The following is a 72089-nucleotide window of genomic DNA, read 5'->3' as shown; positions in this document are numbered from 1 at the left end:
CAAGAAAGGGTGAATCAATCCGTTAATGATGCTTTAAGAAAGGGTGAGAAAATTTATTCTGATGTTAACAAGTGGTTGAAAGAGGTTTGTGAAATTACAACATTGGCCACTAGGATACTTCGCAAACATGAAGAAGAAGCAAAGACGAGGAGCTCTCATGCGACATGCCTGAACTTGAAGCAACGACATCAATTGAGCCAAGAAGTAAATAAGATAACTAGAAATATAGTTAAACATCTTGAAAGTGGAAACTTCAATGGAGTTTCTTATCTTCCTGCCTCACAAGACCATATTGTGACTACAAGAGACAAGAATTACGTGACCTTAGAGTCGAGAAAGTCAGTTGCGAACGAAATTATGGAGGCACTGAGAGATGCTAATGTAAAAAAGATTGGTGTGTGGGGGATGCCTGGAGTTGGAAAGAGTACATTGATGAAAGAAATTGTGAGGCGAGCAAAGGAAGAGAAGCTCTTCAATGGGGTTATTCTGGTGGTTGTAAAGGAGAGACCAGAGCTTAGTCGAATTCGAGGAGAAATTGCGGTCATGCGACATCAAGTTCAGCTTTTTCGTCAACAAACTGAAATCAGAAGTGCAGATCTACAACAAGAGAGTTCAACAAAAGATGCGACGAAGTTACCTGTTACTCTGGATTATCAGCTTCATTGTCAACAAACTGAAATCAGAAGAGCAGATCTACAACAAGAGAGTTCAACAAAAGACACGACGAAGTTACTTGTTATCCTAGATGATATATGGGAGCAACTTGAATTGGAAGACATAGGAATTCCTTCTGAAGGATGCAAAGTAGTATTGACATCGAGAAATCGAGATGTATTAGTTCGTGAGATGGGCACCAAAAAGAATTTTGAACTCAAGAGTTTAGTAGAAGTAGAGGCGTGGAAGTTATTTATAAACACGGCGGGTGATTCCTTCAAGGATCCTGCTGTGTCAGAAGTAGCAATTAGGGTAGCTAAAGAGTGTGCAGGTCTTCCCATTGCACTTACAGCAGTTTCTAAGGCATTGAAAGGTAAGAGCTTGACTATATGGAAGGATGCGGAGTTGCGACTAAAAAGACCCCCTCCTGCAGACACCCCCCCAGAAATACTGTCACCCGCATTTTCTTGCATAAAGCTGAGTTATGATCAGCTTGCTACAGAGGAGCAAAAATCCATCTTTTTGCTTTGTGCTCTACTAGGCCACTATATTCTCTACGAGGACTTGTTGAAATATGGTTTCGGTTTGGGTTTATTCGAAGGCATTGTCACATTGGAAGAAGCAAGACACAGACTAAATAGTTTACTTAGTACTCTACAAGACTCTTGTTTGCTACTTGAAAGTTCGGATAGCACCAGGGAATTTTCCATGCATGATGTTGTACGTTATGTCGCTACAATGATTGGATCAAAGGATGGTAAGATGTTTGTCATGAGAGACAATGGTGGACTAAAAGCATGGCCGGATGAAGATTCACTCAAAAGATATGAGGCATTCTCTGTTCTTGGTGGAGAAATCGAGAAAGGTCATTCTTTGGAAATCCCGGATACATTGTTCCAAGGTATGGACAAGCTCAAAGTTTTAGATTTGAGGAAAATGCAACTTTTATCACTTCCTTCGTCTCTTCTTCTCCTTAGAAACCTACAAACATTATGTCTGGATCAATGTAGTATGTTGGAAGACATATCTGGTATTGGAGAACTCAAGAATTTAGTTGTTCTTAGTCTTCTTGACTCTAATATTTAAAAATTGCCAAGAGAAATAGGGTCATTGGTTCATTTGCGGTTGTTAGACTTGAGTAATTGTTCTAACCTTAAAATGATTCCTCCAAATGTCATATCAAGCTTGGTCAAATTAGAAGAGTTGTATATGGGAAACAGCTTTGTTCAATGGGAGTCTGAAGGTCTCATTGATGAAAGAAAAAATGCCAACCTTGCTGAGTTAAAGGATTTGTCACTTCTGAACACTTTAGAGATACAAATTCCAGACGTCAGCAAACTACCGAAAGACTTCAATATTAAAAAGTTGGAGAGATACAAGATATGCATAGGAGATGTTTGGCACTGGATTGATGGTGCTCAATCCTCAAGAACAGTCAAGCTGAAGTCAAGCTTTCAGTTGGAGTTAAGTTGGATCAAAATGCTATTGAAGAGTGTGGAAGTTTTTCATTTAGATGAGTTGAATGGTGTTAAGAGTGTTATACCTAGACTAAATGTAGAAGGTTTTCAACAATTGAAGCATCTCCAGATCCAAAATAATGGAGAGATTAAGCATATTCATAACCTGAGGACACCAATTAGTTTGGAAGAAATATGTCATGAAAAACTTCCCTCGGAATCCTTTAAACACTTGAGAGTTCTGAAGGTGGAAAATTGTGAGAAATTAAGATTCGTCTTCTCATCATCCATAGCAAGTGGCCTTTCACTACTTGAAGAATTGCAAGTATGTGGGTGTGACAACATGGGTGCGATAATTGTGGAAGAAGAAGAAGATGTAATAGAATATGGAGATCATATGATATTGGTCAATCGACTGCAAACCTTGATACCGAAGGACCTTCCAAAGCTCGTAAGCTTCTTAAGCACAAAAAGTTCAATCATGACTGATTGCGGAGAAATCATTAAGGAGGGTAACCGGGATGTTCACATGCCACTTCTACACCATCAGGTATATCAGATAGTACTTACCCACAAAAGATATCACACACTGACACGAGTCCATATAAATGTGTCGACAAAGCATATATTCCGTATCAATCATATACATTCCCAACGCCAGTGGCCTGCGGACCAATAGGCATCCCTTGCCGCCAAATTATAATTGCATGCCTCTATTGAGGTTTTGGTTGAAGACACCTTTGTCTTGGGTCATAAAAGTTAGATTTGAAAAAATAAGATCATGGGACTTTTCTAAAAGGATTTTGAAATAAAAAAAAGCTCATTGCGTAAGCATAAATATGAAATTTGGCATATTTTTGTTAAGTGTTATGTAGCATGGCAAATAATATTTTCAAAGGGACCATTGTTCCCAAATTTGTGCCATTTTACACTCTTTCCCCCATTTTAATTATTCATATTTTCAAAGTCGAAGCATATGTGGAAATATTTGGAGTTTTTAATTGATACAAATAATTTAATTATACAGGCTGCCTTCCCTTGCTTGAAAAGAATGTCTATGGTGGATTGTGGGGTGGAGGAAATTGTTGCAGGTGGAGGAGGAGAGCCAGAAGCAAGGACGTTGGTGTTCCCTCAAGTAACTAATTTGAATCTTATAAATTTAAAGAGATTCAAGTGGTTTTACAAAGAAGTGTATGCTTCAAAATGGCCCATGTTGAAAAATATGTGGATTGAAGGATGCGAGAAAGTGGAGATATTTGCTTCAAGACTTGTGAGCTTTCAAGAAACAGTTGAAGAGTGGCGGTCTGAGATGTCCATTCAACAACCCCTTTTCTTGGTGGATGATGATGAGGTAAAGAGACTAATATTTCCACATTTGCATCCCAATATTATAAAATCATTTTGATCCCTCCTTAAGTTGATAAATTTAATTAACTAGTCTTTACGAACAATAAATTTAATTACAATATTAATCATTATTAAAGAATACTCAAATTTGTTTATTTTTTATAAATTAAATGAATAAATATCAATAAATTACTTACATGTTTTTTAATGCATTTATAAAAGTGCATTATTTTTTTATAAGAAGAATGAACTTCAGTAAAAATGAAAGAACACATTACAGCCCTTGTTTGTCTAACCAGACAATAGACTTCACTCAATCGAGAATGGACCCTTCCCATACAACCAAATACTAGATGGCTTTCTCTTGTCTCCCTTCCTACGATGGAAATCAGAACCCAAGGCAAGAGCATTGTGAGCAGCTATGATAGGCTACACTTCCTTGGCCTCAAAGAGTTTTTGGTTTTTGCTATACGAAAAGCCCCATGCCATAAGAAAATTTTTTTCCACAACTGTAGAACTGCATTTAAGTCCGCTTCCAACATAGACTATAACTCATGACTTTCCCAACATTGTTGCAACCTGGGACACTTACAGAGGGCATGAACCACATCTTCTGCTGATGTGAGGCAAAAACTGCATATGTCATCTGTAATCACAGCCTCATGCAGTTTCTGCCTCACATGTCTTTGCTTCAAGTTGACCTTTGTAGGTAAGCCATTCTTGCAAGCACGCCAACTAAAAACCTTGACCTTGCTAGGAATGTTGAGTCTCCATATTTCTCTCCATAAATTCTTTTGAGCTATTGTAGCTGAAGACTCAGTATGTCCGGCATCATATTCCACACCTCCGAAGAATTTATAAGCACTATTGACAGTATAGTCTCCACTCTTTGTATCAACAGCATGTATACACTCCAAACCTGTCTTAGTTTTCGGGTGGGTTTTTCCAAAGAAATTTTCAGCTAACAGAGATAAGAATGCTTGACCACTCCATAACTTGGGTTGTGTTTGCCTGAATACCGATCAAATCATCAAGAAACAGTGTGGAAAAAAGAGTTCGCTTCATGTAAAAATTAACTGAATGGCCATCATTGAAAACGATGCGGGTGGATGGATTGGATGTAAAAAAGTTGATATATTTGCTTCATAATATATAAGCTTTCAAGAGGCACTTGAAAAAAGTCAACAGAGCAAGATCTCAAGTGACCAACCCCTTTTCTTGGTTGATCAAGATAAGGTAATTATAGCCTCTCAACAAGTCCTTTAAGATGTTCACATTTGAGTAGTAGATGTAATAGCCTCTCAACTAGAATAATGTCTTTTTGTGGATGAAAAACTCGAGAAGTGATTATAAACTTCTAAATCTTTGCCATTTTAACTCGGTATGTTATATTGATTTATGTAAAGTTATGATGCATGCTTAGATTCATCATTATTTTGACACCTATTGGATGAATCCTACTCCTACAGGTCGCATTCTCTAGTTTGGATTTATTGAGTTTCTGTTTGGCATTTTATTTTGGATTGCAACACTTCAGTTTCTTGTTAATTTGGATGTCATGGCTAAAAGAGATCAAAATTAATCAAATAGATGCTTTGGTGGATGAGAATATATAATATGTTAACACATTAATTGGGTTGAATTCACAGATAGCATTCCCAAGCTTGGAGACGTTAACAATTTCACATATGGATAACTTGATAACCATATGGCACGACCAAGTCACAGCAGATTCCTTTTGCAATATTCAATTACTTGAGGTTACATTTTGTGAGAGCTTGAAAAGTTTATTTCCAGCAGTCTTGGTGGCTACAAGTCTCACGCAATTGAAGATTCTTAAGATATGCAATTGTGGGATTGAGGAGATTGTCGCAAGAGGAGGAGATCAAGAAGAAACACCAAGGTTTGTGTTCCCTCGTATGAGTATACTACATCTTGATGGGCTGGAAAAACTCAAGTGGTTTTATCCAGGAGTGCACACTTCAGAATGGCCATTATTGAAAGTGATATGGGTGGGTGGATGTCAAAAAATTGAGATATTTGCTTCAGAATACATGAGCTTTCAAGAGGCACTTGAAGAAAGTCGACAAAGCAATATCTCAAGTCACCAACCCCTTTTCTTGGTTGATCAAGATCAGGTAATAGCCTCAACTAGTCATGTTATATATATATATACATATATATATTGATTTATGTGAAGTAATGATGCATGCTTAGATTTGTCACTTTTTTTACTCTTATTGGATGAATTCTACTCCAACAGGTCGCATTCCCTAGTTTGGAAATACTGATAATCACCCACATGGATGACATGAAAGTTATATGGAATACCCAATTTGTAGAAGGTTCCTTTTGCAAACTTCAGAACATGGGTGTTGAATATTGTGCAAATCTTAATAGCATCTTTCCATTTCATATGTTTAAAGTCTTTCAGAGTCTAGAGTTGCTGAATGTAGTCCATTGCAGTTCTCTAAAACAAGTGTTTGACCTACAAGGGCCAAGTTTTCAAGAAACAAATGTTATAACAGTCACACAATTGAAGCACTTATATTTGGATCATCTGCCAAAGTTGAAGCACATATCGAATAAGGTTCCTCGTGATATTTTGAGCTTTCAAAATCTACGTCGTGTACTTGCCATCGGATGCGAGAGCATGGAATGTCTCTTTCCAGCTTCCATGGCCAGAACTCTCACGGAATTGGAATCTCTTATGGTAGTGGGTTGCGGGGTTGAGGTCATTGTTGATATGGAAGAAGCAGAAGGGAGACTTGTGTTCCCTAAACTAACTTTTCTGGCACTCGAGGCATTGCGAAAACTCAAGTGGATTTCCCCCGGGGCTCATAATTTAGAATTGCCAGTGTTGAAAGAATTGAGGGCGTGGGGATGTGACCAAGTTAGCATATTTGCTTCTAAATTCTCAAGATTTCAAGAAACAAGTCAACAATGTCTACTTGAGAGTTCCATTCAACATCCTCTTTTCTTGGTTGAAGAGGTAAGATGCCAATCAATTAACTCTTTGAAATAGCATGAGTCATATTGTATTCTTCCCTCTTTCGAGAAAAATAGTTCTGTAATACACAGATCTTGAGAAAAATAAATGCTAACTTTGATTGATCTTTTACAGGATACATTTCCAAAATTGGAGGTCTTGAGATCGGATCTTCATGACATGACCACATGGCATGACCAGTTGTTTATAGAGTCCTTCTGCAATTTAAAAGTTCTAGAGGTGCAATGCAACCATGATACATCAGCTATTTTTCCATCCAATTTACTAAAAAGTTTACAGAATCTAGAGGAACTTGTTGTGAGCTGTAATGATTGGCATGAAATATTCCCGTTTGAAGAATTTATTGGGCCAGGAAATCATGCCATGTTACTCCCACAACTAAAAGAGCTTAGGGTGTCTAAAGCACGAATGCTGACACATTTGTGGAAAGAAGACATCCAGGAATCTCTAGTTTTTCATAAAGTACTGGAAATTCTAGCAGTGTCAGAATGTCACAAGTTGAAAAGTTTAGTGCCATCCTCGGTATGTTTCCACAATTTGACAGATCTTGAGATATTGAGTTGTAATGGATTGATCAATTTAATAACATACCCAACAGCCAAAAGCCTGGTGCAGCTCAGGAAAATGAGTGTAAGCTCATGCAAAGGAATAACAGAAATTGTGGCGAAGGGGGATGATCAAGCCAAAGTGGTGATTACATTCAGCAAATTAACTTGCTTAAAATTTGATTGCTTACCAACTTCACAAGCTTTTGCTCGGGAAGTTATTCTATTATGTTCCCGTATTTGGAAGAAGTATTTGTAGGAGAATGCCCTGTGATGAAAACTTTCAGTCACGGAGTCCTAAGCACACCAAAGCTAAAAGGTGTCCAAGCAACAACAAGAGGAGAGAAATCACATACCGACTGGTAGAATAACCTAAATAACACCATACATTCGCTTTGGAAGAACAAACAAGTTTGATTGCCAGCAGTCTATTCAAAGAAAGGCAAGTATATTATTTTACATGTTTCATATTTTCAGCACCACTAATTTGATTTCTAATTCATAATCCTCCCAAAACATGCCATGGTAAAAATATTGTAATATTCTGAATTTGGACACTTTTAGTAAAGAGAATTGCTACTCTTTTAGATGGAGGATCCCGATGAGGAAATCGAAAGGGTTTTATTTATTTTTATTTAGTAATTAAAGAAATATTTTTAATAATGTTGTGAATTTTATTAAAAAAAATATTTAAAAGTAATACATGAAAAAAAAAACAAAAAAAAATAAAGAGAAATTTTGCTATGTCAAGAACCCGATTGGAATCCCATGTGTGGCTCTAGAGCCACTCTAGTAAATTAAGTAGCAATCATAAATTTGTATCTTTTTTTCACATTTTGAGGAAATCAACGAAATTAATAATTACACGTAGGATTTGGAATTTGGATACTTGGGGCACGGGATCCGGTGCACCTATCAGTCCTCTAATCTTTTGGCTCACTGGAACACCTTTTCTCTGAGGAAAATGCCTGGGCCATCGATATATTTTTGATAATTCATTTTTTTTTTTAATTTAGTGACTAAGAAAATATTTTTTAATGATATTATGCATTTTTTTAAAAGATATTTAAGAATATATATAATAAAAACACCAAATGGCCTTATCAAGGAGAATGTCTCGGGCTACATCCTCAGTGAGTGTAGAAATGCCAATTTTTATAAATAGATATTATTTAAACAATTAATTATTCTTGAAGATTAAAAATATATAATTTTTGACTTTCTTATTTTTTATTTTTATTGCAGAAAGGTTCCTGCATGAATATAATATTTGCAGTTCTTGGTGAAATTCTTTAGAATGTGCAAATTTTGTATCAGTTTAATTTGTAATATACATTTGTGCAAGTATTCCCCTCTTTATATATATATATATATATATATATAAATATATATTTATTGAACTGGAGTTAACCAGGCCTTGTATTTCATTGTATGTAGTTAGAATGAAACTTGAGAAGTTCAACCATTCGGCATTCGTTACATCACCTAGTCATAGAATATGTAATGCAGGGGCGGAACTGCTAAATTCAATTTTCGGAATCGGATAAAAATTAAATTTTGAAATGCTATTTTTTATAAGGTGGACTGTATAAAAAGTTAGTATTTGGCCCTCCTAATTTTTTTAACTCCCCCTCCCGTTGAGATATATTTTGATAAATAGTTGCTAAAAATAATTTATCTATTGACTATGAATTTAAAATTCTGAGAAAATATATTCTTTTAGTCTATTGTGTATTTTTATGGACTTAACACTGTTATAATTTTTTACAACTTTTTTTTATAAACTCAAAGTTTCAAAATCAATTGTAAGAAACTTTAGGTTATAATTGCGTTGATCGGTTCTAAATGGCTTCTAAAATACATTTAAGGTTACGTTTGGAAAATATAAATTGTTTTTCAAATATTTTTAAACTATATTATTATTATTATTATAATATTATTTTAGTGTTATCAAAAATTTTTTTTCAAATATTAGTATCCAAAGTGATAAGAGATCATCCAAGCTGGCATGGAAATCTGCTCTCATTCCACATCTAGCTCTGAAAGGGTTGTTTGCCTTACGCCAAAACAGACAAAGTAGCAAGTGGTCCGTCAATCCCTTTTATCTTTTCTTTCCAAAGTTCCTTCGTAAGAGCATTACGATTGGTTTTTATTTTTTTCTTTACTCGAATTTGGAATTTTAAATAAGAATATAATTAAATAATAGAGGTAATGCTACTCGAGGAAAGCCATCGAAAGTCGTTCCTACTAAACGTGCAAATTTTTGTTTCAAAATTTTTTTAAACGATTTTAAACATTTTTTAAAAAAATTCACAAACTCAATAAAAAGTATTTTTTAACTATTAAGTAAAACAAATAATTGATGAGTTTTATTTGTGGCTTGCCTAGTTTTTTTTCAAAAAAATAAATATATATAGAGAGTAATTGTATCGGTATCCTAACTTTTTATCTTATATTTCTTGGAAAAAATTTTCAAAACTGATTTTTCTTATGAATATCATTTCATTAAATTAAAGAGTAACTTTCTCATTGCACTAAAATGTATGTAATCATGTTTTTCCGTCATTATTGACCCGAATATAAAGAAGAATTTTAAAATTTTAGCTAAATTCAAAATTGCCTATGTGAATAAGAAGTTTAATTTGTTAACAGCAGCAACAATATATTCCACCGATCGACACCGTCCAAGTGGCAAGTGCAACGTCGTGCATGCAGAATTAGCTTTAGTGCTTAAGCATGAAGATCGACTGATTTTATTTGGAGCACTTAGGAGTTGAATTTTATGAAACGAATTGTACCACTAGGTTCGTATGATTATTTATCATTTTATGGTGAAGTGTTTAATTTTGCATTTTTTGAAGTGAATAGTAACACTCGATGTAGCATTCAGTTTAGTCGATTGTCAAATCGCTTTGTAGACTGTCCAAAATCAGTCTTGGCAAAATCATAGCCAAATTTGGTGAAAATTAGACTGCAATTGACATTAAGAGGAACCATGAGATATAAATGTAAAGAAATGGAAGAAAAATCAAGCATTCTGATCATGCCACCTAAGCTGAATCTGAATCTAAAGAGATATGTGCAGATCTAGGTCCTACAAGATTACTTATGGTGGGTCTCATGAGGCACTTATTTATTTAAGGGCGTGTGGAAGGCCTTATGGTAGATGAGAGTGCCTTATAGAATAAAAATTTTTGCATGGAGAGCATGTAAGGAAAGCTTACCTACATGATGCAATCTGAAGAAGAGAAAGGTGTTGGTGGATCATTGTTGTCAATTCTGTTTTCAAGAACCTGAGGATGCTTCACATGCTTTAGTTTCCTATCAACAACTAGTAGAATGCTGGAATACATCCCCACTAGCCCCATATGTCAAGGACATAATGAGTAGTAAGAGTTTTATGGAGATTAGCTCACAGATAAATGGAAGAGGCAAAAAAGAGGAGCTGGAAGCCTTTGTGATGATGGCATGGAGTTTTTGGTATAGAAGGAATCAGCATGTACATGAGGGCAAGATAACAGCTACTGAGCAGTGTTTAGAGCAGGCTTTATCATTGCTGAAGGTACATCAGAAGATGAAGACAAAACCTGAGAAGAACAAAACTTCCACACTTGGATGGGCAAAACCACCACCAAAAGTGCTGAAGATAAATGTGGCTGGAGCTATTCTCCCAGATCAGTACAGAGCAGGGGTGGGAATTATACTCAGGGATGAAACAGGTGAAGTATTACTAGCTGCTAGTAAATAGGAAAATGAAGTTAATGACCCGATAGAAGTAGAGTTGTTGGCTATGGTGCGTGGTCTACAGCTGTGCCTCCCCTTGGGCATTGAGGAACTCATATTAGAAAGTGATTCATTAGCAATGGTAACACAGCTGCAACATGGCGAAGAAGCCTGGTCTCTGTTGGGGAACATTATAAAAGAAGTTAAAATGCTAATGGCTAGCTAGGTTCAGCAGCTGTTCAATCCAATATGTTGGAGGAATATGGGAATGGAGCAGCTCAGAGGCTGGGTCGGTATGGGTGGCATGTAGAAGACATTGCAATCTAGTGGAATTCTTGTCCAGAGTTTTTAACGCAAATTGTATGGGTGGATAAATTTGTAACTGTTTGATTTATCAATGAAGAGTATTTATTCTATCAAAAAAAAATATTTATAGACTATGAAAATCATTCGATCTGGCACATTCATAATAACTACATATTCTTGTAGAGAAATGGTAGAGATCATCAAAGTCATGGATTCTTAAAATTTTGTCCTTGTAAAAAATCAGCCAAAAAGTAGGATATATATCTTTATATATGAAAAATTATAGAAAAAAAAATTAGATATTACTTTTCTCAGCTGTTTTTTTTTTTTTTTTTCTAGTCATTTTTAATATTCCCAAGTACTTTTGGCACATGCAAAAATTTTTGACTTAACCCAACCTAACTCAAACATTTTTTAAAGAACATAATTTTTTTCCAAACTATGTTGGAGACCAGATTTTCTTCGACCCATTTTAATTTAGAAATGAAAAAAGTCTATTAAGCACGTAATTCGTATACCTTTTTTTAATAATCAAAGCTAAAATTGACATGTGCCGGCCCCTTAATTAAAAAAAAATACATGTATTTCTTATATGCTCACAAGACACATGACAATTTGTCCATATTAGTATAAGAAGATTTTCCCAACCCTCGGATTTAAAGAAAAACCTTTTCCTATTTAAAACAAAAACTTCTAATAAGTCCAGATGAGCAATATTGAATGGAATGCAAGGATCAATTAAAATAAGAAAATTCCTATTTAAGAAAGAAGATTATTAACATATGGCATAACCAATTTGCAGAACATTCCTTTTGCAATCTACAAATCATAAAAGTTGAACTTTGTGAAAATCTTTTGAGCATCTTTCAATCTGATATGCTGACAAGATTCTAGAGTGTAGAGGAACTTATTGTAACTAGTTGCAGTTCACTACAAGAAGTATTTGAACTGCAAGAGCTAAATTTTAATGAAAATCAAGCTGTAACAACCATATCACTTAAAGACTTGTGGTTGGCTCGTCTTCCACAAATGAAGCATGTTTAGAGTAAAGACCTCAAAACAGTTTTTAGCTTTAAAAATCTAAAACGAATACAGGTTGGTGGATGTGAGAATCTAAGAAGTTTCTTTCTAGCCACTTTTGCTAGAAGTCTCGTGCAATTGGAGTATCTTACGATTATAGATTGTGGGGTGGAGAAAATTGTTGAAGGTGAAGGGAGAGAAGATGCAATAGAAAGGTTTGTGTTCCCTCAAGTATCTCTCCTAACTCTTAAGAGGCTACCGAGACTCAAGTGATTATACCCAGGAGTGCATACTTTAGAATGTCTAATGCTGAAAAAGATATGGGTGGAAGGATGCCAAAAAGTTGACATATTTACTTATGGACTTCTGAGCCTTTGAGAAACACTTTGAGAGAGCCGGCATGAGATCTCCACTTAGCAACCCCTTTTCTTGGTGCATGAGGTAAAAGTGGCTTAATTCATCTCTAGTAATAAATATAGAAGTTCTAGAACTAACATTGTTTCTAAACGTAACTAGTTATAATAGTTAAAGTTTACTAAGTTGTGAATGGATATATGTTGCCATTACATATAGCAAGAAAAGTATACTCATAAATGTTGAACATAATAAAGCACCACAAATTTGAGCAAGATTTACTTGCATTGAACTTGATAATTAATTAAAATGTCATATTTTGTCATAAACATGCAACATCACACATAACTACGGAAGAAATTTATAAGCCAAATTTGTAATCATGACATCCCCTAGATCTAATGAGAAGACGGTTCTATTTTTGCCAATCAACAAAATTATAATACTATTTATTTTATGGAAGTAGCATAAAGCTGTTATCAACTTTTATTTGTCTAGATTTAATATGAGAGACATAATATGGTTGGGTTTCTTAGGAATGCATACTTCAAAATGGCCATTATTTGTCTAGATCTAATCTCCCACAAAACTCAAGTGGTTTTATCCATGAGTGCATACTTCAAAAATTGGCCATCATTGAAAAATATGTAGGTGGATGGATGTCAAAACGTTGAGATATTTGCTTCCGAATATATGAGCCTTCAAAAGGCACTTGAAGAAAGTCAACAAAGCAATATCTCAAGTGAACAATCCCTTTTCTTGGTTGATCAAGATCAGGTAATAGCCTCAACTAGTACTCTTTTAAGATGTTCACATTTGTTTATAATGTCTTCTTGTGGATGAAAAATGCAAGAAATTAATGATTGTAAACATCGAAATATTTTGCCATTTTAACTAGGTATGTTAGATGGATTTATGTGAAGTTATGATGCGTAGATTTGTCACTATTTTGATACCTATTGGATGAATACTACTCCTACAGGTCACATTACCTTGTTTGGAAATATTGGTAATCTCCCACATGGATGACATGAAAGTTATATGGAATACCCAATTGGCAACAAATTCCTTTTGCAAACTTCAAATGATGAGAGTTGAATATTGTGCAAATCTTAATAGCATCTTTTCGTTTAAGATGTTTAAAGTCTTCCAGAGTCTGGAGTTGGTGAATGCAGCGGTTGCGGTTCCCTAAAACAAGTGTTTGACCTACGAGGGCCAAGTTTTCAAGAAACAAGTGTTGTAACAGTCACACAATTGAAGTACTTATATTTGAGTGATCTACCAAAGCTAAAGCACATATCGAATAAGAATCCCCATGATATTTTGAGCTTTCAAAATCTACGTGATGTACGTGCCAACAAGTGTGAGAGCATGGAATGTCTCTTTCCAGCTTCCATGGCCAGAACTCGCATGTAATTGGAATCTCTTGAGGTAATTGACTGCAGGGTTGAGGTCATTGCTGAGAAGGAAGAAGTAGAAGGAAAACTTGTGTTCCCTAAACTAACTTCTCTGGCGCTCAGGGCATTACCAAAACTCAAGTGAATTTTCCCCAGGACGCATAATTTAGAACGGCCAATGTTGAAAGAATTGAAAGTGTGGAGATGTGTCCAAGTTAGCATATTTGCTTCCAAATCCTCAAGCTTTCAACATACAAGTCAACAATGCCTACTTGAGAGTTCCATCAACATCCTCTTTTCTAGGTTGAAACAGTAAGAGGCCAATCAATTAACTCTTGAAATAGCATGATTCATATTCTTCTTCCCCTATCTCGAGATAAAGAGATTTGTAATGCATAGTTTTCGAGAAATTTGAATGCTAACTTTGGTTCTTTTACAGGGGGAGGTTTTGAAATCGGACTTTCATCACACCACATGGCATGACTAGTTTTTGGTAGAGTCCTTATGCAAGTTAAAAGTTCTAGAGGTGAAATGCAACCATAATACATCGGCTGTTTCTCTATCTAATTGACTAAAAAGTTACAAAATCTGGAGAAATATTCTTGTATGAAGAAATTATTGGCCCAAGAAAGCATGCCAGGATACTCCCACAACTAAAAGAACTTAGGGTGTCTAAAGAACATATGCCGACACAATATTTGTGGAAAGAAGACGCCTAAGAATCTTTTTGTAAAGTACTGGAAATTCAAACAGTGTAAGAATGTCACAAATTGAAAATTTTAGTGCCATCCTCGGTGTGTTTGCAAAATTTGACGAATCTTGAGATATTGAATTGTAAAGGATTGATTAATTTAATAACATAACCAATAGCTAAAAGCTTGGTGCAACTCAGAAAAATAAGTATAAGTTCATGCGAAGAAATAATAGAAATTGTGACGGGGGGATGATGAAGTCAAAGTGGTGATTACATTCACAAGCTTTTGTTCGGGAAGTTATTTTATTATGTTCCCATATTTGAAGTAATTGTTGGAGAATGCTTTGGGATGAAAACTTTCTATCAATGAGAGAAATCACATACCCATTGGAATAGGGGGTGTACATTTCAACCATGAGCCTGACCTGATCCGATTTAAATAATTATAATATTAATAATAAAAGACCCAGAACAAAATGGATTGGATTCGGAAGCTTTTGGACATTTCTGCATTCTTTTGGTTCGAGTCGATTAATTACCCATTCACTGCAAAGCTTAAGACACATTTAACCGATTGTAAACGGCGCCGTTTGGCCCATTCACATTTAATCGTTGTCTCGATTTCATGTAAGAAAACGGCTAGATGCAAATTGATTTTCCCTCTGAGGCTCTCAGCTCAGTCCACGACTCTCCCACTCCCAGAGTCCCAACTCTCAGTCTCCGACTCTCTTAGCCTTCGTCGCCCTCTCTCACTATCTCTCTCTCTGTGACCGAAGGTAAGATGGTCTGAATTGTTAGGGTTAGGTTTTGTGTTGGTTTGGAAATTTTTGGGTCGGTCTTGATATTTGTGTGTATGGCGATGTGATTCAGCTTTTGGGGTGCGTAAGGCACAGTGAAGATTGGTTGTGCAGGGCCGAGGGGAGAAAAGCTTCTTATTCACCCCTTTTACAGGCTCGGCAATTTTGCAGAATTCATTCGAGGTAATCTATATCATTTTCGGTTTGGTTTTGATAAAAATGATGGAAAGGAAAAGAAATAATGTTGGATGTTAGAAACTTATTTTCTTTTTCGGTAAAATTTGATATGAGGGAACTGAAGCCCCATTTGTTTACAATTTTCAGTCCCCGTGTTCCCCTGATTTTACCTTCTCTAAGCTTAATACCTTATGGAATTTGTTTTCTCTAGATGAATCATGCACATTTTAACCCCCCCCCCCAAAAAAAAAAGGATTATGTATGATATATTTTTTGGAAGTTATTCTTGGCCCGGTTATTGTATTCTCCGAGATTAATGGGTAATTAACCCATTAATTTGTAGAATTACATCCTAATTGTTGGTGGCCTTAAATCATAGATGTCAGAAATGGGTCATTAAATCATAGGGGGTGCCGATGGACATTAAAGAGCTTTTTCAACCTCAACCGTGGGAGGTAATTCAAGGCTCGGCTTTGGTAGTGTCCTTTTTAGACAATGGGCCTTCTGTTGAGGAACCAACTCCTCTTTGCACAATTTTCCCTTACCTAGACTTGTCTGCATTGGATTGGGTATTTAAGAAGGTTGAGGAGATGTATTCTTCTCTTGATATTTCTTGTGTAGGCTATGAGGATGAATTTCAAGCCCTTCTTATTGCTATTGAAAATAGTCGTTCGAAGTCGACCAAGAAGTGAGCAAGGGAACTTAAAAGGATTTCTCGCTCCATCAACTATGAAGCTAAAGAGGAGGAGGATGGGGGGTGTGGAAGAGATAGATGAAAGAGAGGGGCACTCTTTGTAACTATGAAGCCTAAGTTATTGTCGTGGAATGTGAGAGGACTGAATGACTGCAATAAACAACTTCGTATAAGATCTTTATTGCGGTCATGGAAAGTGAATGTTGTGTGCTTTCAAGAAACTAAGTTGAGGGTAGTGGATAGAAGAATAATCCGTAGCCTGTGGGGGTTCATATGTTGGGTGGTCCTACTTGGCATCGTTGGGTGCTTCCGGGGAGGTTCTTTTAATGTGGGAAAAAAGAGTGATGGAGTCAGTTGAGGAATGTGTTGGGAATTTTTCGGTTGCCAGTCGCTTTAAAAATACAATTGATGGATGGGAATGGGCCTTTGCGAGTACTTATGGTCCAAATTTGGATAATGAGAGGAGGCGACTATGGGAGGAGTTGGCATGTCTTATTTATTTATGGGAGGTACAGTGGTGCATGGGGGAGATTTTAATATTGTTCGCTTTCCCAGCGAGCGTTTGGGGACTCATCGCCACTCGGCAGCCATAGAGGAGGTCTCGGAGTTTGTATTTGATTTAGATCTTACGGACCTCCCTCTCCTCGGGGACGAGTCACATGGTCTAATGGTCGGGGATGGCCAAGATTGGATAGGTTCATTGTCTCCCCATCGTGGGAGGCGCATTTTCCTGAACTTTCTCAGAAACTTTTGCCTCGTGTGTGTTTCGACCATTTCCCTATTGTGTTAGATTGTGGAGGTATTATTGGTAGATGCAGGCCTTTCAAGTTTAAAAATATGTGGTTAGCGGCGGAGGGTTTTGTAGATAAGGTATGTTCTTGGTGTTCCTCTTATATGTTTACAGGCAATCCCAGTTTCATTCTAGCTTGTAAGCTCAAAGCTTTGAAGCAAGATCTCAAGAAGTGGAATTTGGAAGTGTTTGGTAGTATTGATAATCAAAAGAATACCCTTATGGAGGAACTACAAGATTTCAAGGCTAGGGAATTGACGGGAGACCTCTCGGAGGAGGCCATTGCTAGAAAAAGGTGGTTGTAATTGATTTGGAGAATGTGGAAGAGATTTCATGACGACAAAAATCCAGGGCCTTTTGGCTAAAAGAGGGTGATAAATGTATGAAGTTCTTCCATAAGGTGGTGAATTCACATTGACACAGCAACACTATTGAGACACTCCACTTAGGTACTCAAGTGCTTTCATCCTCTTATGATTTGGAAAACCACATTGTGCAGCATTTTGAGAACCTCCTTTCGGAATCGATACGCTTGAAACCAAAACTTGATGGCTTGTCTTTCGAGTTTATTGATTCACAAAGTGCAAATGGTTTGGAAAGGGAGTTTGAGGAAGATGAGGTGTTTAAGGTTATTCGTAGCATGGCGAAGGACAAGGCAACATGCCCAGATGGATTCTCAATGGGATTCTTCCAGGTTTGTTGGGACATAGTGAAATGTGATATTATGCAGGCCTTTGTAGAATTTCACTTTTTCCATAAATTTGAGAAAAGCCTCAATGCAACGTTCATTGCTCTTATTCCAAAGAAGCATGGGGCCAAGGTAGTTGAAGATTTTTGCCCCATAAGCCTTGTGAGCAGAGTCTACAAAATAATCTCCAAGGTCATGGCAAATAGGCTTAACTCAATGATGGAACATATAATTTCTAAGCCCCAAAACACCTTCATTAGGGGGAGACAGATTCTGGATTTGGTGCTTATTGCCAAGGAGTGCTTGGATCATAGGTTGCAGGAATGTGTTTTAGGTATTCTTTGCAAGCTTGATATGGAAAATGCCTATGACCATGTGAACTGGGGCTTCCTCCTTTGCTTGGTAGGTGTAGTTTTGGTGATAGGTGGATCTCATGGATCCGCTATTGTATATCTACCGTCCGTTTTTCAGTGTTAATTAATGGCACTCCTGTTGGGTTCTTTAGTAGCACACGTGGTTTGAGGCAGGAGGATTCCTTGTCACCTCTCTTGTTTGTCATTGTTATGGAGGCACTTGGTCGGTTGGTGAAAGCTGCTATTGGTGGAGTTTATTTATCCAGTTTTTCAGTCGACAATGGCACAAATCAACCTACTTCACTCTCTCATCTCTTATTTGCAGATTATACCCTCTTATTTTGTAATGCAGATTCTGGTCAGATTCAATCTCTACGAGCTCTCTTGCTATGCTTTGAAGTAGTGTCGAGGCTCAAGGTTAATCTTAGCAAATCCAAGATGGTTGCGGTGGGTGTGGTGCCTAATATTAACAGCTCGGCGCGGTTGTTGGATTGCAAGGTGTCTTCCTTGCCTATGAAATATTTTGGTCTCCTGCTGGGGGCCAATTTTAAGGCTCGAGCCAGTTAGGATGGGGTGGTGGAGAAAGTTGAAAGGAAGCTTCCTGGGTGGAAACAGATGTATCTATCGAAAAGGGGGCGACTTACTTTAATTAAGAGTTCCTTAACCAATCTTCTCACTTTTTTCCTTTCACTCTTTCCTTTGCTTGCAAGGGTGGCAACTACAATTGAGAGATTATTCCAGACTTTTCTGTGGGGGGGGGGGGGGGGGGAATGGGGGAGGAAACAAAATTCCATCTAGTTAACTGGAACAATGTTTTTTCTCCTATTCCAAATAGAGGCTTGGGGATATGCAATTTGCGAACGTTCAATAAAACTTTATCGGGTACATGGTTACGGAGGTATCACCTAGAGGGGAACACACTATGGAAGGAGATCATGGATTCTAGACATGGAAGCGCGTGGGGAGGCTAGTGCTCCAAGGAAGTAAGGTGGAGACATGGTGTGAGCTTGTGGAAATTTATTAGGAGGGGTTAGTAGGGTTTCGAAAGTCAATTACGATTCGTGGTGGGAGATGGTTCCAGAATCAGGTTTTGGCATGATGTTTGGTGTGGAGAGTGCGCGCTATACAGGGCATTTCCAGCACTCTATAGTATTGCAGCTAACAGAGAGGCCTCTGTTGCAGATATGTGAGTATTTTCCTGCAAATCTTATCAGTGGAACATTCTTTTTAATAGAAATAAGATTATGAATTCTAGACATGGGAGTGCGTGGGGAGGTTAGTGCTCCAAGAAAGTAAGGGGGAGACATGGTGTGGGCTTTTGGAAATTTATTAGGAGGGGTTGGCAGGGTTTCGAAAGTCAATTACGATTCGTGGTGGGAGATGGTTCCAGAATCAGGTTTTGGCATGATGTTTGGTGTGAAGAGTGCGCACTATACAAGGCATTTCCAACACTTTAGTATTGCAGCTAACAGAGAGACCTCTGTTGCAGATATGCAAGTATTTTCCCACGGATCTTATCAGTGGAACATTCTTTTTAATAGAAATATTCACGATTGGGAACTGCTGGCTATGTCTGATTTCCTTAGGTTGCTCTATTCCATGGGAAATAATTCGGCTCGAGAAGATAGGTTGCAATGGAAGGCTAATGGTAGTAAAAAAATGTACAGTCAGGACCTACTACAAGATTTTGTCAACCCATGGCCATGTTTCATTTCCATGGAAAAGGATTTGGAGATCACGAGTGCCTACTAAAGTAGCTTTTTTCATATGGATTGCCGCTCTTGGAAAATTCTTGACTACGTACAACCTGAGAAAGAGGGAAATCATAGTGATGGATTGGTGCTATCTGTGTAAAAAACAGGGAGAATCTGTAGATCACTTACTATTGCATTGTGAGGTCATGATGGGGTTATGGAATGAGATCTTTAGAAGAATGGATATTGCTTCGGTAATGCCTCCACGGGTGGTGGAATTATTGGCATGTTGGAAAGACCTTCAAGGCTGTCCTCAAGTGGCAACAGTGTGAAAGATGATCCAGTTGTGTATCATGTGGTGTACATGGTCGGAGAGGAATGAGAGATGTTTTGAAAATAGGGAACGCACAATGGAGGGGCTTCAGCATTTTTTTATGCGCACTTTAATGCTGTGGTTTTCAACCATTGTACTTGATGGAAACAATGTCTATGATTTTCTTTCCTTAGCTAGAATGTAATTAAGTGTTTCTTTTGTATACAATGTCCAAATCACTTTAATGCCTATTTCCTTCATATGAATAAAATTCCCTTATTACTTAAAAAAAAAAAAAATGGGTCAACTTAGGAAAACATGGTTGTCAAAAAACAACCCATTGTAAAGCAGTTTCATTATTTTGTTCCATTCACTCTTTTTATGCCAAAGAAGGGTTAGAAAGGCAAGCAGTTTTGTGCCAAATTGGAGTTGTGTCGCCCATCACGTTACCGACTAGAAATGTCCAGTTATATATATATATATATATATATTTAGGGGATTATGCTGAAAAGTTGCAAGGTGGAAGCAATATTCTTCAGCACCGCCAGTTGAACGAAGATACGTATCTATCTCATATAGGTTTTTAGTGCAGACCATATCATAAATAATAGATGAGATCGATTGCTGTTAAAAAAGGAGAGAAAATGAATCTTAAGAAATGAAAACACAAAAAGAGGAATTGACAGAGTTTCTCATAACAAAAAATGCATGCATTGAGAGACATGAAAAGTGAAAATTATGAGAAATTGCTTACAAAACGAGACCAGGCTCAAACATAGTTTATGAAGTAAGCCTATTGGGTATGATTCAAAAATTCTGAAGCTCGAAGAAGTTTTCTCTTCCGTCTCCAACCAGATTAGCTTTATAAAATTATTTACATTTTTTCAAGGACAAGCACGAACTCTCAGATGGCACAGAAAATTTATGTTGGAGAAGTCACCTTCTCTATTTCTTCTGCAGAGTGTGCTCAGAGAGAGAATTTATGTCGTAGGACTGACCTTGATTTGAACATTTACAATTGTGTATCGTAGATTTGTTTTGTATGTTGATCCGAGTTTCTGTTTTGTTTTAGATGGTTGACACCAGGGTAATTGATCTAGCTTGCATGTTTCATTGGACTAATCTTGTTTCTAATATATAAACACACAAGCATGTTTGTGGACTTTGGTCATCAGACCAAACTTAGTGTAGAACTTCGAATCTAATTGATCTATTCTCTTTCGGGGATGAGAAATCCTTCTGCAGTAGCGAATGCCACCAACAACTGATGCTTCTGAAGGAGGGAATGGATAAATAGGAACCTGATGATGATTATGGGACCTGTTCCTAGGTAGCCATCTGAATCTCCATTCTTGTTTGTTCCAACTTTCATAAGAGTAGTCTTTGTATGATCAGTTCTCCATAACAAAGACAAGGACAGTTCATGAGTTTCCTGGAAATTGAAACGCTTTTGGTGTATAGAGCCGGTGCACCTATCAATCCTCTTATTTTTTGTCTCACTGGGACTTTTTTCTAAATAGATATTATTTAAACAATTAATTATTCTTGAAGATTAAGAAATATATATAATTGTTTGACTTTTTATTTTTCTCTTTCGAATGTGCACTTTGTATCAATTTATTTTGTAATTTTCTCTTGGGCAATTGTGAAGGCTCTATTTAGTAGATGAACATATTATTCATTCCCCTATCTCATTAGAATGAAAGTTTTTCACATATTTGGGAAGTTCAACCATTCATTACATGATCACCTGGTCATGGAATATGAAGTGCAGGGGCAACATCATAAGGGCCCCCTCATTTTCAGAATTGGATAAAAACTAAACTTTGAAATGCTTCTTTATAAGGTAGATTAGATAAAAAGTTAGTATTTGTTTAGGTGAGCTCGAGTCAAAGTGGTTTTCAACTAATGAAAAGAAAAAACTGTTTGAGCCTAGTTAATCATTTGAACAACAATGCTAGAAATAATTCTAATACAATACAAGATTTCCGTACTGGAGGACTCTATCTAAATTGACTAGATGTGTCTTACCTTTTTATTTTTTCAAAAACTATTATACAGAATTTGCATTTCTAGAAATCATTTTCCCTCCTTAATAGGTTCAGAGTGAATATCTGAGAAATCCAATATGTTCAGAGTGAATATGTGAGAAATCTTATTTAGCATTATGAGAATGCTTATCAACGAATATATTTCTTATTGTTGAGATACAAACTACCCCATTGAGATATATTTTAATAAAATATAATTACTAAAAATATCTATATTGTGAATATATATATAGCTTGCATAGAACTTTCGTGATTCTTACAACATGTTTGTCGTTTGATATTTGTAAAATATCAGCACTGCAACTCTTTTTGAGAGTAGAGAAGAATAGTGACTAGAATGTAAGGTATTTTGCAAAAAGAAATTGCTTCTCTCACATAATGTGATCACCAATGGCGGCCACTAAATGTAAGTTTTTATTTTTTATTTTTTTTATTTTATAGTTAAGTAAATATTTTTTTAATGAATTTCTGAATTTTATTTTTTTAAACATATATATGAAAAGAAAAATAAAATAGAGATAAAAACTTGTTGCCTATTCTGAAAGTGTTTCTGTGGCCTCCTGTGTGAGAGTAGAGCACTGTCTTTCACAAAATTTGGACAATTGAAACAAGAAAGAAGATTGATTATTTTAACTAATTTGTAAGATATACCGGCGTATTAATCCATATTTTGGTTGTTATTTTTTTATATATATTTTTTTAATTAAGAATTAAGATAAAGTGGTTGTAATACAATAATTTATTGCAATTTTTAATCATAGGTTAATAGTTTATATATCAGATTATGTAAAAACTGTTTCAAACGTGAGAGTCAAATTTTTTGTTTTCAGATTTTTCGTTTTTATTTCTCTTATATTATATTAATTTATTTTGAAACTATTGTTAAAGACTCGCATCCTATTAAATCTAATATTTTTTAACTACTTAATTTATCTGTAAAAGTTTGTTTAAATAAAAAACATTTTGTCAAATAACACACAACGATGGACAACTACGTACGGATTGTGACAGTGAAAAATCAAATCAAAACTGCCTTTTCAGTTTGTCGTAATGCTTTTTCCTGAGTCTGTCATATTTTCGACTTTGCTGCCGCTCTATTATTAATTCGACTGATGGTGACGCTGTGCAGACTAGGATGCTATCTTTCGTGGCTCGTATCATGTCTAGTCTGTGGTGCTCATGGCGACTTCTTTATTTTTTCAAGGACCTGTACTAATAATATATTTTGTAAGGACCAGTCCTAATAATGTATTTAACATTTTGAAATTCTTTAAAATTATGTTTGGTTTTATCTCAATTCATTTTAAACTAATTAATAAATAAATTTACTATTTTTTTAATTTTATTTAAAATAAATAAATATATCTCAACTTATTTATATATTTTAATATAAAAAATTAAAATCATCTCAATTTATTACTATAAATTACATTTTTTACTGTAATTTCAGCACCAAAATCATTACAATTGCTTTCTCAATTGGCTTTCTCAATGCACTAAAATAAGCTTTATAGTGAACGGTAAAGACTATATGTAAAATTGTTCTGTGACGTAGCGACGTCCTTTGTCAGATAACACGCATGGACCTCACGTACGGATTGTGACAGTGAAAAGTCTAATCAAAAAATAATAAATTTGGTGGATCCTTATAAATATCATTTCTGAGCTGTGATGCTTTGTTTCAGCTTTTTTGTGTTTTTTCTCCTTCATTATGATTCATGTCAGTTATATTTTTGGCTTTGCCGCTCTATTATTAATTCGACTGATAGTGACGCTGTGTGGACTAGGGATACTGAATCATGCTCTGTTAAAAATAAATAAAAATTATACTAAATAAGCAATTTGGGTGTTATCGACACTTTTTTATAAATAAAAACTTTATACTCATTTTAATCTACAAATAAAATAAAATTAAAAATTATATTTTAATTTTATAATATTTATATTTATTTTTTTTATAATTTTTAAAATTTGATCAAATATCTTAATAGAACTATTTTATTATTTTTTTTAATTTTTTCCTATATTTTACAAAAAAAAAATACTTCAGAACCCGATAATAGATCTTGAGTATTTGTCTAATCGATTTTTTTATTATTTAATGATTAAATAAATATTTTTTATTGATATTATAAATTTTTTTAAAAAAATTTAAGATTAGTTTAAAAATATTTAAAAAATAATAAATTATTTAATCGGAATCAAATTGGTACGAATCTGTGGCTCTACAGCTACTCAACTCTATGAAGCGATATAATAGACAGTACAATCATTTATCATCTGTTATGACTCATGATACAGCTTTTTCAGCTTTTGCTTTGGCCTTTTTCCTGCATGTACAGCTACTCAACTCTATGAAGTGATATAATAGACAGTACAATCATTTATCATCTGTCATGACTCATGATACATCTTTTTCAGCTTTTGCTTTCTCCTTTTTCCTGCAGGATCACATCGATCGGTCAGTCGTCTTCTATTTCAATATAAGATTATAAAAAAAAATTATAAATTTGATATTCTCTTTACAATTTATAATATCTATGTATATCACTCTTACTTTTTTTTTTTTTAAATGACAGTATTTTTAAAACTCAAAAAATAAGAGATGTTTAATTTTTATAAAGTTGAATTTATTTTTAAATTATATAATTATGTTAATTGATTAAATTTAATATTTTTTACATTATGCAAGAATAATGTAGTAAATTAATAATAAAGAAAGTATAAAATTATATCTACCTTGTTATGGAATGACAAATATAAGTGTCGTGAAACCCACCAAATAAGTCATAAGTTTTACCTAAAAAATACTTGAAATCATGCGACCCACCTAACAAATTAAGTGCGTAATTCTTCTCTAGAACCAACAATAAACCTCTGTTAATTTATGATTGAACTGGAGAGAAAAAAATATTCAAGCTAGGAGATAAGAGATAAGCCAGAAATAACGGATAAAGGGGAGATAATAAGAGAGCTTGTCAGATAAAAAACATGAAAGGATGGGATGGCATGGAAAAACGCAGAAATAAATGGACGATAAGACACACGAAGCCGAGGTCTCACCACAATCGAGGCGCACGTTAGAAGGGAGTTAGATAGAAAAGCAAACGAGCAACTGACTTCTTCTTTATCCTATTCGATAGTAGCTCTAGAAGGAATCTTTTTCAGTAAATATATTTAAAATCTTTATTATGCTGTAAAAAATAAAAGATTGTGAAAGATTATAAACAAGTATATAAATTTCTCATCTTTAAATATTTGAGGACGTAGGCATTATATAGAACTATATAAATTTATATATCTTAATTTCTTATTTTTTTTAATTTTTATTTTTAAAATATAGTCACTGAAAAAAAATCAGTCAAAAAATACGATATATTTGCTTCACAAAAGTAAAAGGTAAAAAAAAAATATAGAGAAGCAAACGAATAACAATTTAGTGAATATGTATATCTTTATATATGAGAAATTATAAAAAAAAAATTAGATATTACATTTTAAGTTTTTTTTTATTGTTTTTATGAATAAGAATTTAGGGGCGTTGTTTCTCAATTTTGTGTGTTTTTTTAATTTTTAGCCACTTCTAATATTCCAAACTTTTGCCACTTCCAAGAATTTTTGCATTAATCCCAATGGACCAGAGTATTCTCAAGGACTTATATGTTATACAATAAATATAAATTATTTAAAAAATTAGTGAAAAAAAGATATCCATCCAATTACGTAAAAGAATATCTAAAATACAATTTGTAAAAAAAATCTAAAATACAATTTAACCCACTATATGTAGTGAGTACTGTTTATCTTGTAAATATTTTTTATTATTTATATTTCGTTTACTATGTTATTTTCTTTTACTTTGATTTTCACTATGTATTTTCTTTCTTCTAACAAATATATTGGAAATATTTTTTATCGAATTTTTTCATATTATTTTTATTTGGCTTATATGTTTTTACTTTGTGTGTATAGAATTGAATTATATTAAATTGTATATAAAAACATATTGCAAATATAGAAAAATCTATGGATTTTGTAAATTTATTGGTAGAAAGCAAATATTTACATAGAATAAAAAAATTATTTAAATAATATGAAAAAAAATTGATAAATTGATGTATGATATATTATAAAAGTCATTATGTAAAATAAAAAAGTGAGGTTTAATTATATATTTAAAATGATAAGATAAAGAAACCAATTTAAATGCTCTTACTACCTTCTTGGAAGAACATAATTTTCCTCCTACTATATATTTTCTGCAACCAATAAAATTACGAAAGTCCATTAAACACATGAAAAGCACGTATTTTTTTGATAGTCAAAGTTAAAATTTACATGTGCCCCTTAATTAAAAAAAATGTAAAAATAAATAAATAAATAAATAAGCCGTGCGTGTTTCTAGTTACATGCTAGAAGACACATAACCATTTTGTTTATATTAATTCGAATAAGTTTTCCCCGATCTAGTTTGGAAGAAAATCTTATCCTATTTAAATCAAAATCTCATAATCAGTTCATATGAATAATCGTTATTAAAAACTAAAATAAAAGAATAGTTAAATGGATCAATAAGAGAATAGAGATGTGAATACTTCGTTCAAGGTAGTAACATTTGTCAAATAACATGACACCCACAACGATCCCACCAATGGACACCAATGTCTTGTGATAGTGAAAAATCAAATCAAAACCCACTTAGTTTTGGGATTGCGGTGTAAAAATATAATTTATATAATTTATAACTTAGTGCAGGGACACCAACGATTTGTGATAGTGAAATATCAAATCAAAACTTTGATGGGTCTTTATCATTTATCGTCTTTCATGCTTTTTTTGAGCTTCTTTTTCTTTTCTATGTCTTACTTTTTTTATATTGGTTGTAAGTTTTTGTTTTTTCCTCCGTTAAGCTCAGTTTGCATTCCTCAACCGACTTATTTCATTATTAGAATTTTTATATAAAATATAATAAAAAATTTAAAATTTAAAATTTTACAATAAAAAATAATATTTTGTTCATTTTTTTTTTCTTTCCACCTCATTTAATTTCAACTTACTATTCAAACTCTATAATAAAATGTGAAGAGATATATGTGTAGATCTAGATCCTACAAGATTACGCTTTGGTCCTGATCCATGTCCAAATTAAAATTAACGCAATACTTTTGGTGGATCTCAGGATGTATTTATTGTTGTCATTTGGTTAGTTATTTTTCCGTCAATCTTTATTGATTGGCTGTAAGTATGTGCTAATATTTTTTCAGAGATTCTCAATCCATCTCTTTCTGGACAGCATTATTGTCACCTTTGGTTTACTATTCTTGGGTCTATCTCGTTTCATCGAATTTCATAATTTGTTCATCCGACAATTTTTAATATCACAATTTAACCAAATCTTTTAATCTCCCTTTATGACTCAAGATATATGCATTTATTTTTATTATTTAGTTACTGATTTTTCTGCTCATCTTTATTGATTAGCTATAAGTACATGCTTTTTCCTCATAGCTTCTCGATGCACCCTTTTTCGGACATCATTATTGTCATATTTAATTTAGTGACCTTGTATCTATTTTGTTTGATCCAATTAATTTGTTCTATGACAAATTTTAATACCACAATTTAACCAAATCCTTTAATCTCCCTTGATTTTTTATTCGTAGTTTGATTTGATCGGATTACATTTTTTTGTTGTCACAATGCTTTTCATCCGTAACGAATTGACCATCTACCTAATTTGGATAGCCAATAATTGTAGACAAATAAGTTACTATTTATGTTCAACTTGTCAAAATGGATTGCATAATTATTTATTAATTAAATTATTTAGAGAGTTGATCTGGCGCATTTATAATAGCGGCATATTCTCGTATACAAATGGTAAGGATGTTGTTTTGCAAGAGTCGTTCTATATACAGTCCTCTTAAGAGGACTGCATTGCAGTCATAGTCTAAAATTACTAAATTGTCCTCATTTTTAAATTTGAATAGACTAAATTATCCTCTTTCTTCTATAACCTAAATCTCTCAAACACTTCGAATGTTCAGTTTCCATCTGGTCTCTGCCGTGCGTGCCCTCCAGCCCCCCCAACCACAACGATTAAGTGCATTTCAAGAATAACGCAGCCTTTAACTTCTGGAGGAAATATTTGCATTCCAGGAACAGTAGCAGCTTGAAGCCCTTTCTCCTAGCTTTCACTTTCCTCAGCTCGTAAAATCAGAAAATTTTTACAAACAATTAAATATCTTACCACAAACAAGTAAATATTCAAAATATTGGTCTCTTTTGAAGGGATTTCCAGAACTAAACACATGAAATTTCTTGGAACATTTCAAGAACCAAAACACATTAGAAAAGGAAAGCCCTCACCAAAACCATTTCGGGAGCGGCGACAGCGATGGTGATGCGAGGATGTGCTCGATGATGGCGACGGCAGCAATGGCAAGGGGCGGCTTTGGGTATGGTTTCAGCTGGACAGGGGCGAAGTCCTCTTTGAATTCTGGACAAGGGGCGAAGTCTTGTTTCTATAACAAGAAACGCAGCGTTTGGAACAAATGAAACGTTGCGTTTCATTTGTTTGCAATGCAGTCCACTTAAGAGGACTGCAATAAGAATAATTCGTTTTGCAAATATGTATATTTTTTTAGCCATTTTTAACATTCCCAACTTTTGGCACATGCAAGATTTTTTTGGCTTAACCCGATCTAACTTTATTTGTGCATACGTAGGTCCTACCTATAAAATTTTTTAGTCATTTTTCCAAACTCTAAATGTGCATATGGAGGACCTACCTACAAAATTTTATATTGGTCGTGATATAAAATTTGGGATTGATTCATGTGCAAATATGAACACAATGGGATTGGATCTCATAACACATTTATTTTTGTTATTTGCTTACATTATGTCGTCCTATTTTTTTGGCTGGGTTCGCAAGTATTTTCTTCCTCCGATATTTTGGATCCATCCTCTCTACGGACGGGCATTATTGTCATATTTGATTTTGGTCGGGCTAACCAAAATCAAGAATTGGGCTAATCAAAATTAAAAATCTCATTTCATTTCATTTTAATTCATTATTATAATTTTTTTAAATTCTCATATAAAATATAATAAATAATTTAATTTTTTCAAATTTTAATATAAAATTAATATTAAAATATTATAATATAACAATATTTTATTTATTTCCATTCAAAATATCTCATCTTATATAAAACTTACTATTATTGTGCCTATTCATCGACTTTCATAATTTATTTCACCGACGATTTATAATACCATAGTTTTATCCCGATCACCCTTGGCTTTTTAATTGTTGGTTGATTTGATGGGGCTACACTGTTGTTGTCACAACGCTTGTCATGATTTTTTTTATTATTATTAGGATAGCCAAGACTTGTAGAGAAATTTTTCCTTACTAATTTAAGAATATTTTCCCAACCCGCGGGTTTAGAGGAATATCCTATTTAAAATAAAAAACTAAAGAAGATAGATGGAGTTTGTATGGTAAGATAAAAATTTAAATTTAAATAAAATATTATTAAAATATTATTTTTTAATATTATTATTATTTTAAATTGAAAAAATTGAATAGTTTATTATATTTTATATGAAAATTTTAGAAAATTATAATAAGGAGAAATTTAATTACAAACACAACTGCGTACTAAGATGTGTATTAATTTAATATAATTGGTCAAAAAATATATATTTTTTAAAATAATGCTAATTTAAATTTTGAATATAAAGGAATTAGTATTGGTATGCAATTAATACCCGACTTTACTTATACGTAATAAAACTCTGAGATAAAATGAAATGAAATATTAGTGTATTTAGATAATGATGTGATTTTAAATAATTTATAAATAATAATGAGAAATTGTAAAAAATTAATGATAAAATATTAAATAGTAATAAATAATAATTAAAAATAAGTGAAATCTAATAATAAAATATAATAAAATCACTCCACTATTCAAACCCAACCAATCTTAAATGGAGTAGAGGAGAATGGTGAATAGAATGAAAGGTATTTTGCAAAATTTGGACAATTGAAATAAGAAGATTGATTATTTTAGCTAATTTGTAAAATATACCGGTATATTGATCAATCTTTCGATTGTTATTTCTTAATTTTTTATATTCAAAAGTTAAGATAAAGTAATTGTAAAAGTCTGATTCAATCAGTCTAAACTAGTAAAATATAGCACACAATAATTCATTACGATTTTTAGTTCTAATTTAATAGTTTATTTATAGACTATATAAAAGTCAAATTTTTTATTGAATATTTTTCTTTTCTATTTCTCTTATATTATATTGATTTATTTTAAAAATTCAAAATTTTTACTCTATATTTTTATTTTTTATTTCTCTTAAATTATATTTATTTATTTTAAATTGTTGTAGGATGCTCTCATCTTATTAAATTTAATATCTTATAATCACATAGTTTATTTTAAATAAAAAAATTTTGTCAAATAATACACTCACGACGGACAATCACGTACGGACTGTGACAGTGAAAAATCAAATCAGAATGTAGTTTTTGAATTTGGTGGGTCCTCTATCATTTATCATCATATGCCACAATGCTTTCTTTTTCGGCTTTTGTTTTTGGGAAATATTTGTTGCAGTTGGCATATGCAGTCGATTGTTAAAAAAAATTAATACGTGACCTATATAAAAAAAAAAATTATTTTTATAAGTTTTTATAATTCATGTAGGTTACTTTAAATATAAAAAATTTTTTTTATAATTTTTTTTATTTATTTCGTACAGTCGACTGCATGCCGACTGTATATAACGACTGTATATAACAAATTCCTTTTATTTTTATCTTTTTTACTGTGTCTTACTTTTTTTCGATTGGTCGTTGTAAGTGTTTGCTTTTTCTTCCATTATAAAGCCAGTCATATTTCCGACTTCTGCCACGCTCTATCATTCCCTCGACCGACAGGACACAATGCAGATTACATTTAGGACTTGAGCAGATTACATTTGGATAGCGTTGTAGATAAATAATTTAATATTTCTGTTTAACTTGTCAAAATGGATATTGGATTACATACTTATTTGTTAATTTATTTATTTATAGAGTTGATCTCATAATAACTGCAGATTCTCGTATAGAAATGAGACACGTGTTTCTTATATGCTTGCAAAACAGCTGATCATTTGTCCATATTATTTTAAGAAGATTTTCCCAACCCGCAAATTTAGAGGAAAACCCTCTTTTGTTTAAAATAAAAACTTCAAATAAGTCCAATGAGCAATACCGGATGGAATTACAAGTGGCAATTAAACTTAAAATAAGAAAGAATGTTATTTTAGCTAATTTCATCTAAAGTTCATAAATTCCAATGTTAAAACTTTCTACGAGGAAGTAACATTTGTCAAATTACAAACATAGACACCCACGTACGGATTGTGATAGTGAACAGTCCAATTAAAATGCAATTAGCTTGATAGGTCTTTATACATATCATTTCTGATCTCTTTTTATTTTTTTTTCCAAGAAATATCAGATCTGTCCTGCATTGTTTTAGCTTTAGATTTAGAGAAAAACCTTTTCCTATTTAATACAAAAATTTCTAGTAAGTCCGGACGAGCAATATTGGATGGAATTGCAAGGGACAATTACAATAAAAAAGAATATTATTTTAGCTAATTTCAGCTCAATTTCATAAGTACCGATGTTAAAACTTGTGCACAAGATGACACTTACGTACGGATTGTGACAGTGAAAAGTCTAATCAAAACACAATAAATTTGGTGGGTCCTTATAAATATCATTTCTGATATGTGATGCTTTGTTTAAACTTTTTTGTCTTTTTCTGCCTCATTATGATTCATGTCAGTCATATTTTTGACTTTGCCGCTCTATAATTTTTGCCGCTCTATTATTAATGCGGCTGATACGAGTCCGACTGATAGTGACGCTGTGCAGACTAATACTTAAAGAATAAAAAAATTATACTAAATAAGCAATTTGGGTGTTATCGACACTTTCTTATTAATAAAAACTTTATACTCATTTTAATCTACAAATTACGCCGATAGAAAAACTCATAAAAAATAAACTTTTGAAAAAAAGCAGCCAAGAAGGTTAAAGAATCCATAGTGGTCTATATATATATATATATATGTATATGTAAACTCATATTCATATAATATGAGTTTAAATTTATTTATATTAAATTATATATTTTTAAATATTTATATAATTATAAACAATATCTTTACATATTTAAAGATTTATTATTTATTCTCTAAAATATATTTTATTTCTTTTTTTTCTCTCCTCTACTCTCTTTCAACATATTTTATTTTTACATATTTTATTATATATTTTACTCATTCACTCCTCAAAAAATATTTTATTTAAATATTTTACATATTTAAAGATCAAACATTATTAAAAAAAAAGTAAAAAAAATAATAAAATAATAATATTTTATTATTATTTTGTTTCAAATTTACATAAGTTAATGTGAAAATTTTACTTATATGATAAATTGAATCTTTAAAATATATGATTTTACATATACATATATATAAACCAATGTAGATGCTATTACTCCGTCATTCATTCGTATTATTATTTCTCGTAAAATAATATATTTGTTAAAGATTTACAATATGGTATCATTTGTCTAGTTTTAGTCGGAAAACGGTTAGAATTCCTGAAGTCCCGATATTTCAACTCATGTTATCATTCTAAAATCACTTAAATATATATTTTTAAATTTTAAATCATCATCTATTTATTTAATTATTATCTAATTATTATAATTTTTTAAAATTTTAAAATAAAATAAAATTAGAAATTATATTCTAATAATATTTTAATTTTATAATATTTATATTTATTTTTTTATAATTTTTTAAATTTTAATAAAATATCTTAATAGAACTATTTTATTATTATTTGTAAACTATTTTATTATTATTTTTAATTTTTTCCTATATTTTACAAAAAAAATACTTCAGAGCCGGATAATAGATCTCGAGTATTTGTATAATGGGTTTTTTTGTTTATTTAGTGATTAAATAAATATTTTTATTGATATTATAAATTTTTTTAAAAATATTTAAGATTAGTTTAAAAATAATAAATTATTTTATCGGAATCAAATTGGTACGAATCGGTAGGGGTGTTGTTTTGCAACTACGTATGTTTTTTTAGTCATTTTTAATATTCCAAACTTTAGGCACATGCGCTTAACCCAACCTAACTCTATTTCTGCATATGTAGGTCCTACGTACAAAATTTCTTAGGCATTTTTCCAAACTCTAAATGTGCGATTTAGGTCGTATCAACAAAATTTCATATTGGTCGTGATCCATGTGTAGAAATGAAAACACTTTTTTGGTGAATCTCATGGCATATTTATTTTTATCATTTACTGTCGCCCTACTTTTTTTGATTGGGTTGGCAAGTCTTTTTTCCTCCGATATTCTCGATCCAACCTTTTTATGAGGGCAATATTGTCATATTTGACTTATTGTTATTCTACTTATCGATCGACTTTCATAATTTGTTCTGTCGATAATTTTTTAATGTTATTATTTTTTAAAAATTTTTAAAAAATTGAATAGTTTATTATATTTTATATGAAAATTTAAAAAAATTATAATAATAAGATAAAATAAAATAGTAATATGTTTGGATAGTTCTGTGATCTCAGATAATTTATAAATAATAATAAGAAATTATAAAAAAAAATAACGATAAAATATTAAATAGTAACAAATAATAATCAAAAGTAAGTGAAAAATAATTAAAAAAAAATAGTCTGATTAGTCTACTATCCAAACCCAACCAATCTTAAATGGAGCAGAGAAGAATAGTAAATAGAATGCAAGCCATTTTGTAAAATTTGGACAATTGAAATAAGCAAGAAGATTGATTATTTTAACTAATTCGTAAAATGTAGAACATAACAATACACTGTGACTTTTAATTGTAGTTTAATAGTTTATTTATCAAATTATATAAAAATTGTTTTAAGCGACGTCTCATTTATAAAAAACGGATAGAAGTCAAATTTTTTATTCAATATTTTTCTTTTTTATTTCTCTTATATTATATTTATTTATTTTAAAATTATTAAGGAAAGCTCTCATTCCATTAAATTTAATATCTTATAATCACTTAGTTTATTTTAAATAAAAAGAATTTGTCAAATAACACAACCATAACGGACAATCACGGACGGACTGTGACAGTGAAAAATCAAATCAAAATGCAGTTTTTTAATTTGGTGGGTCCTCTATCATTTATCATCATATGTCGTAATGCTTCTTTTTCAGTTTTTGTTTTTTATCTTTTTTACCGTGCCTTACTTTTTTTTGATTGGTAGTTGTAAGTGTTTGCTTTTTCTTCTATTATAAAGCCACTCATATTTCCGACTTCTGCCACGCTCTATTATTCAATCGATCGACAGGGACTATTATTCAATCGATCGACAGGGAGTCAGGGACCCCATGCAGATTACACTCAGGGCTTGAGCATTATTTTCTTTCTTTTAATAAGATTTTGTTTGAACGCTGAACTAAAGTAAAATGAATTGAATTATATAGAGTATTGGCAATGATTTATATATTTTTATATTTATTTTTATATTTATATCATATTTTTTAAATTTATCTATATTAAATTATGTATATTTAAAATTTTACGTAATTATATTTGTTTAGCAAATATGTATGTTTTTTTCGTCATTTTTAATATTTTCAACTTTTGTCACATGCACAAATTTGTGGATTAACTCAAACATTTTTTTGGATGAACATAATTTCTTTTCAATTAAGCTATGTTGGAGGTCAGATTTTCTTCAACCGATTTTAATTTGAAAATGACAAAAGTCAATTAAACAGAAAAAGACATGTATTTCTTTTATGTTCACAAGAAACGTGACAATTTATTCATATTAATTTAAGAAGATTTTTCCAACCCGCGGATTTAGAAAAAAAAAAAAACATTTTCCTATTTAAAACAAAAACTTCTAATAAGTCCGGATGCGTAAAATTGTTCTGTAACGTAGCAACGCCCTTCGTCAAATAACACGCATGGACACTCACGTACGGATTGTGACAGTGAAAAGTCTAATCGAAGCACAATAAATTTGGTGGGTCCTTATAAATATCATTTCTGATCCGTGATGCCTTGTTTTAACTTTTTTGTTTTGTCTTTTCTTCCTCCATTATGATTCATGTCAGTCATATTTTTGACATTGCCGCTCTATTATTAATGCCACTGATACGACTGATAGTGACGCTGTGCAGACTAGGATACTTAAAAAATAAAAAAATTATACTAAATAAGTAATTTGGGTGTTATCGACACTTTCTTATTAATAAAAACTTTATACTCATTTTAATCTACAAATTAGTCTAATAGAAAAACTCATAAAAAATGAACTTTTGAAAAAAAGCAGCCAAGAAGGTTATCTGTCATTCATTCCTATTATTATTTCTCGTAAAATAATATATTTGTTAAAGATTTACAATACGGTATCATTTGTCTAGTTTTAGTCGGAAAACGGTTAGAATTCCTGAAGTTCCGAGATTTCAACTCGTGTTATCATTCTAAAATCACTTAAATATATATTTTTAAATTTTAACTCATTATCTATTTATTTAATTATTATCTAATTATTATAATTTTTTAAACTTATTTTTTTTAAAATTTTAAAATAAAATATAAATAAAAATTATATTCTAATAATATTTTAATTTTATAATATTTATATTTATTTTTTTATCATTTTTTAAAATTTGATCAAATATGTTAATAGAACTATTTTATTATTATTTATAAACTATTTTATTATTATTTTTAATTTTTTCTTATATTTTACAAAAAAATTACTTCAGAGCCCGATAATAGATCTCGGGTATTTGTCTAATGGGTTTTTTTATTTTTATTTAGTGGTTAAATAAATATTTTTATTGATATTATAAATTTTTTAAAAATATATTTAAAAAATAATAAATTATTTTATCTGAATCAAATTGGTGCCAATCGGTGGCTCTACAGCTACTCAACTCTATGAAGCGATACAATAGACAGTACAATCATTTATCATCTGTCATGACTCATGATACAGCTTTTTCAACTTTTGGTTTCCTTTTTCCTGCATGTACAGCTACTCAACACTATGAAGTGATATAATAGACAGTACAATCATTTATCATCTGTCATGACTCGTGATACGTCTTTTTCAGCTTTTGCTTTTTCCTTATTCTTGCAGGATCACATCGTTAGGTCAGTCGTCTTCTATTTTAATATAAGATTATAAAAAAATTATAAATTTAATATTCTCTTTACAATTTATAATATCTATGCATATCACTCTTACTCTTTTTTTTTTAAATGACAGTTTTTTTAAACTTAAAAAATAAAATATGTTTACTTTTTATAAAATTGAATTTATTTTTAAATTATATAATTATGTTAATTGATTAAATTTAATATTTTTTACATTATGCAAGATTAATGTAGTAAATTAATAATAAAGAAAGTATAAATTAATAATGTAGTTTTTATATCAAATGACAAGAATAAGTGTCATCAAACCCACCAAATAAGTCATAAGTTTTACATATGGAATCTTGTAAGTAGGATTTATATCTACACACACGATATATCTTCATAATTCATTGTAGAGTTTGGAAGAAGAGCTCTAAAGAATTACAAAATTTAATACTATCATGAAAAATATAAGCGATACCAAATACAGTATATATTAAAGTATGTAATTATATATTAAAAAGAATATTATTACTCCAGCAAGATGATTGCGTTTATCAGTTTCTTTTTATCAATTTTTCTAACAGATATCTAGACTAAAACAAAAGTAAATGCTAGACACTTTACCATTTATCATCATCTGTCAATGGTGGACACTCACGTACGGATTGTGGCAGTGAAAAATTAAGATTTGACAGTTAAGGTGAAATATAAAATTATTATTTTATTTTTATATTTTAATATTATAATTTTTTAAAACTATTAAATAAAATATAATAAATTAATTAATTTTTTAATTCTTAAATTATTTTTCAAAATTTTTAAATAATAATTATATTAAAAAATAATATTTTATTTAATTTATAACTTATTAATTAAATTATTTATAGAGTTAATATGGTACATTCATAATAACTGTATATTCTCGTATAGAAATAATAGGAATGTTATTTTGCAAATATGTACTTTTTTTTAATCATTTTCAATATTCCCAACTTTTTGAACATGCAACATTTTTTTCACTTAACCTAACCTAACTCTATATTTGTAGATGTAGGTCTTACCTACAAAATTTCACATGAGTCGTGATCCATGTGCAAAAATGAACACATTTCTATGGTGGGTCTGACACATTATTTTTGTCATTTGTTCACATTATGTCGCCCTACTTTATTGACTGAGTTTGCAAGTCTTTTCTTCCTGGATCCATCCTTTTTGCGGACAGGCATTATTGTTATATTTGATTTATTGTTTTTGTGCCTATTGATCGACTTTCATAATTTATTTCACCGGCATTTGTAATACCACAGTTTTAAGGGAATATTCTATTTAAAATAAAAACTAAGGAAGATAGAATTTTAAAAAATTGAATAATTTATTATATTTTATATGAAAATTTGATAAAATTATAATAATAAGATGTAATGAAATGAAATATTAGTATATTTAGATAGTAATATGATATTAGATAATTTATAAATAATAATAAAAATTTATAAAAAAAATAATAATAATAATAAAAAAATCACTTCACTATCCAAACCTAACCAACCTTAAATGGAGTAGAGGAGAATAGTGAATAGAATGCAAGGTATTATGCAAAATTTGGAAAATTGAAATAAGTGAGAAGATTGATTATTTTAGTTAATTTGTAAAATATACCGGCATATCGATTGTTATTTCTCTATTTTTTTATTATTCAATAATCAAGATAAAATGATTGTAAAAATCTCATTCAACCAGTTCAGATTAACAAAATATAGCACACAATAATACACTGTAACTTTTAGTTATGGTTTAATAATTTATTTATCAGATTATATAAAAATTGTTTGAAGCAATTTATCTTTACTAAAAAATGAGTAGAAGTCAAATTTTTTATTCTATATTTCTCTTATAGACAATTATACACTACCAACTATATTACAACTTAATTACTACTAGACATTAAAATATTAATATTTTCTACTTTAATTCAAAATTTTTGTACTTGCAACAGTTCAAGGTATATAAAATAATAATTTTTTTATAGTTAGTTTTAAACAAATTGTAATATAGTTGTTATTTTATCATTTTCCTTCTCTTATATTGTATTTATTTATTTTAAAATTATTATAGGAAGCTCTTATCCTATTAAATTTAATATCTTATAATCACTTAATTTATTTTAAATAAAAAAAATTTTGTCAAATAACACAATCACAAGTCACAACGGACAATCACGTACGGACTGTGACAGTGAAAAATCAAATCAGAAGGTAGTTTTTCAGTTAGGTAGTGATAGGCTTGCTATCTTATTACTATCCATATCAAGTTTTTTTTTTTATTTTTTATTTTATTTTCTTTTAACTATTTTTTGAACATCCTTAATCACTAAGAAAAAATTACAAAAATATATAACTTTACTAATACTCATTTTCTTAATCATTAAATAAAATAAAAATTTATAAAAAAAATCAAATAAAAAAAGAGTACTAGATAAATAGTAATCTATCATTTTACTTTTCAATTTGGTGGGTCTTCTATCATTTATCATCATATATCATAATGCTTCTTTATATTTATATAATATTCATTTAAATTTGTAATATGCATCTTCAAAATTTTACATAATTATAAATAATATTTTTTTTAAATATATATATTTTTTTCTCTCCTACCCATTAAAGTCAAATTTATGGAATTTGTATTGTTGAACACATTGTGATAATTGTAAAATAAATAAAAATAATAAATTTAAGAAAAAATACAAAAATAATAAAAAATAATAATAGTTTTTTATCCTAATAATTTAATCCCTTTGAGAAATTAAAATCACAAATATAAATTAAAGAGTAAAAAGAGTTTTAAATTTTACACATTAAGCTTAAGAGTCGACAACCATTTGATCACATTATCATTATCATTTATGACGTAACAATATATTTGTTAAAAATCTGTATATTTTAATACTATATTTAGCATCGCTCCACTTTCTTACTATGTATTAATCAGATGAAATTAAGAAATTTAATTGTTGAAGTCAAAGTACCATGGCGGCTTGATGACAGAACGGAGATTCAATTATTTTTTTTTTTTGTAAAATAAATGGAGCAGTTCTGAAGTTTCAATTATTTTTCTTTCGAGAGATTTTTTTTTTTTTGGTGTCTCATTCGTTGTCACTTTAAAAGGTCACTTTAATAAATTTAATTGGGGCGGTGGGGGTAGCCCATTGTCACGGACTTAGAATTTCTTCACTCGACCCGTGCGGCCTTAGGAGGCTTTCTCTCCCACAAAGCTCCTAAGTAAGCCTTCTAAAGGACTCAAGACAATAGAGAACAAACTAGAGAGAGAAGATAGAGAGAGATGCTCTAGAGAACTTGTTTCTCTTATTGCTTGGTGATTTACACAAATGAGAGCCCCTCTATTTATAGGGAACTCTTGGTACAAAGAATGGTTAGGATTGTGACACTTGTCATCAATCCAAGGGTAAAGAACTTTCTAGACTCCTACTCTAGAATTGTCTATAACGCCCTTTCTAGAACACTACTCTAAATTGTCTATATCGCCCCTTCTAGATGACTCTACACAATTCCACAAGATTACAAAAGACTTGGAGACTTCTAGAAGGTTAGCAAATTCTCTAAAAAAACCCTAGGTGGTGACATTCTCCCCCACCAAGCTTCGCGACGTCCTCGACGCGGTGTCTTCATGGAACCTTCGGATGTGATCTTCAAACTGCCACAATGACTCCTTTGGTTCCCAAGTTGTCTCGCTCTCGGGCAATCCCTTCCACTTGATCAAGTATTCTTGGCGTGGCATATGACTCTTTCGCCTGATGACACGGTCCGCCAAGATTTCTTCTACTTCTTTGTCGAAAGTGGTAGTTATGCCCAATGGTGCACGCTTGGACTCTCCTCGTGTTGGCTCCTCTTCATCACCATGGTAAGGCTTCAAGCAGCTGACATGGAAGACTGGATGAAGTTTGAACTTGGAGGGTAAGTCCAGCTTGTAGGAGACCTTCCCTACTTTCTTGATGATTGGGAATGGTCCCTCGTAACGTCGTACAAGCCCCTTGTGTAGCTTTCTTGTGAACTTGTGTTGGCTCGACAAGATTTTTACTAACACCAAGTCGCCTATACGATACTCTGCGTGCCTCCTCTTCTGATCAGCCCACTTCTTCATCTTCCTGGTTGCTTTGTCTAAGTAGGAACGGGTCACATCCAATTGCTCGTTCCAAGACTTAGCAACCTTGAAAGCTGTCGGACAATTCCCCGCGTAGCTTGTCTCCAATGACTGGGAGTAAGTGACTGCTGTCCCATTACAATCTCAAAGGGGCTCTTGTTTGTGGACTCGCTCCTTTGTAAATTGTAAGAGAATTGAGCGGCATCCAATAACTTGGCCCAATCGGATTGGTTTGCACTCACAAAGTGCCTCAAGTACAACTTCAACAAGGCATTCACCCTCTCGGTTTGCCCATCTGTCTGAGGGTGAAAGCTGGTAGAGAAATGTAGGGCAGACCCCATAAGCTTGAATAGTCCTGACCAGAACTTTCCTGTGAAGCGAGGGTCTCGATCGCTGATGATGCTCCGTGGTAAGCCCCAATACTTCACCACATGCTTGAAGAATAATTTTGCAGTTTCTTCAGCTGAGCAATCTTTAGGAGCCGCGATGAAAGTGGCATACTTGGAGAATCGATCTACCACCACAATGAGGGTACCGCAACCCTCGGATTTAGGTAGAGCCACTATGAAATCCATGCTCACACTCTCCCATGGGTGTGAAGGAATGGGTAGTGGTTCTAGCAATCCTGCAGGACTCTGATTCTCCACCTTATCTTGTTGACACACAAGACAGGTCTTCACGAAGAGTTCCACCTCATCTCTCAGTTGAGGCCAATAGTATGAAGCTTCCAGCAAAGCTCGAGTACGTCGTTGGCCCGGGTGTCCAGCCCACAAGGAATCATGGCATTCCTTGATAAGGTTCCTACGTAAGTTTCCCCACTTTGGAACATAGATTCTCCGCCTGAGGGTGTAGAGAAGACCGTCCTCTACCCAGAATCTCTTGGTTTTCCCTTCCTTAGCCATGTTCACCAAGTTCTTGGCTAAGGGATCATGCTCCATGCCTTCACGGATCACCTCGAGTAGCTCCCCTTGAGCTTGAGTGATAGCAGCAAGTTCACCCTTCCTACTCAATGCATCAGCAACAAGGTTGGCCTTGCCCGGTTTGTACTCCAAGACAAAGTCAAATTCTGCCAAGAAGTCTTGCCACCTAGCTTGCTTTGGACTTAGTTTCTTCTGACTCTGGAAGTAACTAGTGGCAATGTTGTCTGTCTTGACCACAAAATGGGAGCCAAGCAGATAGTGTCGCCAAACTCTGAGGCAATGGATGATGGCCGTCATCTCCTTCTCCTGCACGGTGTATCGCCTCTCAGTCTCATTGAGTTTGCGACTCTCATATGCAATAGGATGTCCGTCCTGCATGAGAACTCCCCCTATGGCAAAATCCGATGCATCTGATTGTACCTCAAAAGGCTTGGTACAATCTGGTAAGGCCATGACCGGTTTCTCCGTGATGGCTGTCTTCAGATCGTCGAAGGCTTCCTGACACCTTGATGACCACTCCCAGGCCCTGTTCTTCTTGAGCAAGTCGGTGAGGGGGGATGCTCTTGTGGAGTATCCCTTTATAAATCTCCTATAATAGTTGACAAGCCCAAGGAAGGATCGGAGCTCGGTAACCTTAGTGGGAGGCTCCCACTTCTTGATTGCCTCAATTTTTCCCTCCTCCATGCTGAGTTTTCCCCCTTGGATTTTGTGGCCAAGGAAATGAACTTCGTTTAGAGCGAATGAGCACTTCTCCTTCTTGACATAGAGTTGATTTTCCCTTAAGACACGGAAAACAACCCTTAGATGCTCCACATGTTCTTCAAGGGTAGAACTATAGATGACGATATCATCTAGATAGACTACCACAAACTGATCAAGATAGGGATGAAAGATCTTGTTCATGAGCGTGCAGAAGGTAGCTGGAGCATTTGTGAGGCCAAAGGGCATCACCAGGAACTCGTATGCCCCATAGCGAGTTACACAAGTTGTTTTGGCTTCATCTCCTTCCGCAATTCTTACTTGATAATATCCCGATCTTAGATCAAGCTTGGAGAAGTACTTTGGATGGCCTAGTTGATCAAATAAATCAGCAATCAAAGGAATTGGGTATTTGTTTTTGATGGTTACCTTGTTTAGAGCTCGGTAGTCGATGCACAGCCGCAACGACCCATCATGTTTCCTTTGGAACAACACAGGTGCCCCGTATGGTGCCTTGGAGGGTTGGATGAATCCGGCATCAAGTAGCTCCTTTAGTTGCCTCCTTAGTTCTTCAAGTTCTGGAGGTGACATGCGATAAGGGGCTTTGGCGGGTGGTTTGGCGCCGGGTTCCATCTCGATCTGATGATCCACCTCTCTCCTAGGTGGTAGTTGCTTGGGCAACTCTGGCGGCATGACATCCTCATAGTCACTGAGGACCCTTTGGATTTCTTTGGGTGGAGGGGAGGAAATCTTCACTTCATCCTCCTCCATGGAAGCCAAATAAGACACCTCGTCCTTCTTCCATCCTTTCTTGAATTGCATGGCGGATAGAAGCTGGGTGGTGTTTGGCTTGGACACGGTGGGTATCATGCATGGACCTCCTTCCAAGATGCACACCGAGTTATAGTGGGGAAGAGACACTACATTGAACTGTCTCAAGAATTCCATCCCCAACACGATGTCGAAATCATCCATAGGAGCGACCGAGAAATCCACCGTTCCTTTCCACGTGCCAAGTTGTAGCTCCACCCCGTGAGCTACGCCATCAAGGGGTTTGGCTTCAGAATTCACAGTCTTCAGCCATCCTTGACCCTTCTTAAGAGGAATCCCTAGCCGTGTGGCCTCTTCCTTCTTAATGAAGTTGTGAGAAGCTCCTGAGTCGACCATGGCGTGACTCTTCTTCCCATTAACGAACACCTCTACAAACATCAAAGACCCATCCTTGGTGGTTGGCTTCGTGCTTGCCTTGAGGGAGTTGAGAAGTTGTAGACACCCCAGGTGCGACTTCTCTTGAACTTCCTTCTCCTCCAACATAGCGTTGAGGGCCTTCCTCTTGGGACAATCCCTAGCCCAATGCGGTCCGTTACAAAGGAAGCAAGCATCCTTTGGCTTCTTGTCCTTTGAGTAGTCCTTCTTGCCCTCCTTTGATGTTGAAGGCTTGTCTCCACGGTCTTTGTATTGTGGCGGCTTGAACCCCTTCGCTCCCCCACCCTTAGTGTGATTATCTTTCGAAGACTTGGACTTTGAAGAGTTGTCACTCTTATGGTACTCAAATTCTTCTAAGGTCTCTGCCACGGTCAGGGCGGTGGAGATGTCGTTGACTCCGCGACGCTTGAGTTCTTGAGCCACCCAAGATTTGAGACCGTCGATGAAGTTGAAGAGGAGATCTTCTTCACTCATGTTTGTAATTTGAAGCATGAGGGCAGAAAATTCCTCAACATAGTTGCGGATAGAAGAAGTGTGCTTCAACTCCTTCATTCTCTTCCGCGCATGAATAGCCACATTCTCGGGATAGAATTGCCTCTTGAGTTCACGCTTGAACTCTTCCCAAGAATCAATGGAGCAAGTACCCTTCTCTATCTCACTATGTTTACGACGCCACCAAGTACCAGCAAGATTAGTAAGATAGAGGGAAGCAGTACGTACCTTGACACGCTCGTCTTGCATGTTCAAAGCTTCAAAGTAGCGCTCCATGTGCCACATGTAGTTGTCAAGTTCTTTGGCATCCCGCTTGCCATCGAACTCTTTTGGTTTGGGGGTATCCACCCTTGGTGTCGCCATCATCCCAGCTCCGACGACGCCCCCATTGGCCACTGCACGCTTGCATATAGCCCAATCCGCCTTGGTCTCCTCTAGACTGACGCGGTATTCCTCCATTTGCCCATGGAGTTTCGTTAGCTCCCCCAAGACCCGGTCTTGGAAAGCAACGTTCTCAACACGTTGTGCTTCGATGGTAGGGTGGATGGTGCTTAGAATGGACTCCTTGAGCGATTCGGATTGTCCCTCCAATCCTAGCTCCTCCATACCTTGCTCCACGATGTCAAGTCGGTCTCTGACATCCGCTACCGCCACCTCCATCCTGGTCACTGTGTTGTCGAGGGTGCTCACCTCCCTGTGAGACTGATCCCATTCCTCGATCTTGGCCAATATCTTGGCCATGGCCCTCTCGATCCCATCGAGACGAGACTCCATAGATGAGCTTGAGTCCTTCGACCTCTTGCTCTTTCTTGTCTCCTGGACCTCCATGGTGATCTCACTTGGATCCGCCATCCTAACCTGGATAGCTCTGATACCAACTGTCACGGACTTAGAATTTCTTCACTCGACCCGTGCGGCCTTAGGAGGCTTTCTCTCCCACAAAGCTCCTAAGTAAGCTTTCTAAAGGACTCAAGACAATAGAGAACAAACTAGAGAGAGAAGATAGAGAGAGATGCTCTAGAGAACTTGTTTCTCTTATTGCTTGGTGATTTACACAAATGAGAGCCCCTCTATTTATAGGGAACTCTTGGTACAAAGAATGGTTAGGATTGTGACACTTGTCATCAATCCAAGGGTAAAGAACTTTCTAGACTCCTACTCTAGAATTGTCTATAACGCACTTTCTAGAACACTACTCTAAATTGTCTATATCGCCCCTTCTAGATGACTCTACACAATTCCACAAGATTACAAAAGACTTGGAGACTTCTAGAAGGTTAGCAAATTCTCTAAAAAAACCCTAGGTGGTGACACCCTTTACTGCCCCAATTGAATATTCTGGCCGGTGGAACGAAATTAACGAGGAAAATGTTACGATGTACTTATCTTTCTGTACAGACTTCCCTACAAATTCTTATAAAAAATATAAAAAAAAACCACAATGTACGCATGTTGTATTGATCATGATAAAAATTAATCATTAAAAATCATTATTTTAAATAACTATGTTCAAAATGAGAGATATTTTTGTAAATTAAAACATCTTATGATAATAACATCATTATATAAAAATACCCCCATCTTATCACATTATTATGAAATATATTATGAAAATGTATTTTGTGTGCATCGTTATTCTTAATTTAAAGAGATTTTGTCACCCCAATTTAGAGGAAAACCTTATCTTTTTTGAAACAAAAACTTCTAATTAGTCCAGATGAGCAATCCTAACCTCGTTAAAAAAAAGGAGAATATTGAATAGATTGTAATGTATTTTATAAAATTTAGACAATTGAAATAAGAAAGTAAATTATTTTAACTAATTTTAGCTAAAGTTCATAAATTTTAATATAGTTTGGGATGATGTGTAGCATTACTCGTTGTAAAAAGGTGACTCTCCAGCCACAGTTGGTAGTTCCTAAGAGTTATCATTAGTTGATTTTGTGTGTGTGTGTTTTTTTAACATATATTTTGTAATATTTTAATTTTTTTTTTTAAATTATAACATTCTTAAAAAATATTTACTTAATTATTAAAAATAAAAATAAAAAAATTCAGTAGCAACGCAGAGCTACCAGCGAGCTCTCAAACATTTTCATTTGTCAAATCAAATCGCACTAAGTTTGGTGGGTCCCTTATTATCACTTCTCACCTGTAATGCTAAAGCCAAAACTAATTTATAAAGCTCCGTTAATTACATGATGGAGCTTTTTTCTATATTTTATTATTATTATTGAGATGTTGTACGTCATTTTACCTGTATATTTTATATATTTTAAATTTATTTTATTTTATTTTAATAATAAACTAGTTAAATTATTTTATTCATCATCTATATACAACAAAATTATTATTAAAAAAAAAAAGAAATGTGATATATAATATCTATAAAAATAATAAATAAAATTATTATTCACATTCTTAAGTAAGTAGCGAAGACGTCGCATATCATTAAAAGCATTGCGGCAACAAAAGGTTAGCTCGATCAAATCAACTAATAATTAAAAAGTCTGATTTTATACAAATTTTATAATCGAATTAGTATATATTAATTTTACATTTTTTATAACTGATTTCAGATTGGTTATCTTTCTAAACTGATATTTTCAATTTTATCGGTTTCAGTTCTGATTGGTTCTATTTTTTTATTTTAATCAAGTGCTAATGTAGTTATATATTATATATAAAAATTATATATATTTAAGATTAAAATTTTATGTTAAAAATTATAATATAAAATTATTTTTTATATAATTATATAGAAAAGCTATATATATAATATTTTATATAATATTAAAAATTATTATTTTTATATATATTTTATAAACCGGTCCGATCTAGTTTTGAAAAATCAAGAACCAAAACCAGACCGGGTTTATCTATTTTTAAAATGCAGGAATTGGTTCCAAACTGAATCGACTTAAAACTAGACCAACCGGTTGGGTCTGGTTCGGGTCAATTCTCCAATTTTTCGGTTCGAATTTTCACCGCTAACCATACGTAGAATGTCCAACTATTATTCATATAATTTACGATGGATTTCCTATTTTACTCGGAATATTTAAATAGAGCAAGGAGAGAATAGAAAATAGGAAGTAAGGTGTTTCTCAAAATTAGATAATTAAAATTAAGAAAGAAGGTTATTTTGGTAAATTTCAGCAAAATTTCGTAGGTACCAATGTAAATGGCACTGGTAATTTGGTAATTCTTTTATAGGGTTAATCTTTTCGTAAGTTCCATGTAAAATTTTTTAAATAAAATTATTATTTGAGTCTGGTTGGGTACAAGCAATTTTGACACACCAAATCGTTTATTACCTAATTTTCTATTAAAAAAATTTTAAAAAATAAAATTAAAATAAAAAGTCCTCTATCTCATAATTTTTATTTTTATTTTCACTTTACACTATTTTATTAAATGGATAACTTACGTATTAACATTATAGTAATATTATATACCGTCTCTATTTAGGTTTATAAATAATTTTATCTTTAAATTATTTTAAAATTATTAATATATCTCTCTTAAAATAATTTTTTTTTCTCTTTAATAAAAATCTGCACATACAATTCTCAAACTACAAATAAAATTTCTCTTAACATTAAACATTAACATGTGATTTAACGTGCAACTCACTTGTAAAAAGATTTTCTTTTTATTATTTTATCAATTCCGTATCGACGTAGCATGTGGAGGCCCGGTACACGGCGCTGATGGCTTATATTGGGAGAAGGAGAAGAGAACCTACGGCCTCTTCCCAGAACCAAGCACTTCCTCTTCCCAGATCCAAGCACTTCCTTTTCCTCTCTCTTCTCTTCCTTTCTGTCAGACGGCAGAACCCTTCGTCCAAAATCTTCGACGGCCGAACCCTTCGTTCTTAGATCTCTTCCTCTCTCTCAGATTTGAGAATCACCGTCTGCCAGTTCTCTTCCTCTCTCTCAGATCGGCGTTTCGGACGGAGTCACTGAGCTCGGCCGCTACCCACTTTTCGGCGTCGAACCAGGTAATACTACTTTGCAAGTTAACAGATTTTCAATATCAATCGTCGGCCGCTACCCATACTGTGTTGTTCTCGCTCAGTACCCACGCACATGCTTTTATAGTGCGCATTAATCATTTTGCTTCAGTGGAAGGAGTAGTCAGTATGTTAACAAACAAAACCAAACATCGATCTTTTCTACTTACTTGGCTAGCTTTTGATGCTCTGTGTGCTGTTGGTGAAGTCCTTCAGTGGAAGAGTAAAATCATATTGTATTAGAAAATCATTAAATCGTGCTCCATTACCACACCGACCAAGATCAACAAAGGCATGTACTAAAATGACAAGAAAACAAGGCAATATACCAGTAGTCCACTGTCAAAACACCCAAAACACTAACTCAGAAAAAACAGATATAAAAAAAACTACCAGAAACCCAATTGAAATAGATAATAACCCGTGGAAAAAAATGAGAATGAAAATTGAAATATAAATAAGCGAATCAGAAAGTGAAATGCTTGCTTACCTTGCCTTGTTTTCTCAATCTTGTGAAAGTCTCAGAGAGCCCAACGGTTTTGTTAGTGCTAACAGCAGCCATTGGAGTGAATCTTGTACTTGAGACTGCTCATCTATGAGAGGGAGAGCGGATAAAAGACTGGGTGTCAGGGCTCTTCTTCAATTGAAAGAAGCTGTGGACGTGAAAGAAACGGCATGGACAAGATAAAACAAAAGAGGAAAAAAGTTTTTCGTTTCCATGATTTCCTTGTAACTTTTTCTACTTCTTAAAACGGTGTATTACATGCATACTCCCAGTATACCTGGCTTATGCCTTCTTTACATTAATAAAGTTTAATATCACTTATAAAAAAAAAAGGTTTTTCGCTTTGTCTGCGGATACAAATGAAATACAAATTTGAGGAACGCGATTGATCTATAAAACGAAGCGTTTCAGTACTCTTCCCACCATAAAGAGTCAGTGATATGCCCAACTTCGCCAGACACTCTTTTAATCATGTTTCACTTCTAAATGCCGATCGATATTGATTGCAGTGACCTTCTTTGAGTAATTTGCAGTCTTGATGCGGGATGGAGGAGGACAAAAAGTGAGGTACGTACGTGCTTGCTTCTTGATCCATCTCAAGATTTATATATGTTATATATTATATAGTACCATCACAATTAATTAGCCGAATCCTTTTAAATCCATTGAATTTATGGTTGAATTTAAATATTGGTAAGAGTAGCATTGAATTTATGGTTTATAGCGTCTTCCCATTTTATTTTCTTGTACTTCCTTCTTGGAGCAATTTTTTTCATTTTTACCCCTGCTTTTATGGCATATTTCCTTCTCTATCCCGGCCTTTATGACATATTTGCATTTTCTTTTCTTCTACTTCTTTTGGGAGCATTTTCTTTCCCTTCAAATTAGATAAAAACAAAACCCCTTCAAATTACTATAAACTCACCAAATAAATTGTACGCACACTAAAGGAAATTAAATCTAAAAACAATATCTAAAACGTATACATCTAAAGAAAATAACAAAATTTCCTCATACCATTGGAGAAATTTACAATCAGATTTATAAAAAGGAAACAAAATCTGTTCAAATTTGTAACGATTCAGGAATGATTTCATACCCATATGACAGCAATGAAAACGATTCACAAAGAAAAGTTGTAAGAAACAAATAGACAGAGAGAGAGGAAACCAACATAGATCCAAACAAAATGCCTCCAAGACAATCATACCCATATGCACGAAAGGTAACCAAATCCAAGAACAATTCTTTAAAATTTGTAAAAATTCAGTAAAAAAATCTTGCCCATATACCCGAAATAAAACCAAATCTAAAAACACAATCTAATACAGTATAGATTTAAATTTCTCTTCCGCCTTCAATAGCTCCAGACTCAGTTTACTCTCAGCCCAAGCCCAAGGGATCTTGGAGCCCTTGTACAAAATGTTGAACTCCTCCCAAAAAGTCCTCCAATCTTTCGACAATCACGTTCACAATTTCCTCTACACTCTTAACAAATTTTAAAAAAGAAGATAAAAAGAAAATGAAGAGATGAAAACACAAACGAAGTTCTTTAGTTCCAGATTTGTACAAAAACAAACAGAATGAGAAACCAAATCGGACCCATTTACACAAGCTGACGCCAACCAAACAAAGCATTTAGGGTTTTCCCTATACAAGGCATGGATGGGCTTCGTATATGTGGATGGGTTTTGGGCTTCTATATTAATTTCTGGGCTTTCTATCTGAAAAAAAAACGCTACTTTAAAAATTGGTTCATTTAAAATAATATTATAAAAAATACAAACTCTTTGTAAAATTGTTGAAAAAATAGGGATGTCTTAGAGAAATAAACATTAATCTTCAGCGGCATTTTTTTTCCTTCAATTTTATATTCTGTGATTATTGAATTTATTTGTTACATTTTAGTGTTTCACATTATATTATTTTTACTTCTGACTATTTTACATATGATTAGTTACAAATTTAGAATAAAAAAATGCTCATTTTTTTTATTAATGTTTCAGAAAAAGTTTTTCTCAAAAATTTGGACACCAATTAAATTTAAACAAATTATTCTTCCAAATTCTATAGCTCTATCTGTTTTGTACTCGTTTGTTTAATTTTCCAGAAGCCGGTTCCTTCATCTTCTACTTCGTCTCTTCATTTTTTCCTCACTTTTCCATACAATCCTTTCGGTGGGCTTCCAAATACAATCCCCTAAAATTTCTACAATTTCAATAAATAAATCATACCTATAACATAAAAGGGAATGTCATTGAACTATTAAGAGTAATAATAATAGATGAGGTAGTATAATTAAAAATTTTCATAAGGAATTATAATATAATTTAATAATAATTTTAAAATATAATACGTTATTATTAATATTTTACTTTCAAAGTGGGAGAATGTAAATCAATTAATGTTTTGCTTTTTTATTATTTCTTATAGTGTCTTTGAGAAATGGATTAGATCAATAAATATTTAAAAAAAATCATTTTTTAATTTTTCATAAATATATCGAAACTCGTCTTAACATTTAAACACATCTAAACTCATCTTACGTGAGCTCTACAAAATGCACTCTACCATTTCAACTCCCTAATATTTCTAAAGAGCTCAACTCAACTCAATATCCAAACGGAAAAATTTAAGTTGTCCTTTCTCATTTCACAAATTACTAGCTCTGATCAAGTTTCATTGGAAAACTTCCAACTTTCTTTCATGGCACAAGAATTTCTCAAGGCTACCTCATTGTGTTTTCATATATAGTTGCTTTTCATTCTTCTATTGGGCAAGTTATCTTTCTCAATCTATTGAGCATCAACGTGTTGAAACTCTCGATCGAGTTCTCCGGAGTGGAAATCACGATCATGATTTTCCAAATCGAAAGTATGAATTTATGAGTCATCAGGTTTGATTAAATTCTTTCAGATATATTATACTTTAGATGTTGCATCGGAATTATTCATTCATTGTGTTCGTATTATACAAAAACAAATGGAAATTATTTTGTTTTATTTTTCCACATTGTTTGTTTTAGCAATTTTTGCACAGTTCATTAATTAGTTTAGATACTATATATGATGATCTAGTTCTTTTTTCAATTGTTCGAGACACGGACTAGAGAAATTATATAATATTTCGTGACAAATACCGATCTTGTTTTCACACGAATGAATGGCTGTGACCCCACAAACAAATATCTGTGTGATATTTCTTCCATAATATTTGAATTTTAACACTTGTAATTATGTTAAAAAAAATGACCTTTCAGCACAGGGTGTGACTGGAGGGCCTGATGAGTGACGGAGAAAGTGATGCATTTGTGAAAGGGTAACTGAGAGTGGCTGACCATCCTTTCTCTGTTCCTACCTTTTGGCATTTTGATAATTGCCATTTCTTTTTATAAGAAAGGGACACCCATAGTGGGCACCTCTTTACCTTCTCTCGAGGGTTATCAAGTAGCTTAAGAGCCATTTCATGAGCCTTAATAGTTGGCCAGGCCAGCCAGGAGTTATGTTTAGAGAGGCTATTTACATAGCCCTTCCCCCCTTTGGATATGTGTGTGTAGAAATCACAAACGATCTCTTTCTCAAATGGTTATCTTTAGTCCCGGCATCTAGACTGTGGTATTCATGAGTGTTGCTCCAGTATTACCACCTAGTACACTCCACCATCGCCGTGAGGATTTTGGATAAACAACGACGTTGGAAAATCTATGGAACAACTACACTAGATTCAAGATATTTTCGATGAATCAATATTGCTTCCGCTGTGTACTTTGATCTAGTATTTCTAACACTTTTCATTTATTTTTTCTAGTTTTTGGTGAAATGCTTTCTCGTTTCGTTCTTGGGCTGTCGTTCTACTTCAACGATTCATTTTATTATTGATCCATTTTTACTCAATATACCACTCCCAATTCTGTTTCTAGTCTGGTATCTATATTGGGGAATCAGAGCCCCGCCTGCCTAAGTTTGCTTTCCAACTTCATCCTATTGACTCTTTGCTCCAGCTTCCAGTCCATCAATGTCCTTAGGAGAGTTACTCGTATCCATACATCGCACACACATATATATATATATCATATATTTAATAACAGAAAATATATATAAATATAGTATATGATGTGAAAATAATAAATAGAATTTTTCTTTATCAAATAGCATGACACGCACCCACAAGGGAACAACGATGCCACCGATGGACACCAACGACTTGTGACAGTGAAAAATCAAATCAAAACTCATTTTTCTTTTCTTTCTCTGTCTCATTTTATTTATTGGATGTAAAGGTTTGCTTTTTCCACCATTATCTGTCAGTCATATATCCAATTTGGTTGTCAAAATTTATTGTACCGACCGCTTTTATAATCTAACCAGCTCCTCATGTGTACACAAATTTGAATGCTCAGCACACAACTTGCTGCGTGGAGGATCTGTCACTGACTTTGGGTGACCACATCATTTCTTCTTTGTTCTTCCTGAAGGTGTGTATTGCTTGCTACTAATATTCGCTCATCATCTTGTGGAGAATAGCCTTGCCCCTCCTTAGGCTGGTGGACTCATTTTGCCTCTGAAGTACTCTCACTGCCAAAGTTTGATCTAACTTGATATTCCTGTTCTCTCTCTCCATCTTTGCTTTTCTTATCTCTCGTTGGTACAATAGTTATTTCGTTGCTTTTCTACTTGCACAAAATCCAAAAAACCAAAAAACTAGAAAAAGAAAAAAGAAAAAAGAATGGAGTTAGTTATTTCAATTGTAGCGAAAATAGCAGAGTACACGGTTGCACCTATTGGACAGTGGCTATGCTATTCATGCCACTACAATAGCAACATGGAGAATTTGAGGGATTTTAAGAGAAGTGTGCTAGACTCGATTGATGCTGCTTCAAGAAACGGCGAGGAAATTAAAGATGATGTTAAAACGTGGTTGGCAAAGGTGGATGGTATTTTACATCAATTGGCCACCGAAATACTTGGTGGAGGTGAAGCAGAAGCAAGTTCGAGGAGCTCTAATGCGGCATGCCTAAACTTGAAACATCGACATCAATTAAGTCGGGAAGCAAAGAAGATCGTGGAAAATATTGCCGGACTTCTTAAAAATGGAGACTTCAGCACAGTCGGTTTTCGTCCCGCTGCGCAAGAAATTGTGAATCCAAAAACCAGGGAATACTTGAGCTTGGATTCGAGGATATCAATTATGGAGGGAATTATGGAGGCATTGGGAGATGCTAATATCAATAGGATCGGCGTGTGGGGGTTGGCTGGAGTTGGAAAGACTACACTTATGAAAGAAATTTTCAAGAAAGCCAAGGAGGAAAGTTTATTCCATGAGGTGGCTCTAGCAAATGTGACGGACACCCCAGATGTAATTCGAATACAAGGAGAAATTGCAGAGATGCTAGGTCTAGAGCTTGATTCTGAAAAAATTGTAACAGTAAGAGAAGGCCGTCTACGGGCGAGGTTAGAAAAAGACAATGCGAAGAAGATACTTGTAATCTTGGATGATGTATGGAAAGAACTTGATTTGGAGGAAATAGGAATTACTCCTTCCGAAAGATGCAAAGTACTACTCACATCCAGAGATTGGCAGGTACTAGCAAATGAGATGTGCACCGAAGAGAACAGCTTTAAACTCGACATTTTAGGAGAAGAAGAAGCATGGAAATTATTTGAAAAGATGGCGGGTGATTCTATCAAAGATGATCATGATTTGCAAAATGAAGCAATTAAGGTAGCTAAAGCGTGTGAAGGTCTTCCTATTGCACTTGTAACAGTTTCTAAGGCATTAAAGAATAAGAATTTGAGTACCTGGAAGGATGCCCTGGTCCAACTAACAAGACCCACTCCAGAACATGACACAAGAATATGGTCACGCGTATATTCTTGTATAGAGCTAAGCTATATACATCTTGATGGTAGAGAGGTCAGATCCCTCTTTTTGCTTTGTGCTCGACAAGGTTACTACATTTCCTATCGGGATTTGTTGAGATATGGTTTCGGTCTGCGTTTATTCTATGGCATCGATACATTGGAAAAAGCAAGAAACAGGCTAGAGACTTTAGTTAATAATCTCCGAGATTCTTGTTTGCTACTACAAAGTCCACATAGCTCCGAGGAATTTTACATGCATGATGTTGTTCGTCGTGTCGCTACAATAATTGCATCAAATGATCATATGTTTGTCATGAGAGGCGATGGTGGGCAAAAAGCATGGCCAGATGTGGATGCACTAAAAATATGCGAGGCGCTCTCTATCCATGGTGGAGATCATATCCATAAATATCCCAATAAAATTGAATGTCCTAATTTAAGATACTTTCATGTCCAGTGTAAAAATCGATATTTGGCAACCCCAAGCAGTACTTCCTTCCAAGGGATGGGCAAGCTAGAAGACATTTTCTTCCAGGGGATGGACAAGCTCGAAGTTCTAAGTTTGACAAAGATACAACTTTCATCACTTTTGTCACTTAGAAACCTACAAACATTGTGTCTAGATGAATGTAACCTGGGAGATATTCATGGGATTGGAGAACTCAAGAATTTAGTAATTCTTAGTCTTGCTCGTTCTGACATTTCAAATCTGCCAACAGAAATAGGGTTGTTGACTCGTTTGCGGTTATTGGATTTGAGCAGTTGTTACGAACTTAAAGTGATTCCTCCTAATGTCTTGTCAAGCTTGGTCAACTTAGAAGAGTTGTATATGCGAAATATCACTGTCCGATGGGAGGTTGAAGGACCCAGCAATGAAGGAAAAAATGCTAGCCTTGCAGAGCTGAAGAAATTGTCACACTTGATCACCTTAGAGATCGATATTCCGGATGCCAACAATCTACCGATAGATTTGTTTACTGAAAAGCTTAAGAGATACATGATATGCATTGGAGGTACCTGGTATCCCATTTTTAAGGAGTTGGCCTTCTCAAGAATGTTAAAACTCGAACTGAATATGAGCTTCCAATTAGACTTTGGGATCAAAATGCTACTGAAGAGGACAGAATATCTTCATTTAGACGAGTCGAACATTACGGAGAGTGTCTTATATCAATTAGATAGAGAAGATTTTCAACAACTGAAACATCTCTGTATCAAAAATAATGGTAATATTAAGCATATCCCTGGGTTGAGGACATCGGTTGTTGCGTTTCCTATACTGGAGACATTTGTTTTGGAAAATATGATAAGCTTGGTAGAAATTTGTCAGGGTAACCTTCCGTTGGAATCCTTCAAAAACTTGAAAGTTTTAACGGTGTATAACTGTGAAAAATTAAGATTTATCTTCTCATCATCGATAGCCAGAGGCCTTTCACTACTTAAAGTATTGATGATAACAAGATGCAACAACTTGGGTGCAATATTCGTGAAAGAAGAAGACGGAATAGAAGATCAGGGAGATATGATGTTGTTCGGTCGACTTCAAACCTTGGTGCTAAGGGATCTTCCAAAGCTCGTGGGCTTCCTAAGCACAAAAGATTCATTCATGCCTGATTGTAGAGAAACCAATTCAGAGGACAACCATGATCTTCAGTTGCCACTTCTACGTCATGATCAGGTACATTACACGAGTACTACTTAATTACCGGAAAAGTATTCAGATCCACACATTGCACAAGTCCATATAAATCATGTGTCAAGCACCGCATTATCAATCATAAGTATAAAAATTTATAATAATAATATTATAAAACTATATTTTAACAATAAATTTTATAATATTTTTTTATATAACTCTTTCTCTCCTTTTCAAAATCTAAAAAATATCTTACTCAAACAATCTCACAGTAATTCACAAACTATCTTATTAATATTCATAAAATTTTTATTTCATTTCACCCCTCAAACAAACCCCAACAAAAATAGAAAGCGACAAATATTACAACGGATTAATTAACAAAATTATAATCTTTAGAGAATAAATTACAATAAATTACTTATATGGTTTTTAATGCATGTTTGTTAGGACTTTTTCAAAGTAGTACTGCTGTTTTAAAAAGATTTTAAAAAGATTCTAATCTCTTTCTGTCAAAATCAGTCGTCGTAAGTTCACCAAAATTAGAGTGCCAAAATTGCCCCCCTGTCCACCAAAATTCTGTTAAATTAGAAACAGAAAGTGTCGACGATGTAGCTATAGTTTGCCACACCATAATGAATAATAGAATAATACATGTTTATATATACATTCAGCATTCTAAATGATTAAAAAATATATATATTAAAAACACTTTAAGAAAATATAAGTGCAAATAAACTAAAAGAATAAAAATAAGAATATGAAAACTTTAATAATAACTCTATTTGAAGGCTTTTACAAATCATCTTAAATAAGAAACACGAATACATTAATATATATATTTATATCAAGCGGCCTGTGCGTTTTGAATTAAGTGTTCAACCATTACCCAAAGACAGATCATATCAAGCGTCATACTTCAATTATGCAAAATATGAGAAAATAAGATTGGACTTTTTTAAAACAATTTTCAAATAAAAAAGCTCATTGCGTAAATATGGGATTTGTCATATTTTTGTTAACTATTATAGCATCACAAATGAGTATTTACAATTAATGGTATGATATGATGACTTTGTATCCTTGGGAGCTCTATTGAGAATTTTATAGATGGACTACATTGATTTTTTAAGGGATCATTGTTTCCAAATTTGTGCTATTTTATTTTCTTTCTCCAATTTAATTTACATATATTCAAAATCGATGCATAAAACTACATATTTAGCATCTTTAATTGATACAAAGAATATAATCCGACAGGTTTCATTTCCAAGCTTGCAAACACTGCGTATGTTGGGTCTACCCAAAATAAAATACGTATGGAGCTGTGGTCAAGAACCCAAAACAGTTTTCAGATGTCTCGAGCAATTGCAAGTACTTGAGATTATTGATTGTGGGGTGGAGGAAATTGTTGCAGTTGAAAAAGGAGGAGAAGCAGTTGCAATTAGGACTTTGGTGTTCCCTCAAGTAACCCAGTTGTATTTTAGAGATTTACGGAGACTCAAGTGGTTTTACAAAGGAGTGCATGTTTCAAAATGGCCGATGCTGAAAGAGATGACAATTCAAGAATGCCATAAAGTTGAGATTTTTGCTTCAAAAGTTGTGAGCTTTGAAAAAGCAGTTGAAGATCAGAGGCAGTCTGAGATGTCCAATATTAAACAACCCCTTTTCTCGGTGGATGAGGTAATTAAAGAAATTAAATTTATTGGCTCTCTTAAGATTTTCACATGTACATCCCAATATTAGAAAATCATTTTGATCCCTCCTTAAGTTCATAAATTTAATTAATTAATCTTTAGGAACTATAAATTTAATTACAATATTAATTATTATTAAAGAATACTTAAATTTAATTGATTATTCTGTATAAATTAAATGACAAAAACACTCGTATATATGTTTTAATTTAAAAAAAAAAAAAGAGATTTGAATCTTTTGCCGTCAAAGTAGTCATCGCAAGTTCATCAAAATTACAGTGCCAAAATGCCACTCTTTCCACCATAATCAATAATAGAATAATACATGCAGTTATGTATACATTCAACATTCTAAAAGATTAAAATATATATATATTAAAAATATAATTGTAAAATGGTCAAAATTTGCTTTACTACTTTTAAGTGTGGGAATTAAATTGATGTGTTCTCACCAAGATGAAAAGATTTTATATATGAATGCTTAGTTGTTCCACATTATATAACTTCAATTAATGTATAAACCAAAAGATCAGTACGTTTATCCTTACGTATACACTCTATATACAAAGTTGAAATATATATAGTATCAATCATAAACACTCCCAACGGCCTCCCCTGCATGCCCCCAAATTATAATTGCATCTCTCTACTGAGGTTGTATTGTGAAATTATTTTGATCTCTCTCATTATAAAGTTGATAAAATTAATTAATTAGTCTTTCTAAAATACAGATTTAATTACAGTATTAATTATTATTAAAGAATACTCAAATCTCATTATTCTGTATATCAAGTCCATAAAGAAATAATTAAATAACGAAAACAGAAAGAATTATAAGTATTACAACTGGTTTATTAACAAAATTATAATCTCTACATAATAAATTACATATATGATTTTTAATGCATTAATTAAAATTTGAAATAACTTAAATTCATAGTTTTAAATCCACGAATTAGAGGCTGTTGCGGGAAACATGAAATAATGGTGTTGAAGTATTACCAACAAACAAAACATATGAAACCTCATATTTAAGACTGGAAATTGTTTTTATCTTATTATATTTGTTTTTTACAATATGATATTTCTTTCATTAAATTAGATGATGTGTTATTAGTATGATCAAACTGCATGCAGACATATCGATGCTCACTTTTACAAATACATCAAATATATTTAATTCCACTCGAGCTGAAATATGTTTCTTATAGTTTCTGTTATGTTGGATGGGGTATGTGTTAACCACTGTTGCTGTTCTAATATATTTTATAGCTCTCGTTTCCGAGCTTGAAGGAGTTGGATATTTCGGGCATGGATAAGTTGGAAATTGTATGGCAGGATCAAGTTGCCGCGACTTCTTTTCCCAATATTCCGAATGCCAACAATCTATCGGCGAATTTCTTTTTTGAAAAGCTTGAGAGATACAGGATATGCATTGGAGTTCAAAGCTATTTAATGAGGGAGGTAGGCTTGTCAAGAGTTTTAAAACTCAAACTGAATTTGAGATTTCAATTGGACGTTGGGATCAAAATGCTAATGAAGAGAACGGAATATCTTTATTTAGACGAGGAGAACAGTTCTAAGAGTGTCTTATATGAAGTAGATAGAGAAGATTTTCGACAATTGAAGCATCTCCATATCCAAAACAATGGTAATATTAAGCATATCCTTGAGTCGGGGACATCGGTTGTTGCCTTTCCTATCCTGGACACATTTGTTTTGAAAAATATGTTCAGCTTGAAAGAAATTTGTCAGGACAAACTTCCATCGGAATCCTTCAAAAACTTGAAAGTTTTAAATGTGGATAACTGTGAAAAATTAATATTTATCTTCCCATCATCGATAGCCAGAGGCCTTTCACTACTTGAAGAATTGAAGATAACAAGATGCAACAACTTGGGTGCAATATTCGTGAAAGAAGAAGAAGACGGAATAGAAGATCAGGGAGATATGATGTTGTTCGGTCGACTTCAAACCTTGGTGCTAGAGGATCTTCCAAAGCTCGTGGGCTTCCTAAGCACAAAAGATTCAGTCATGGCTTATTGTAGAGAAACCAATTCAGAGGGCAACCATGATCTTCAGTTGCCACTTCTACATCATGATCAGGTACATTACACGAGTACTACTTAATTACCGGAAAAGTATTCACATCCACACATTGCACAAGTCCATATAAATCATGTGTCAAGCACACCGCGTTATCAATCATAACTATAAACATTTATAATAATAATATTATAAAACTATATTTTAACAATAAATTTTATAATATTTTTTTATATAACTTTTTCTTTCTTATTTTTAAAATCTAAAAAATACACTACTCAAACGATCTCACTGTAATTCACAAACTATCTTACTAATATTCATAAAATTTTTATTTCATTTCACCCCTCGAACAAATCCAAACAAAAATAGAAAGTGATAAATACTACAACTGATTGATTAACAAAATTATAATCTTTACAAAATAAATTACAATAAATTACTTGCATGGTTTTTAATGCATGTTTGTTTGGACTTTTTCAAAGTGGTACTGGTGTTTTAAAAATATTTTAAAAAGATTCTAATCTCTTTCTGTCAAAGTCAGTCGTCGCAAGTTCACCAAAATTACAGTGCCAAAATTGCCCCCGTCCACCAAAATTCTGTTAAAATAGAAACAGAAAGTGTCGGCGATGTAGCTATAGTTTGCCACACCATAATGAATAATAGAATAATACATGTTATATATACATTCAGCATTCTAAATGATTAAAAAATATATATATTAAAAACACTTTAAGAAAATATAATTGCAAATAAACTAAAAGAATAAAAATAAGAATATGAAAACTTTAATAATAACTCTATTTGAAGGCTTTTACAAATCATCTTAAATAAGAAACAATAATACATTAATATGTATATATATATATATATATATATTTATATCAAGCGGCCTGTGCGTTTTAAATTAAGTGTTCAACCATAACCAAAAGACAGATCATATCAAGCGTCATACTTATATTATGCAAAATATGAGAAAATAAGATGGGACTTTTTTAAAACAATTTTCAAATAAAAAAGCTCATTGTGTAAATATGGGATTTGTCATATTTTTGTTAACTATTATAGCATCACAAATGAGTATTTACAATTAATGGTATGATATGATGACTTTGTATCCTTGGGAGCTGTATTGAGAATTTTATAGGTGGACTACATTGATTTTTTAAGGGATCATTGTTTCCAAATTTGTGCTATTTTATTTTCTTTCTCCAATTTAATTTACATATTTTCAAAATCGATGCATAAAACTACATATTTAGCATCTTTAATTGATACAAAGAACATAATCCGACAGGTTTCCTTTCCAAGCCTGCAAACACTATGTATGGAGGGTCTACCCAAAATAAAGTACGTATGGAGCTGTGGTCAAGAACCCAAAACAGTCATCAGATGTCTCGAACAATTGCAAGTACTTGAGATTGAGGATTGTGGGGTGGAGGAAATTGTTGCAGTTGAAAGAGGAGGAGGAGGAGAAGCAGTAGCAATTAGGACTTTGGTGTTCCCTCAAGTAACTATTTTGAATTTTAGAAATTTACCGAGACTCCAATTGGTTTTGCAATGGAGTTCATGTTTCAAAATGGCGGATGCTGAAAGAGATGAAAATTGAAGGATGTGAGAAAGTGAAGATATTTGCTTCAGAAGTTGTGAGCTTTCAAGAAACAGTTAAAGATCAGAGGCAGTATGAGATGTCCAATATTAAACAACCCCTTTTCTTGGTGGATGAGGTAATTAAAGAAATTAAATTTATTGGCTCTCTTAAGATTTCCACTTATACATCCCAATATTATAAAATCATTTTGATCCCTCCTTAAGTTCATAAATTTAATTAATTAATCTTTAGGAACTATAAATTTAATTACAATATTAATCATTATTAAAGAATACTTAAATTTAATTGATTATTCTGTATAAATTAAATGACAAAAACATAAACTCGTATATATGTTTTTTAATGCATTTATAAAAGTGCATGTTAAAGTCCCATTGTTTGGACTTTTTCAAAGTGGTACTTAAATTTTTAAATATATTCGAATCTTTTTGCGTCAAAATAGTCATCACAAGTTCATCGAAAGTTTTAAATCCACGAATTAGAGGCTCGTTGCGGGAAACATTAAATAAAGGTGTTGAAGTATTACCAACAAACAAAACATATGAAACCTCGTATTTAAGACTGGAAATTGTTTTTATATTATTATATTTGTTTTTTACAATATGATATTTCTTTCATTAAATTAGATGATGTATTATTAGTATGATCAAACTGCATGCAGACATATCGATGCTCACTTTTACAAATACATCAAATATATTTAATTCCACTCGATCTGAAATATATTTCTTATAGTTTCTGTTATGTTGGATGGGATATATGTTAACCACTGTTGTTGTTCTAATATATTTTATAGCTCTCGTTTCCGAGCTTGAAGAAGTTGGATATTTCGAGCATGGATAAGTTGGAAATTGTATGGCAGGATCAAGTTGCCGCGACTTCTTTTCCCAATATTCCGAATGCCAACAATCTACCGGCAAATATGTTTTCTGAAAAGCTTGAGAGATACAGGATATGCATTGGAGTTCAAAGCTACTCTCGGGATTTTATGAGGGAGGTAGCCTTCTCAAGAGTTTTAAAACTCAAACTGAATTTGAGCTTTCAATTGGACGTTGGGATCAAAATGCTACTGAAGAGATCGGAATATCTTTATTTAGACGAGGAGAACAGTTCTAAGAGTGTCTTATATGAAGTAGATAGAGAAGATTTTCAACAATTGAAGCATCTCCATATCCAAAACAATGGTAATATTAAGCATATTCCTGAGTTGAGGACCTTTCCTATCCTGGAGGCATTTGTTTTGAAAAATATGTTCAGCTTGGAAGAAATTTGTCAGGGCAAACTTCCATTGTCATCTTTCAAAAACTTGAAAGTTTTAAAGGTGGAGAACTGTGAGAAATTAAGATTTATCTTCTCATCATCGATAGCCAGAGGCCTTTCACTACTTGAAGAATTGAAGATCAAAAGATGCAACAACGTGGGTGCAATATTCGTGAAAGAAGAAGAAGACGGAATATAAGATCAGGGAGATATGATGTTGTTCGGTCGACTTCAAACCTTGGTGCTAGAGGATCTTCCAAAGCTCGTGGGCTTCCTAAGCACAAAAGATTCATTCATGGCCGATTGTAGAGAAACCAATTCAGAGGGCAACCATGATCTTCAGTTGCCACTTCTACATAATGATCAGGTACATTACACGAGTACTACTTAATTACCGGAAAAGTATTCAAATCCACACATTGCACTAGTCCATATAAATCATGTGTCAAGCACACCGCTTTATCAATCATAAGTATAAACATTTATAATAATAATATTATAAAATTATATTTTAACAATAAATTTTATAATATTTTTTTATATAACTTTTTCTTTCTTATTTTTAAAATCTAAAAAATACACAACTCAAACGATCTCACTGTAATTCACAAACTATCTTACTAATATTCATAAAATTTTTATTTCATTTCACCCCTCAAACAAACCCATACAAAAATAGAAAGTGATAAATACTACAACTGATTGATTAACAAAATTATAATCTTTACAAAATAAATTACAATAAATTACTTGCATGGTTTTTAATGCATGTTTGTTTGGACTTTTTCAAAGTGGTACTGGTGTTTTAAAAATATTTTAAAAAGATTCTAATCTCTTTCTGTCAAAGTCAGTCGTCGCAAGTTCACCAAAATTACAGTGCCAAAATTGCCCCCCTGTCCACCAAAATTCTGTTAAAATAGAAACAGAAAGTGTCGGCGATGTAGCTATAGTTTGCCACACCATAATGAATAATAGAATAATACATGTTATATATACATTCAGCATTCTAAATGATTAAAAAATATATATATTAAAAACACTTTAAGAAAATATAATTGCAAATAAACTAAAAGAATAAAAATAAGAATATGAAAACTTTAATAATAACTCTATTTGAAGGCTTTTACAAATCATCTTAAATAAGAAACAAGAATACATTAATATATATATATATATATATTTATATCAAGCGGCCTGTGCGTTTTAAATTAAGTGTTCAACCATTACCCAAAGACGGATCATATCAAGCGTCATACTTCTATCATGCAAAATATGAGAAAATAAGATTGGACTTTTTTAAAACAATTTTCAAATAAAAAAGTTCATTGCGTAAGTATGGGATTTGTCATATTTTTGTTAACTATTATAGCATCACAAATGAGAATTTACAATTAATGGTATGATATGATGACTTTGTATCCTTGGGAGCTCTATTGAGAATTTTATAGATGGACTACATTGATTTTTTAAGGGATCATTGTTTCCTAATTTGTGCTATTTTATTTTCTTTCTCCAATATAATTTACATATTTTCAAAATCGATGCATAAAACTACATATTTAGCATCTTTAATTGATACAAAGAACATAATCCGACAGGTTTCCTTTCCAAGCTTGCAAACACTACGTATGACGGGTCTACCCAAAATAAAGTACGTATGGAGCTGTGGTCAAGAACCCAAAACAGTCATCAGATGTCTCGAGCATTTGCAAGTACTTGAGATTGAGGATTGTGGAGTGGAGGAAATTGTTGCATTTGAAAGAGGAGGAGAAGCAATAGCAATTAGGACTTTGATGTTCCCTTAAGTAACTAAGTTGAGTTTTAGAAATTTACGGAGACTCAAGTGGTTTTACAAAGGAGTGCATGTTTCAAAATGGCCGATGCTGAAAGAGATGACAATTCAAGAATGCCATAAAGTTGAGATTTTTGCTTCAAAAGTTGTGAGCTTTGAAAAAGCAATTGAAGATCAGAGGCAGTCTGAGATGTCCAATATTAAACAACCCCTTTTCTCGGTGGATGAGGTAATTAAAGAAATTAAATTTATTGGCTCTCTTAAGATTTCCACATGTACATCCCAATATTATAAAATCATTTTGATCCCTCCTTAAGTTCATAAATTTAATTAATTAATCTTTAGGAACTATAAATTTAATTACAATATTAATCATTATTAAAGAATACTTAAATTTAATTGATTATTCTGTATAAATTAAATGACAAAAACACTCGTATATATGTTTTTTAATGCATTTATAAAAGTGCATGTTAAAGTCCCATTGTTTGGACTTTTTCAAAGTGGTACCGGCCGTGTTTTAATTTAAAAAAAAAAAAATAGATTCGAATCTTTTTCCGTCAAAATAGTCATCGCAAGTTCATCAAAATTACAGTGCCAAAAATGCCACTCTTTCCACCATAATCAATGATAAAATAATACATGCAGTTATATATACATTCAACATTCTAAAAGATTAATATATATATATATATATTAAAAATATAATTGTAATTTGGTCAAATTTTGCGTTACTACTTTTAAGTGGGGGAATTAAATTCATGTGTCGTTACTAAGATGAAAACTGCATGCATTCAGATATAGCTTGAATTCCATGACTTGCGAACTTTAATTAATAGATTTTATACATTAATGCTTAGTTCTTCCACATTATATAACTTCAATTAATGTTAAGCCCCACATATATATATATATATATAAACCAAAAGATCAGTACGTTATTCCTTAATTGGTTATAGCCCTTTTTTTGTAATTGGTTATAGTTGGATCTGTTATGACGTTCGGTTAATACGGGATATTATGTCTTAACCAACTACTCTTTATCCCATGAATTTTACAGCACTCGTTTCCCAGCTTGGAGAAACTGCTCATTTCGAACATGGATTCGGTAGAAATTATATTTGGAAAGCTGGAGGGGCAAAATGGTAAAGAACCACAAGTTTTAATATCCCCAGCATTAGGGACAGAAGAAAGTGGAGCAACCACACAGTTTGCGTCGACCGTAAGTATACACTCTATATATATACACTCTATGCCCCCAAATTATAATTGCATCCCTCTACTGAGGTTGTATTGTGAAATCATTTTGATCTCTCTCCTTATAAAGTTGATAAAATTAATTAATTAGTCTTTCTAAAATACAGATTTAATTACAGTATTAATCATTATTAAAGAATACTCAAATCTCATTATTCTGTATATCAAGTCCATAAAGAAATAATTAAATAACGAAAACAAAAAGAATGAATTACAACTGATTTATTAACAAAATTATAATCTCTACAAAATAAATTACTTATATGATTTTTAATGCATCAATTAAAATTTGAAATAACTTAAATTCATATTTTTATAAGAAAAAGTTACTGTTTAGGTCCCGCTTTTAAAAGTTTTAAATCCACGAATTAGAGGCTCGTTGCGGACAACATGAAATAAAGTAAAGGTGTTGAAGTATTACCAACAAACAAAACGTATGAAACCTCATATTTAAGACTGGAAATTGTTTTTATCTTATTATATTTGTTTATTACAATATGGTATTCTTTCGTTAAATTAGATGATGTATTATTAGTAGATATATCGAACTATAAATCATAAGCATTTCCAATGCTAGTGGCTTGTGAACCAATTGGCATCCCCTGCCCCTAAACTATAATTGCATTCCTCTACTGAGGTTGTGGCTAAGGACACCATAGTCTTGAGTCATAATGTTAGATTTGAAAAAAATAAGATGCGACTTTTCTAAAACAATTTTCAAATAAAAATGCTCATTGCGTACGTAAATATGGAATTTGGCATATTTTTGTTACCTGTTATAGCATGTCAAATTGAGTATTTATAATGGCATGATATAATGACTTTGTATCCTAGGGAGCTCTGATGAGAATTTTATAAATGGATTATATTGATTTTTGACGGGATCATTATTCCCAAATTTGTGCTATTTTATACTCTTTCTCTAATTTAATTTTCATATTTTCAAATTTCAAATTTGTGCTATTTTGTGATATTTTCATATTGTATTGTGAAATCATTTTGATCTCTCTCCTTTTAAAGTTGATAAAATTAATTAATTAGTCTTTCGAAAATATAGACTTAATTACAGTATTAATCATTATTAAAAAAAATACTCGAATCTCATCATTTTGTACATCAGGTTGATAAAGAAATAATTAAATAATGAAAACAGAAAGAATTTTAAGTATTACAACTGATTTATTAACAAAATTATAATCTCTACGGAATAAATTACTTATATGATTTTTTAATGCATTAATTAAAATTTGAAATAACTTAAATTCATATTTTTATAAGAAAAAGTTTCTGTTTAGGTCTCAATTTTAAAAGTTTTAAACCCACGAATTAGAGGCTCGTTGCTGGAAACATTAAATAAAGGTGTTGAAGTATTACCAACAAACAAAACATATGAAACCTCATATTTAAGACTGGAAATTGTTTTTATCTTATTATATTTGTTTTTTACAATATGATATTTCTTTCATTAAATTAGATGATGTATTATTAGTATGATCAAACTGCATGCAGACATATCGATGCTCACTTTTACAAATACATCAAATATATTTAATTCCACTCCAGCTGAAATATATTTCTTATAGTTTCTGTTATGTTGGATGGGGTATGTGTTAACCACTGTTGCTGTTCTAATATATTTTATAGCTCTCGTTTCCGAGCTTGAAGGAGTTGGATATTTCGAGCATGGATAAGTTGGAAATTATATGGCAGGATCAAGTCACCGCGACTTCTTTTCCCAATATTCAAAAATTGGAAATTTTTGATTGTAAAAAGTTGTTGCACGTCTTTCAATCTAATTTGCATACAACAACAACAACATTGATACAGAGTCTGACTTGCCTAGTTATAGGCTCCTGCAGTTCATTAGAAACTATATTTGGAAATATGGAGGGACAAAATGGTAAAGAACCACAAGTTTTAATAGCTCCAAGTTCAGGTACGGAAGAAAGTGTAGCGAGAGAAGACGGAACAGCCAGACATATTCAGTTCCCCATACTAACTCAATTGTCACTTGATGGATTGCCAAAACTCATGTTCGTCTTTGAGGAGGTTAACAATCCTATCCTATCAACTACTCTTCCTCTCTCTCTCTCTCTCTCCGAAGTACTAAATGTTTAATTTTCATATACATAGAATTTTTCCCTTGCAATAAGTTCACACAATCTTGTTAACCTAGCAATTAGAATTTTTCGTAGCCCTTACAATATAAACTCTAGCAATTAGTTATCCTATACATGATCATGAAGGAATTGAAGAACAATACCAACTCATCTTTATGATCTCTTTAATTTGTTTAATGCACGTTTTGATTCCTTTACAGGGTACGTTCCCCAACTTGAAGTATTTGTCATTTTACTTCGGTGGAAGAACTAAATGTCCCAACAGATTTTCAGATTTTCCCGATCCATCTTCTCTTCTAACAGGACTGCCAAATCTATTGGAACTTGAGGTATACGATAGTGTCTGGGAGGAAATATTCCCTTATGAACTTGTTGATCGAGAAATACGATTAAGAAAACTAAGGCTCTGTCGTCTATGTATGCTTACACATTTGTGGAAAGAACACAGTACCCAGCCATGCCAACTCTTTCATAATCTGGAATACCTTATTGTGTCACGATGCGGCAAATTGAAAAACATAGTGCCATCATCTGTATCTCTTCACAATTTGACAGGATTGGAAATATCAAGTTGTCACGGATTGATCAATTTATTAACATCCTCAACTGCCAAAACTCTGGTGCAACTCAAAAGAATGACTGTGATTGATTGCAAAAGGATTACAGAACTTGTAGCAATGGAGGATATTGGTGAAGCAAATGTGGCGATTACTTTCAACAAGTTAAGATACTTAGAACTTCGTGGCTTACCAAACCTCACACACTTTTGCTCTGGACCTTATTCCTTTGGGTTCCCATCTTTGGATGAAGTAATTGTGAGATGTTGTCCTGAGATGAAGACTTTCAGTCACGGAGTCTCAAGTACACCAAAGCTAACAGCAGTATATGATGATAAGAGATGGATGAAACCAAATTTGTATTGGGAGGATGACCTTAATACCACCACACGTTGTCTTTGGGAGGCAAATCAATATGATACTCGATTGTTATTCAGAGAAAGGGTAAGTATATTCCCAACTTACAAAATTATGATTTTTTTTTTTAATATCTTTGAATGCAATAATGATCTGTTAAGTAAAAGCAACCAATTATATATTCTCCAACTTAACACTCTACGGAGTTTAAATATATTAGTATTCGATCTAAACTTTGGTGTTTTTAGCACACTTAATGCTTATTGAAATAGATAATTAAGTATATATATTTTTCCATTAGGTTAAATTTTTGAAACAAGTAAAATTGGTGGTTTAACATTCATAAATCACAATAATTTCTCATTTGTTATAGGTACTATTAAACATAGAGAGAACAACGCTTTTCTTTTATTTATTTATTTATTTTAAAAAAAAAAAGGTGGGGAAAGCCAAGTGAATGGCGGGATGGCTTTGATATTTCTTTGATTTTTTTACTTTATTTTTATGAAAAGCTTCGTTTATGATAATTTGATATATGAAACTTTTATCTTTATAAATATGTTGTTTTCTGTCAATGGGAAGGTTGAGAATTCTGAAGAAGATGAAGATCATCCTTCAGAAGATGAAGATCATTCTGAGACTACTGAAGAATGGTGATGTTTCTTTCTTTTGATGAAGTCAGTCAGAGCAGAGGACCCTTCATTCCCATTAATGTTTAATTATGGTTTGCTTGTTTTATTATGTCTTCTTTATTTTTAAATCACTCTTATATGTACGAGAGAATGCCAAATAAAAAAAGTTTGACAATGTATTGATTTGATATAACTCCTCATGAAGTACTGTAGTTAACAACTCCGATGTTGCCAACAAATAAACTTGAATTATAATCTTAATTTGACCATTTGATTTCTGCCTTTTGATTATTACTTTTTATATCAGTACTGTGCTTTTCACCATTTTGGTTTGTACAGGATAAGTCTATTTCTTTTACGAACTACTTAAGGTCATGTTTGGGAAATGAGATATATTGTATCTCAAAACTTCCTATTATTTATTTTCCAAATATTACTGAAATACAAAATATTTTTTAATTTAAAATTTTCAATATTTTTATTTAATTATTATCTAATAATTATAATTTTCTTAAACTTCCAAATTTTCAATACAATTTAAACCAATTGTATGATTTTCTTAAAAAAAATCATACAATTGGTTCAAATTTCAAAATAAAAATAATATCAAAAAATTATATCAAAACAATTTTTTAACATTATTATATTTTTATTCAACTTTTTCTCTCTTATTTTTCAAAATTTAATATAATATTTTAACTTAAACTATTTTACTAATATTTTTTTTTTATGAATTATTTCATTACGATTCACAAAATTTTCATTTTATCTCATTACCTAAACTTGTTTAGAAGGTTTGTATTTTCCTTTGGGATATGAATACCGATATTGTGTAATATGAACTATTTCATCAAACAATGATAGAATTTTAAATGGTACATTGTATCAAGATTTTTTTTTTTTTTTTATTATTATCCCAATCAATTCATATGATACGCTTTTTTGAACCTTTAACCATCTTCAAATTCATTGTCCTAATTGAACTTATAATTTAAAAAAAATTCTGATTTGAAAATACTGTTAGTTGGTTTTCGGTTAGATTAATAGACAATATTTGAAAGCTAAGTAAGAAGGCATGTTCTAATTTTCCTTGTATCTTTTCTAAATAAAAAATAGAAATAATTTCTACAATCTTAAAATATATAGACCCTACGCACTTCTTTGAAAAAACAATTGGAGAAATTTATAATCTAGATTTAAAAAAAAAAAAATCAACCTTTTATGGTGAATTTCAATTTTTTTATTTTAAAAAAAAAGTCCATGAGCTTTATATGTCCTATAACTATATCTAGCATTGTTCAAAAAATATAAATAAAGAAGTGTGTTACTAATAAAAATATTTAAAAAAATTTACTTGAATTTTAAGTTTTACGTATCTCATTTCCATCGAAAAAGAAAAATTGTAAGTATATTATTATCAGTATTCTATTCACAAAATATAAATATTTTAACATGGAGAAAGGGAAAATTAATCAATTAATTTTTCAAAAACACTTATATTTACTAAGAAGAAAGAAAAGAGAAGGAAATGAGGAAATGACAAGAAGTGTTAATTAAGATTATATCATATATGAATTGAATACATCGGCATCCTCTATATCCATGGTGTCTTTTCCTCTTTTTGAAAAATTAATTGATTAATTTTCCCTTTCTCCATTTAAAAATATTTATAATTTTGTGAATAGAATACTGATAATAATATACTTAAAATTTTTCTTTTATGATGGAAATGAGTTATGTAAAACTTAAAATTCAAGTAAATTGAGTTATCAACTCATAACAAACAAGTAAAAACCACGTTAACCAAATACAGCTGCATCATAAACACTTATATTTACTGAGAAGAAAGAAAAGAGAAGCAAATGACAATGACACAAAGGAAATGAACTGCAATAACCATTTTATTCCATACTTTAGTTGTGGACAAGCAATAAAAGGAAGTCCTGGGAAAGAAATAATTACCACCTGCAGAGGCTTAATAGAGGAAGGAAGTAGTTTTGGTTTTTTGAAGGGAAGAGTGTTCAAGCAATGTCTCAATGATATAAGTGTTCAAGTCATATGGCTAACATGAGGAGAAATTTTTCTGAGTATGAGAAAGAAATGAACTTCCGAATGTCTAAGTTGGAGGGTATTGCCCAGATGACTAACACAAGATGGGGGTGAATTGAGTTGTATTTAAAAAAATTAGAATTATAAATCAAATATACAATATAAAATATAAACAAAATATGAAACAATAATAAATATAAAGAGTAAGGGTAAGAGAGAAGAAAACTCAGTATGTTAACGAGGTTCGGCCCCACTGCCTACGTCCTCGCCTCAAGCTACCTCATGAGGATCCTCAAAGAGGGTGGAACAGACAAGGCAAGAGGGCTTGAGAGAGTGAATTTGAAGAGAGAGAGGAGGGAGGAACAGACTCACAGGAAGGCAAAAGAGCAATTGTAACATGTAAGCAGACCCATGATAAATATAATGGATTGGTGATGTGTCAACCCCCCATTGGGGGGTGCAAAACGTCCAAAAGCACCTACTAGCAAAGTTTTGAATACCGTTCCAATAACCGTTTCAGTTAAGGCATTGGAACGAAATATTTCGATATCGATATCTTTCCAAGATTAATTATAAATTATATATAAATATTTATATGTATATATAAATTAACAACTAATAAAATAAATACATATATATATATATATATATATATATATATGTAAGTGTGTATCATGTGTATATATATATATATATATATGGAAGAATTGAAATTTATAAAATGAATATAAGTTGAAAAAATCACAAACTTGAGTTGAGACACAAAAAAAAGAAAAAAAGAAAAAGAAAAAGAAAAAGAAAAGAATAGATAAATTATTAAAAATAATGATATATAAAAAAGGAAAGAATGAGGAGACATATTTAAAATTACAAAAAAATTAAAAT

At 32.6% G+C, this 72089-nt stretch overlaps 2 protein-coding genes, 1 long non-coding RNA gene and 1 pseudogene across 11 annotated transcripts; all 4 read left to right on the top strand.

The window, feature by feature from the left end:
• LOC122317855 overlaps positions 1 to 7645 on the top strand; it is a 10726-nt pseudogene extending 3081 nt beyond the window's left edge.
• Positions 7646 to 21083: 13438 nt separating this feature from the next.
• On the top strand, positions 21084 to 21679 carry LOC122319417. The gene is made up of 2 exons (XR_006245076.1): positions 21084 to 21343; positions 21394 to 21679. It is a non-coding gene; the product is annotated as an uncharacterized LOC122319417 (long non-coding RNA).
• Positions 21680 to 47516: 25837 nt separating this feature from the next.
• LOC122318999 (probable disease resistance protein At4g27220) lies at positions 47517 to 64380 on the top strand. Of its 9 annotated transcripts, none has more exons than XM_043136846.1 (7): positions 47517 to 47811; positions 48862 to 48895; positions 52728 to 55867; positions 57086 to 57508; positions 58795 to 59628; positions 61977 to 62807; positions 64039 to 64118. In XM_043136846.1, exons 3-6 carry the CDS (start codon positions 53054 to 53056, stop codon positions 62637 to 62639), a joined length of 4734 nt encoding a protein of 1577 aa, XP_042992780.1. In that variant the 5' UTR covers positions 47517 to 47811; positions 48862 to 48895; positions 52728 to 53053; the 3' UTR covers positions 62640 to 62807; positions 64039 to 64118. The 9 variants fall into 9 exon arrangements, with proteins under 9 accessions (XP_042992780.1, XP_042992779.1, XP_042992777.1 ...); XM_043136845.1 differs by having other exon boundaries at positions 52696 to 55867; XM_043136843.1 differs by having other exon boundaries at positions 48838 to 48895.
• On the top strand, positions 64321 to 69433 carry LOC122319000. Its single transcript, XM_043136853.1, has 5 exons — positions 64321 to 64461; positions 65293 to 65454; positions 67134 to 67538; positions 67810 to 68610; positions 69106 to 69433. The coding sequence occupies exons 1-5, from the start codon at positions 64321 to 64323 to the stop codon at positions 69178 to 69180; spliced, it is 1584 nt and encodes a 527-aa protein (XP_042992787.1). The 3' UTR covers positions 69181 to 69433.
• Positions 69434 to 72089: the final 2656 nt, after the last annotated feature.

Source organism: Carya illinoinensis, chromosome 8, assembly GCF_018687715.1.
Source record: "Carya illinoinensis cultivar Pawnee chromosome 8, C.illinoinensisPawnee_v1, whole genome shotgun sequence".
Taxonomy (NCBI): domain Eukaryota; kingdom Viridiplantae; phylum Streptophyta; class Magnoliopsida; order Fagales; family Juglandaceae; genus Carya; species Carya illinoinensis.
The sequence above is the reverse complement of the archived record's forward strand: the minus strand, read 5'-3'. Positions and strand labels throughout refer to the sequence as shown.

Excerpts from the sequence above, each read along its gene's own strand:
- LOC122318999 (XM_043136848.1), top strand. The coding sequence starts at position 53,054 with ATGGAGTTAGTTATTTCAATTGTAGCGAAAATAGCAGAGTACACGGTT. Across the intron at positions 55,868-57,085 it reads CACTTCTACGTCATGATCAG|GTTTCATTTCCAAGCTTGCA; the intron begins GTACATTACACG and ends ATAATCCGACAG. Across the intron at positions 59,629-61,976 it reads CACTTCTACATCATGATCAG|CTCTCGTTTCCGAGCTTGAA; the intron begins GTACATTACACG and ends TATATTTTATAG.
- LOC122319000 (XM_043136853.1), top strand. The coding sequence starts at position 64,321 with ATGCTGAAAGAGATGACAATTCAAGAATGCCATAAAGTTGAGATTTTT. Across the intron at positions 64,462-65,292 it reads CCCTTTTCTCGGTGGATGAG|CACTCGTTTCCCAGCTTGGA; the intron begins GTAATTAAAGAA and ends TGAATTTTACAG. Across the intron at positions 65,455-67,133 it reads CCACACAGTTTGCGTCGACC|CTCTCGTTTCCGAGCTTGAA; the intron begins GTAAGTATACAC and ends TATATTTTATAG.